The following is a 72,089-nucleotide window of genomic DNA, read 5'->3' as shown; positions in this document are numbered from 1 at the left end:
AACCCATACAATGCACACCACACCGTGATGTTTTTCTCACTGCTACTAGTGAATGTAATGTAACACACACCCATACAATGCGCACCACCCCGCGATGTTTTTATCACTCCTACTAGTGAATGTAATGTAACACACACCCATACAATGCGCACCACCCCGTGATGTTTTTCTCACTCCTACTAGTGAATGTAATGTAACACACACCCATACAATGCGCACCACCCCGTGATGTTTTTCTCACTCCTACGAGTGAATGTAATGTAAGACACACCCATACAATGCGCACCACCCCGTGATGTTTTTCTCACTGCTACTAGTGAATGTAACGTAACACACACCCATACAATGCGCACCACCCCGTAATGTTTTTCTCACTCCTACTAGTGAATGTAATGTAACACACACCCATACAATGCGCACAACCCGTGATGTTTTTCTCACTCCTACTGGTGAGTGTAATGTAACACACACCCATACAGTGCGCACCACCCCGTAATGTTTTTCTCACTCCTACTAGTGAATATAATGTAACACACACCCTTACAATGCGCACCACCCCGTGATGTTTTTCTCACTCCTACTAGTGAATGCAATGTAACACACACCCATACAATGCGCACCACCCCGTTATGTTTTTCTCACTCCTACTACTGAATGTAACATAACCCACACCCATACAATGCGCACCACCCTGTGATGTTTTTCTCACTCCTACTAGTGAATGTAACGTAACTCACACCCATACAATGCGCACCACCCCGTGATGTTTTTCTCACTCCTACCAGTGAATGTAACGTAACACACACCCATACAATGTGCACCACCCCGTGATGTTTTTCTCACTCCTACCAGTGAATATAACGTAACACACACCCATACAATGCGCACCACCCCGTGAGGATTTTTCACTCCTACTAGTGAATGTAATGTAACACACACCCATACAATGCGCACCACCCCGTGATGTTTTTCTCACTCCTACTAGTGAATGTAATGTAACACACACCCATACAATGCGCACCACCCCGTGATGTTTTTCTCACTCCTACTAGTGAATGTAATGTAACACACACCCATACAATGCGCACCACCCCGTGATGTTTTTCTCACTCCTACTAGTGAATGTAATGTAACACACACCCATACGATGCGCACCACCCCGTGATGTTTTTCTCACTCCTACTAGTGAATGTAATGTAAGACACACCCATACAATGCGCACCACCCCGTGATGTTTTTCTCACTGCTACTAGTGAATGTAACGTAACACACACCCATACAATGCGCACCACCCCGTAATGTTTTTCTCACTCCTACTAGTGAATGTAATGTAACACACACCCATACAATGCGCACAACCCGTGATGTTTTTCTCACTCCTACTGGTGAGTGTAATGTAACACACACCCATACAGTGCGCACCACCCCGTAATGTTTTTCTCACTCCTACTAGTGAATATAATGTAACACACACCCTTACAATGCGCACCACCCCGTGATGTTTTTCTCACTCCTACTAGTGAATGCAATGTAACACACACCCATACAATGCGCACCACCCCGTTATGTTTTTCTCACTCCTACTACTGAATGTAACATAACCCACACCCATACAATGCGCACCACCCTGTGATGTTTTTCTCACTCCTACTAGTGAATGTAACGTAACACACACCCATACAATGCGCACCACCCCGTGATGTTTTTCTCACTCCTACCAGTGAATGTAACGTAACACACACCCATACAATGTGCACCACCCCGTGATGTTTTTCTCACTCCTACCAGTGAATATAACGTAACACACACCCATACAATGCGCACCACCCCGTGAGGATTTTTCACTCCTACTAGTGAATGTAATGTAACACACACCCATACAATGCGCACCACCCCGTGATGTTTTTCTCACTCCTACTAGTGAATGTAATGTAACACACACCCATACAATGCGCACCACCCCGTGATGTTTTTCTCACTACTACTAGTGAATGTAATGTAACACACACCCATACAATGCGCACCACCCCGTGATGTTTTTCTCACTCCTACTAGTGAATGTAATGTAACACACACCCATACAATGCGCACCACCCCGTGATGTTTTTCTCACTCCTACTAGTGAATGTAATGTAACACACACCCATACATTGCGCACCACCCCGTGATGTTTTTCTCACTCCTGCTAGTGAATGTAATGTAACACACACCCATACAATGCGCACCACCACGTGATGTTTTTCTCACTCCTACTAGTGAATGTAATGTAACACACACCCATACAATGCGCACCCCCCGTGATGTTTTTCTCACTGCTACTAGTGAATGTAACGTAACACACACCGATACAATGCGCACCACCCCGTGATGTTTTTCTCACTCCTACTAGTGAATGTAACGTAACACACACCCATACAATGCGCACCACACCGTGATGTTTTTCTCACTACTACTAGTGAATGTAATGTAACACACACCCATACAATGCGCACCACCCCGTGATGTTTTTCTCACTGGTACTAGTGAATGTAATGTAACACACACCCATACAATGCGCACTACCCCGTGATGCTTTTCTCACTCCTACTAGTGAATGTAATGTAACACACACCCATACAATGCGCACCACCCCGTGATGTTTTTCTCACTCCTACTAGTGAATGTAACGTAACACACACCCATACAATGCGCACCACCCCGTGATGTTTTTCTCACTCCTACTAGTGAATGTAACGTAACACACACCGATACAATGCTCACCACCCCGTGATGTTTTTCTCACTCCTACTAGTGAATGTAACGTAACACACACCCATACAATGCGCACCACCCCGTGATGTTTTTCTCACTCCTACTAGTGAATGTAACGTAAAACACACCCATACAATGCGCACCACCCCGTGATGTTTTTCTCACTCCTACTAGTGAATGTAACGTAACACACACCCATACAATGCGCACCACCCCGTGATGTTTTTCTCACTCCTACCAGTGAATGTAACGTAACACACACCCATACAATGCGCACCACCCCGTGATGTTTTTCTCACTCCTACCAGTGAATGTAACGTAACACACACCCATACAATGCGCACCACCCCGTGATGTTTTTCTCACTCCTACTAGTGAATGTAATGTAACACACACCCATACAATGCGCACCACCCCGTGATGTTTTTCTCACTCCTACTAGTGAATGCAATGTAACACACACACATACAATGCGCACCACCCCGTTATGTTTTTCTCACTCCTACTACTGAATGTAACATAACCCACACCCATACAATGCGCACCACCCCGTGATGTTTTTCTCACTCCTACTAGTGAATGTAACGTAACACACACCCATACAATGCGCACCACCCCGTGATGTTTTTCTCACTCCTACAAGTGAATGTAACGTAACACACACCCATACAATGCGCACCACCCCGTGATGTTTTTCTCACTCCTACTAGTGAATCTAATGTAACACACACCCATACAATGCGCACCACCCCGTGATGTTTTTCTCACTCCTACTAGTGAATGTAATGTAACACACACCCATACAATGCGCACCACCACGTGATGTTTTTCTCACTCCTACTAGTGAATGTAATGTAACAAACACCCATACAATCCGCACCACCCCGTGATGTTTTTCTCACTCCTACTAGTGAATATAATGTAACACACACCCATACAATGCGCACCACCCCGTGATGTTTTTCTCACTCCTACTAGTGAATGTAATGTAACACACACCCATACAATGCGCACCACCCCGTGATGTTTTTCTCACTGCTACTAGTGAATGTAATGTAACACAAACCCATACAGTGGGCACCACCCCGTGATAGTTTTCTCACTGCTACTAGTGAATGTAATGTAACACACACCCATACAATGCGCACCACCCCGTGATGTTTTTCTCACTCCTAGTAGTGAATGTAATGTAACACACACCCATACAATGCGCACCACCCCGTGATGTTTTTCTCACTCCTACCAGTGAATGTAACGTAACACACACCCATACAATGTGCACCACCCCGTGATGTTTTTCTCACTCCTACCAGTGAATATAACGTAACACACACCCATACAATGCGCACCACCCCGTGAGGATTTTTCACTCCTACTAGTGAATGTAATGTAACACACACCCATACAATGCGCACCACCCCGTGATGTTTTTGTCACTCCTACTAGTGAATGTAATGTAACACACACCCATACAATGCGCACCACCCCGTGATGTTTTTCTCACTCCTACTAGTGAATGTAATGTAACACACACCCATACAATGCGCACCACCCCGTGATGTTTTTCTCACTCCTACTAGTGAATGTAATGTAACACACACCCATACGATGCGCACCACCCCGTGATGTTTTTCTCACTCCTACTAGTGAATGTAATGTAAGACACACCCATACAATGCGCACCACCCCGTGATGTTTTTCTCACTGCTACTAGTGAATGTAACGTAACACACACCCATACAATGCGCACCACCCCGTAATGTTTTTCTCACTCCTACTAGTGAATGTAATGTAACACACACCCATACAATGCGCACAACCCGTGATGTTTTTCTCACTCCTACTGGTGAGTGTAATGTAACACACACCCATACAGTGCGCACCACCCCGTAATGTTTTTCTCACTCCTACTAGTGAATATAATGTAACACACACCCTTACAATGCGCACCACCCCGTGATGTTTTTCTCACTCCTACTAGTGAATGCAATGTAACACATACCCATACAATGCGCACCACCCCGTTATGTTTTTCTCACTCCTACTACTGAATGTAACATAACCCACACCCATACAATGCGCACCACCCTGTGATGTTTTTCTCACTCCTACTAGTGAATGTAACGTAACACACACCCATACAATGCGCACCACCCCGTGATGTTTTTCTCACTCCTACCAGTGAATGTAACGTAACACACACCCATACAATGTGCACCACCCCGTGATGTTTTTCTCACTCCTACCAGTGAATATAACGTAACACACACCCATACAATGCGCACCACCCCGTGAGGATTTTTCACTCCTACTAGTGAATGTAATGTAACACACACCCATACAATGCGCACCACCCCGTGATGTTTTTCTCACTCCTACTAGTGAATGTAATGTAACACACACCCATACAATGCGCACCACCCCGTGATGTTTTTCTCACTCCTACTAGTGAATGTAATGTAACACACACCCATACAATGCGCACCACCCCGTGATGTTTTTCTCACTCCTACTAGTGAATGTAATGTAACACACACCCATACAATGCGCACCACCCCGTGATGTTTTTCTCACTCCTACTAGTGAATGTAATGTAACACACACCCATACATTGCGCACCACCCCGTGATGTTTTTCTCACTCCTGCTAGTGAATGTAATGTAACACACACCCATACAATGCGCACCACCACGTGATGTTTTTCTCACTCCTACTAGTGAATGTAATGTAACACACACCCATACAATGCGCACCCCCCGTGATGTTTTTCTCACTGCTACTAGTGAATGTAACGTAACACACACGGATACAATGCGCACCACCCCGTGATGTTTTTCTCACTCCTACTAGTGAATGTAACGTAACACACACCCATACAATGCGCACCACACCGTGATGTTTTTCTCACTCCTACCAGTGAATGTAATGTAACACACACCCATACAATGCGCACCACCCCGTGATGTTTTTCTCACTGGTACTAGTGAATGTAATGTAACACACACCCATACAATGCGCACTACCCCGTGATGCTTTTCTCACTCCTACTAGTGAATGTAATGTAACACACACCCATACAATGCGCACCACCCCGTGATGTTTTTCTCACTCCTACTAGTGAATGTAACGTAACACACACCCATACAATGTGCACCACCCCGTGATGTTTTTCTCACTCCTACCAGTGAATATAACGTAACACATACCCATACAATGCGCACCACCCCGTGAGGATTTTTCACTCCTACTAGTGAATGTAATGTAACACACACCCATACAATGCGCACCACCCCGTGATGTTTTTGTCACTCCTACTAGTGAATGTAATGTAACACACACCCATACAATGCGCACCACCCCGTGATGTTTTTCTCACTCCTACTAGTGAATGTAATGTAACACACACCCATACAATGCGCACCACCCCGTGATGTTTTTGTCACTCCTACTAGTGAATGTAATGTAACACACACCCATACGATGCGCACCACCCCGTGATGTTTTTCTCACTCCTACTAGTGAATGTAATGTAAGACACACCCATACAATGCGCACCACCCCGTGATGTTTTTCTCACTGCTACTAGTGAATGTAACGTAACACACACCCATACAATGCGCACCACCCCGTAATGTTTTTCTCACTCCTACTAGTGAATGTAATGTAACACACACCCATACAATGCGCACAACCCGTGATGTTTTTCTCACTCCTACTGGTGAGTGTAATGTAACACACACCCATACAGTGCGCACCACCCCGTAATGTTTTTCTCACTCCTACTAGTGAATATAATGTAACACACACCCTTACAATGCGCACCACCCCGTGATGTTTTTCTCACTCCTACTAGTGAATGCAATGTAACACACACCCATACAATGCGCACCACCCCGTTATGTTTTTCTCACTCCTACTACTGAATGTAACATAACCCACACCCATACAATGCGCACCACCCTGTGATGTTTTTCTCACTCCTACTAGTGAATGTAACGTAACACACACCCATACAATGCGCACCACCCCGTGATGTTTTTCTCACTCCTACCAGTGAATGTAACGTAACACACACCCATACAATGTGCACCACCCCGTGATGTTTTTCTCACTCCTACCAGTGAATATAACGTAACACACACCCATACAATGCGCACCACCCCGTGAGGATTTTTCACTCCTACTAGTGAATGTAATGTAACACACACCCATACAATGCGCACCACCCCGTGATGTTTTTCTCACTCCTACTAGTGAATGTAATGTAACACACACCCATACAATGCGCACCACCCCGTGATGTTTTTCTCACTTCTACTAGTGAATGTAATGTAACACACACCCATACAATGCGCACCACCCCGTGATGTTTTTCTCACTCCTACTAGTGAATGTAATGTAACACACACCCATACAATGCGCACCACCCCGTGATGTTTTTCTCACTCCTACTAGTGAATGTAATGTAACACACACCCATACATTGCGCACCACCCCGTGATGTTTTTCTCACTCCTGCTAGTGAATGTAATGTAACACACACCCATACAATGCGCACCACCACGTGATGTTTTTCTCACTCCTACTAGTGAATGTAATGTAACACACACCCATACAATGCGCACCCCCCGTGATGTTTTTCTCACTGCTACTAGTGAATGTAACGTAACACACACCGATACAATGCGCACCACCCCGTGATGTTTTTCTCACTCCTACTAGTGAATGTAACGTAACACACACCCATACAATGCGCACCACACCGTGATGTTTTTCTCACTACTACTAGTGAATGTAATGTAACACACACCCATACAATGCGCACCACCCCGTGATGTTTTTCTCACTGGTACTAGTGAATGTAATGTAACACACACCCATACAATGCGCACTACCCCGTGATGCTTTTCTCACTCCTACTAGTGAATGTAATGTAACACACACCCATACAATGCGCACCACCCCGTGATGTTTTTCTCACTCCTACTAGTGAATGTAACGTAACACACACCCATACAATGCGCACCACCCCGTGATGTTTTTCTCACTCCTACTAGTGAATGTAACGTAACACACACCGATACAATGCTCACCACCCCGTGATGTTTTTCTCACTCCTACTAGTGAATGTAACGTAACACACACCCATACAATGCGCACCACCCCGTGATGTTTTTCTCACTCCTACTAGTGAATGTAACGTAAAACACACCCATACAATGCGCACCACCCCGTGATGTTTTTCTCACTCCTACTAGTGAATGTAACGTAACACACACCCATACAATGCGCACCACCCCGTGATGTTTTTCTCACTCCTACCAGTGAATGTAAGTAACACACACCCATACAATGCGCACCACCCCGTGATGTTTTTCTCACTCCTACCAGTGAATGTAACGTAACACACACCCATACAATGCGCACCACCCCGTGATGTTTTTCTCACTCCTACTAGTGAATGTAATGTAACACACACCCATACAATGCGCACCACCCCGTGATGTTTTTCTCACTCCTACTAGTGAATGCAATGTAACACACACCCATACAATGCGCACCACCCCGTTATGTTTTTCTCACTCCTACTACTGAATGTAACATAACCCACACCCATACAATGCGCACCACCCCGTGATGTTTTTCTCACTCCTACTAGTGAATGTAACGTAACACACACCCATACAATGCGCACCACCCCGTGATGTTTTTCTCACTCCTACTAGTGAATGTAACGTAACACACACCCATACAATGCGCACCCCCCCGTGATGTTTTTCTCACTCCTACTAGTGAATCTAATGTAACACACACCCATACAATGCGCACCACCCCGTGATGTTTTTCTCACTCCTACTAGTGAATGTAATGTAACACACACCCATACAATGCGCACCACCACGTGATGTTTTTCTCACTCCTACTAGTGAATGTAATGTAACAAACACCCATACAATCCGCACCACCCCGTGATGTTTTTCTCACTCCTACTAGTGAATATAATGTAACACACACCCATACAATGCGCACCACCCCGTGATGTTTTTCTCACTCCTACTAGTGAATGTAATGTAACACACACCCATACAATGCGCACCACCCCGTGATGTTTTTCTCACTGCTACTAGTGAATGTAATGTAACACAAACCCATACAGTGGGCACCACCCCGTGATAGTTTTCTCACTGCTACTAGTGAATGTAATGTAACACACACCCATACAATGCGCACCACCCCGTGATGTTTTTCTCACTCCTAGTAGTGAATGTAATGTAACACACACCCATACAATCCGCACCACCCCGTGATGTTTTTCTCACTCCTACTAGTGAATCTAATGTAACACACACCCATACAATGCGCACCACAACGTGATGTTTTTCTCACTCCTACTAGTGAATGTAATGTAACACACACCCATACAATGCGCACCCCCCGTGATGTTTTTCTCACTGCTACTAGTGAATGTAACGTAACACACACCGATACAATGCGCACCACCCCGTGATGTTTTTCTCACTCCTACTAGTGAATGTAACGTAACACACACCGATACAATGCGCACCACCCCGTGATGTTTTTCTCACTCCTACTAGTGAATGTAACGTAACACACACCCATACAATGCGCACCACCCCGTGATGTTTTTCTCACTCCTACTAGTGAATGTAACGTAACACACACCGATACAATACTCACCACCCCGTGATGTTTTTCTCACTCCTACTAGTGAATGTAACGTAACACACACCCATACAATGCGCACCACCCCGTGATGTTTTTCTCACTCCTACTAGTGAATGTAACGTAAAACACACCCATACAATGCGCACCACCCCGTGATGTTTTTCTCACTCCTACTAGTGAATGTAACGTAACACACACCCATACAATGCGCACCACCCCGTGATGTTTTTCTCACTCCTACCAGTGAATGTAACGTAACACACACCCATACAATGCGCACCACACCGTGATGTTTTTCTCACTACTACTAGTGAATGTAATGTAACACACACCCATACAATGCGCACCACCCCGTGATGTTTTTCTCACTGGTACTAGTGAATGTAATGTAACACACACCCATACAATGCGCACCACCACGTGATGTTTTTCTCACTCCTACTAGTGAATGTAATGTAACACACACCCATACAATGCGCACCCCCCGTGATGTTTTTCTCACTGCTACTAGTGAATGTAACGTAACACACACCGATACAATGCGCACCACCCCGTGATGTTTTTCTCACTCCTACTAGTGAATGTAACGTAACACACACCGATACAATGCGCACCACCCCGTGATGTTTTTCTCACTCCTACTAGTGAATGTAACGTAACACACACCCATACAATGCGCACCACCCCGTGATGTTTTTCTCACTCCTACTAGTGAATGTAACGTAACACACACCGATACAATACTCACCACCCCGTGATGTTTTTCTCACTCCTACTAGTGAATGTAACGTAACACACACCCATACAATGCGCACCACCCCGTGATGTTTTTCTCACTCCTACTAGTGAATGTAACGTAAAACACACCCATACAATGCGCACCACCCCGTGATGTTTTTCTCACTCCTACTAGTGAATGTAACGTAACACACACCCATACAATGCGCACCACCCCGTGATGTTTTTCTCACTCCTACCAGTGAATGTAACGTAACACACACCCATACAATGCGCACCACACCGTGATGTTTTTCTCACTACTACTAGTGAATGTAATGTAACACACACCCATACAATGCGCACCACCCCGTGATGTTTTTCTCACTGGTACTAGTGAATGTAATGTAACACACACCCATACAATTCGCACTACCCCGTGATGCTTTTCTCACTCCTACTAGTGAATGTAATGTAACACACACCCATACAATGCGCACCACCCCGTGATGTTTTTCTCACTCCTACTAGTGAATGTAACGTAACACACACCCATACAATGCGCACCACCCCGTGATGTTTTTCTCACTCCTACTAGTGAATGTAACGTAACACACACCCATACAATGCGCACCACCCCGTGATGTTTTTCTCACTCCTACTAGTGAATGTAACGTAAAACACACCCATACAATGTGCACCACCCCGTGATGTTTTTCTCACTCCTACCAGTGAATATAACGTAACACACACCCATACAATGCGCACCACCCCGTGAGGATTTTTCACTCCTACTAGTGAATGTAATGTAACACACACCCATACAATGCGCACCACCCCGTGATGTTTTTCTCACTCCTACTAGTGAATGTAATGTAACACACACCCATACAATGCGCACCACCCCGTGATGTTTTTCTCACTCCTACTAGTGAATGTAATGTAACACACACCCATACAATGCGCACCACCCCGTGATGTTTTTCTCACTCCTACTAGTGAATGTAATGTAACACACACCCATACAATGCGCACCACCCCGTGATGTTTTTCTCACTCCTACTAGTGAATGTAATGTAACACACACCCATACATTGCGCACCACCCCGTGATGTTTTTCTCACTCCTGCTAGTGAATGTAATGTAACACACACCCATACAATGCGCACCACCACGTGATGTTTTTCTCACTCCTACTAGTGAATGTAATGTAACACACACCCATACAATGCGCACCCCCCGTGATGTTTTTCTCACTGCTACTAGTGAATGTAACGTAACACACACCGATACAATGCGCACCACCCCGTGATGTTTTTCTCACTCCTACTAGTGAATGTAAAGTAACACACACCCATACAATGCGCACCACACCGTGATGTTTTTCTCACTACTACTAGTGAATGTAATGTAACACACACCCATACAATGCGCACCACCCCGTTATGTTTTTCTCACTGGTACTAGTGAATGTAATGTAACACACACCCATACAATGCGCACTACCCCGTGATGCTTTTCTCACTCCTACTAGTGAATGTAATGTAACACACACCCATACAATGCGCACCACCCCGTGATGTTTTTCTCACTCCTACTAGTGAATGTAACGTAACACACACCCATACAATGCGCACCACCCCGTGATGTTTTTCTCACTCCTACTAGTGAATGTAACGTAACACACACCGATACAATGCTCACCACCCCGTGATGTTTTTCTCACTCCTACTAGTGAATGTAACGTAACACACACCCATACAATGCGCACCACCCCGTGATGTTTTTCTCACTCCTACTAGTGAATGTAACGTAACACACACCCATACAATGCGCACCACCCCGTGATGTTTTTCTCACTCCTACTAGTGAATGTAAAGTAACACACACCCATACAATGCGCACCACCCCGTGATGTTTTTCTCACTCCTACCAGTGAATGTAACGTAACACACACCCATACAATGCGCACCACCCCGTGATGTTTTTCTCACTCCTACTAGTGAATGTAATGTAACACACACCCATACAATGCGCACCACCCCGTGATGTTTTTCTCACTCCTACTAGTGAATGCAATGTAACACACACCCATACAATGCGCACCACCCCGTTATGTTTTTCTCACTCCTACTACTGAATGTAACATAACCCACACCCATACAATGCGCACCACCCCGTGATGTTTTTCTCACTCCTACTAGTGAATGTAACGTAACACACACCCATACAATGCGCACCACCCCGTGATGTTTTTCTCACTCCTACTAGTGAATGTAACGTAACACACACCCATACAATGCGCACCACCCCGTGATGTTTTTCTCACTCCTACTAGTGAATCTAATGTAACACACACCCATACAATGCGCACCACCCCGTGATGTTTTTCTCACTCCTACTAGTGAATGTAATGTAACACACACTCATACAATGCGCACCACCCCGTGATGTTTTTCTCACTCCTACTAGTGAATGTAATGTAACAAACACCCATACAATCCGCACCACCCCGTGATGTTTTTCTCACTCCTACTAGTGAATCTAATGTAACACACACCCATACAATGCGCACCACCCCGTGATGTTTTTCTCACTCCTAATAGTGAATGTAATGTAACACACACCCATACAATGCGCACCACCCCGTGATGTTTTTCTCACTGCTACTAGTGAATGTAATGTAACACAAACCCATACAGTGGGCACCACCCCGTGATAGTTTTCTCACTGCTACTAGTGAATGTAATGTAACACACACCCATACAATGCGCACCACCCCGTGATGTTTTTCTCACTCCTAGTAGTGAATGTAATGTAACACACACCCATACAATCCGCACCACCCCGTGATGTTTTTCTCACTCCTACTAGTGAATCTAATGTAACACACACCCATACAATGCGCACCACCACGTGATGTTTTTCTCACTCCTACTAGTGAATGTAATGTAACACACACCCATACAATGCGCACCCCCCGTGATGTTTTTCTCACTGCTACTAGTGAATGTAACGTAACACACACCGATACAATGCGCACCACCCCGTGATGTTTTTCTCACTCCTACTAGTGAATGTAACGTAACACACACCGATACAATGCGCACCACCCCGTGATGTTTTTCTCACTCCTACTAGTGAATGTAACGTAACACACACCCATACAATGCGCACCACACCGTGATGTTTTTCTCACTACTACTAGTGAATGTAATGTAACACACACCCATACAATGCGCACCACCCCGTGATGTTTTTCTCACTGGTACTAGTGAATGTAATGTAACACACACCCATACAATTCGCACTACCCCGTGATGCTTTTCTCACTCCTACTAGTGAATGTAATGTAACACACACCCATACAATGCACACCACCCCGTGATGTTTTTCTCACTCCTACTAGTGAATGCAATGTAACACACACCCATACAATGCGCACCACACCGTTATGTTTTTCTCACTCCTACTACTTAATGTAACATAACCCACACCCATACAATGCGCACCACCCCGTGATGTTTTTCTCACTCCTACTAGTGAATGTAACGTAACACACACCCATACAATGCGCACCACCCCGTGATGTTTTTCTCACTCCTACTAGTGAATGTAACGTAACACACACCCATACAATGCGCACCACCCCGTGATGTTTTTCTCACTCCTACTAGTGAATGTAACGTAACACACACCGATACAATACTCACCACCCCGTGATGTTTTTCTCACTCCTACTAGTGAACATAACGTAACACACACCCATACAATGCGCACCACCCCGTGATGTTTTTCTCACTCCTACTAGTGAATGTAACGTAAAACACACCCATACAATGCGCACCACCCCGTGATGTTTTTCTCACTCCTACCAGTGAATGTAACGTAACACACACCCATACAATGCGCACCACCCCGTGATGTTTTTCTCACTCCTACCAGTGAATGTAACGTAACACACACCCATACAATGCGCACCACCCCGTGATGTTTTTCTCACTCCTACTAGTGAATGTAATGTAACACACACCCATACAATGCGCACCACCCCGTGATGTTTTTCTCACTCCTACTAGTGAATGCAATGTAACACACACCCATACAATGCGCACCACCCCGTTATGTTTTTCTCACTCCTACTACTGAATGTAACATAACCCACACCCATACAATGCGCACCACCCCGTGATGTTTTTCTCACTCCTACTAGTGAATGTAACGTAACACACACCCATACAATGCGCACCACCCCGTGATGTTTTTCTCACTCCTACTAGTGAATGTAACGTAACACACACCCATACAATGCGCACCACCCCGTGATGTTTTTCTCACTCCTACTAGTGAATGTAATGTAACACACACCCATACAATGCGCACCACCCCGTGATGTTTTTCTCACTCCTACTAGTGAATGTAATGTAACACACACCCATACAATGCGCACCACCCCGTGATGTTTTTCTCACTCCTACTAGTGAATGTAATGTAACAAACACCCATACAATCCGCACCACCCCGTGATGTTTTTCTCACTCCTACTAGTGAATCTAATGTAACACACACCCATACAATGCGCACCACCGCGTGATGTTTTTCTCACTCCTACTAGTGAATGTAATGTAACACACACCCATACAATGCGCACCACCCCGTGATGATTTTCTCACTGCTTCTAGTGAATGTAATGTAACACAAACCCATACAGTTGGCACCACCCCGTGATAGTTTTCTCACTGCTACTAGTGAATGTAATGTAACACACACCCATACAATGCGCACCACCCCGTGATGTTTTTCTCACTCCTAGTAGTGAATGTAATGTAACACACACCCATACAATGCGCACCACCCCGTGATGTTTTTCTCACTCCTACTAGTGAATATAATGTAACACACACCCTTACAATGCGCACCACCCCGTGATGTTTTTCTCACTCCTATTAGTGAATGTAATCCTACTAGTGAATGTAATGTAACACACTCCCATACAATGCGAACCACCCCGTGATGTTTTTCTCACTGCTACTAGTGAATGTAATGTAACACACACCCATACAATTCGCACCACCCAGTGATGTTTTTCTCACTGCTACTAGTGAATGTAATGTAACACACATCCATACAATGCGCACCACCCCGTGATGTTTTTCTCACTGGTACTAGTGAATGTAATGTAACACATACCCATACAATGCGCACCACCCAGTGATGTTTTTCTCACTCCTAGTAGTGAATGTAATGTAACACACACCCATACAATGCGCACCACCCCGAGATGTTTTTCTCACTCCTACTAGTGAATCTAATGTAACACACACCCATACAATGCGCACCACCCCGTGATGTTTTTCTCACTCCTACTAGTGAATGTAATGTAACACACACCCATACAATGCGCACCACCCCGTGATGTTTTTCTCACTCCTACTAGTGAATGTAATGTAACACACACCCATACAATGCGCACCACCCCGTGATGTTTTTCTCACTCCTAGTAGTGAATGTAATGTAACACACACCCATACAATGCGCACCACCCCGTGATGTTTTTCTCACTCCTAGTAGTGAATGTAATGTAACACACACCCATACAATGCGCACCACACCGTGATGTTTTTCTCACTGCTACTAGTGAATGTAATGTAACACACACCCATACAATGCGCACCACCCCGCGATGTTTTTATCACTCCTACTAGTGAATGTAATGTAACACACACCCATACAATGCGCACCACCCCGTGATGTTTTTCTCACTCCTACTAGTGAATGTAATGTAACACACACCCATACAATGCGCACCACCCCGTGATGTTTTTCTCACTCCTACTAGTGAATGTAATGTAAGACACACCCATACAATGCGCACCACCCCGTGATGTTTTTCTCACTGCTACTAGTGAATGTAACGTAACACACACCCATACAATGCGCACCACCCCGTAATGTTTTTCTCACTCCTACTAGTGAATGTAATGTAACACACACCCATACAATGCGCACAACCCGTGATGTTTTTCTCACTCCTACTGGTGAGTGTAATGTAACACACACCCATACAGTGCGCACCACCCCGTAATGTTTTTCTCACTCCTACTAGTGAATATAATGTAACACACACCCTTACAATGCGCACCACCCCGTGATGTTTTTCTCACTCCTACTAGAGAATGCAATGTAACACACACCCATACAATGCGCACCACCCCGTTATGTTTTTCTCACTCCTACTACTGAATGTAACATAACCCACACCCATACAATGCGCACCACCCTGTGATGTTTTTCTCACTCCTACTAGTGAATGTAACGTAACACACACCAATACAATGCGCACCACCCCGTGATGTTTTTCTCACTCCTACCAGTGAATGTAACGTAACACACACCCATACAATGTGCACCACCCCGTGATGTTTTTCTCACTCCTATCAGTGAATATAACGTAACACACACCCATACAATGCGCACCACCCCGTGAGGATTTTTCACTCCTACTAGTGAATGTAATGTAACACACACCCATACAATGCGCACCACCCCGTGATGTTTTTCTCACTCCTACTAGTGAATGTAATGTAACACACACCCATACAATGCGCACCACCCCGTGATGTTTTTCTCACTCCTACTAGTGAATGTAATGTAACACACACCCATACAATGCGCACCACCCCGTGATGTTTTTCTCACTCCTACTAGTGAATGTAATGTAACACACACCCATACAATGCGCAACACCCCGTGATGTTTTTCTCACTCCTACTAGTGAATGTAATGTAACACACACCCATACATTGCGCACCACCCCGTGATGTTTTTCTCACTCCTGCTAGTGAATGTAATGTAACACACACCCATACAATGCGCACCACCACGTGATGTTTTTCTCACTCCTACTAGTGAATGTAATGTAACACACACCCATACAATGCGCACCCCCCGTGATGTTTTTCTCACTGCTACTAGTGAATGTAACGTAACACACACCGATACAATGCGCACCACCCCGTGATGTTTTTCTCACTCCTACTAGTGAATGTAACGTAACACACACCGATACAATGCGCACCACCCCGTGATGTTTTTCTCACTCCTACTAGTGAATGTAACGTAACACACACCCATACAATGCGCACCACACCGTGATGTTTTTCTCACTACTACTAGTGAATGTAATGTAACACACACCCATACAATGCGCACCACCCCGTGATGTTTTTCTCACTGGTACTAGTGAATGTAATGTAACACACACCCATACAATGCGCACTACCCCGTGATGCTTTTCTCACTCCTACTAGTGAATGTAATGTAACACACACCCATACAATGCGCACCACCCCGTGATGTTTTTCTCACTCCTACTAGTGAATGTAACGTAACACACACCCATACAATGCGCACCACCCCGTGATGTTTTTCTCACTCCTACTAGTGAATGTAACGTAACACACACCGATACAATGCTCACCACCCCGTGATGTTTTTCTCACTCCTACTAGTGAATGTAACGTAACACACACCCATACAATGCGCACCACCCCGTGATGTTTTTCTCACTCCTACTAGTGAATGTAACGTAAAACACACCCATACAATGCGCACCACCCCGTGATGTTTTTCTCACTCCTACTAGTGAATGTAACGTAACACACACCCATACAATGCGCACCACCCCGTGATGTTTTTCTCACTCCTACCAGTGAATGTAACGTAACACACACCCATACAATGCGCACCACCCCGTGATGTTTTTCTCACTCCTACTAGTGAATCTAATGTAACACACACCCATCAAATGCGCACCACCCCGTGATGTTTTTCTCACTCCTACTAGTGAATGTAATGTAACACACACCCATACAATGCGAACCACCCCGTGATGTTTTTCTCACTCCTACTAGTGAATGTAATGTAACACACACCCATACAATGCGCACCACCCCGTGATGTTTTTCTCACTCCTACTAGTGAATGCAATGTAACACACACCCATACAATGCGCACCACCACGTTATGTTTTTCTCACTCCTACTACTGAATGTAACATAACCCACACCCATACAATGCGCACCACCCCGTGATGTTTTTCTCACTCCTACTAGTGAATGTAACGTAACACACACCCATACAATGCGCACCACCCCGTGATGTTTTTCTCACTCCTACTAGTGAATGTAACGTAACACACACCCATACAATGCGCACCACCCCGTGATGTTTTTCTCACTCCTACTAGTGAATCTAATGTAACACACACCCATCAAATGCGCACCACCCCGTGATGTTTTTCTCACTCCTACTAGTGAATGTAATGTAACACACACCCATACAATGCGCACCACCCCGTGATGTTTTTCTCACTCCTACTAGTGAATGTAATGTAACAAACACCCATACAATCCGCACCACCCCGTGATGTTTTTCTCACTCCTACTAGTGAATCTAATGTAACACACACCCATACAATGCGCACCACCCCGTGATGTTTTTCTCACTCCTACTAGTGAATGTAATGTAACACACACCCATACAATGCGCACCACCCCGTGATGTTTTTCTCACTGCTACTAGTGAATGTAATGTAACACAAACCCATACAGTGGGCACCACCCCGTGATAGTTTTCTCACTGCTACTAGTGAATGTAACGTAACACACACCGATACAATGCGCACCACCCCGTGATGTTTTTCTCACTCCTACTAGTGAATGTAACGTAACACACACCGATACAATGCGCACCACCCCGTGATGTTTTTCTCACTCCTACTAGTGAATGTAACGTAACACACACCCATACAATGCGCACCACACCGTGATGTTTTTCTCACTACTACTAGTGAATGTAATGTAACACACACCCATACAATGCGCACCACCCCGTGATGTTTTTCTCACTGGTACTAGTGAATGTAATGTAACACACACCCATACAATGCGCACTACCCCGTGATGCTTTTCTCACTCCTACTAGTGAATGTAATGTAACACACACCCATACAATGCGCACCACCCCGTGATGTTTTTCTCACTCCTACTAGTGAATGTAACGTAACACACACCCATACAATGCGCACCACCCCGTGATGTTTTTCTCACTCCTACTAGTGAATGTAACGTAACACACACCGATACAATGCTCACCACCCCGTGATGTTTTTCTCACTCCTACTATTGAATGTAACGTAACACACACCCATACAATGCGCACCACCCCGTGATGTTTTTCTCACTCCTACTAGTGAATGTAACGTAAAACACACCCATACAATGCGCACCACCCCGTGATGTTTTTCTCACTCCTACTAGTGAATGTAACGTAACACACACCCATACAATGCGCACCACCCCGTGATGTTTTTCTCACTCCTACCAGTGAATGTAACGTAACACACACCCATACAATGCGCACAACCCGTGATGTTTTTCTCACTCCTACTGGTGAGTGTAATGTAACACACACCCATACAGTGCGCACCACCCCGTAATGTTTTTCTCACTCCTACTAGTGAATATAATGTAACACACACCCTTACAATGCGCACCACCCCGTGATGTTTTTCTCACTCCTACTAGTGAATGCAATGTAACACACACCCATACAATGCGCACCACCCCGTTATGTTTTTCTCACTCCTACTACTGAATGTAACATAACCCACACCCATACAATGCGCACCACCCTGTGATGTTTTTCTCACTCCTACTAGTGAATGTAACGTAACACACACCCATACAATGCACACCACCCCGTGATGTTTTTCTCACTCCTACCAGTGAATGTAACGTAACACACACCCATACAATGTGCACCACCCCGTGATGTTTTTCTCACTCCTACCTGTGAATATAACGTAACACACACCCATACAATGCGCACCACCCCGTGAGGATTTTTCACTCCTACTAGTGAATGTAATGTAACACACACCCATACAATGCGCACCACCCCGTGATGTTTTTCTCACTCCTACTAGTGAATGTAATGTAACACACACCCATACAATGCGCACCACCCCGTGATGTTTTTCTCACTCCTACTAGTGAATGTAATGTAACACACACCCATACAATGCGCACCACCCCGTGATGTTTTTCTCACTCCTACTAGTGAATGTAATGTAACACACACCCATACAATGCGCACCACCCCGTGATGTTTTTCTCACTCCTACTAGTGAATGTAATGTAACACACACCCATACATTGCGCACCACCCCGTGATGTTTTTCTCACTCCTGCTAGTGAATGTAATGTAACACACACCCATACAATGCGCACCACCACGTGATGTTTTTCTCACTCCTACTAGTGAATGTAATGTAACACACACCCATACAATGCGCACCCCCCGTGATGTTTTTCTCACTGCTACTAGTGAATGTAACATAACACACACCGATACAATGCGCACCACCCCGTGATGTTTTTCTCACTCCTACTAGTGAATGTAACGTAACACACACCGATACAATGCGCACCACCCCGCGATGTTTTTCTCACTCCTACTAGTGAATGTAACGTAACACACACCCATACAATGCGCACCACACCGTGATGTTTTTCTCACTACTACTAGTGAATGTAATGTAACACACACCCATACAATGCGCACCACCCCGTGATGTTTTTCTCCCTGGTACTAGTGAATGTAATGTAACACACACCCATACAATGCGCACTACCCCGTGATGCTTTTCTCACTCCTACTAGTGAATGTAATGTAACACACACCCATACAATGCGCACCACCCCGTGATGTTTTTCTCACTCCTACTAGTGAATGTAACGTAACACACACCCATACAATGCGCACCACCCCGTGATGTTTTTCTCACTCCTACTAGTGAATGTAACGTAACACACACCCATACAATGCGCACCACCCCGTGATGTTTTTCTCACTCCTACTAGTGAATCTAATGTAACACACACCCATCAAATGCGCACCACCCCGTGATGTTTTTCTCACTCCTACTAGTGAATGTAATGTAACACACACCCATACAATGCGCACCACCCCGTGATGTTTTTCTCACTCCTACTAGTGAATGTAATGTAACAAACACCCATACAATCCGCACCACCCCATGATGTTTTTCTCACTCCTACTAGTGAATCTAATGTAACACACACCCATACAATGCGCACCACCCCGTGATGTTTTTCTCACTCCTACTAGTGAATGTAATGTAACACACACCCATACAATGCGCACCACCCCGTGATGTTTTTCTCACTGCTACTAGTGAATGTAATGTAACACAAACCCATACAGTGGGCACCACCCCGTGATAGTTTTCTCACTGCTACTAGTGAATGTAACGTAACACACACCGATACAATGCGCACCACCCCGTGATGTTTTTCTCACTCCTACTAGTGAATGTAACGTAACACACACCGATACAATGGGCACCACCCCGTGATGTTTTTCTCACTCCTACTAGTGAATGTAACGTAACACACACCCATACAATGCGCACCACACCGTGATGTTTTTCTCACTACTACTAGTGAATGTAATGTAACACACACCCATACAATGCGCACCACCCCGTGATGTTTTTCTCACTGGTACTAGTGAATGTAATGTAACACACACCCATACAATGCGCACTACCCCGTGATGCTTTTCTCACTCCTACTAGTGAATGTAATGTAACACACACCCATACAATGCGCACCACCACGTGATGTTTTTCTCACTCCTACTATTGAATGTAACGTAACACACACCCATACAATGCGCACCACCCCGTGATGTTTTTCTCACTCCTACTAGTGAATGTAACGTAACACACACCGATACAATGCTCACCACCCCGTGATGTTTTTCTCTCTCCTACTAGTGAATGTAACGTAACACACACCCATACAATGCGCACCACCCCGTGATGTTTTTCTCACTCCTACTATTGAATGTAACGTAAAACACACCCATACAATGCGCACCACCCCGTGATGTTTTTCTCACTCCTACTAGTGAATGTAACGTAACACACACCCATACAATGCGCACCACCCCGTGATGTTTTTCTCACTCCTACCAGTGAATGTAACGTAACACACACCCATACAATGCGCACCACCCCGTGATGTTTTTCTCACTCCTACCAGTGAATGTAACGTAACACACACCCATACAATGCGCACCACCCCGTGATGTTTTTCTCACTCCTAATAGTGAATGTAATGTAACACACACCCATACAATGCGCACCACCCCGTGATGTTTTTCTCACTCCTACTAGTGAATGCAATGTAACACACACCCATACAATGCGCACCACCCCGTTATGTTTTTCTCACTCCTACTACTGAATGTAACATAACCCACACCCATACAATGCGCACCACCCCGTGATGTTTTTCTCACTCCTACTAGTGAATGTAACGTAACACACACCCATACAATGCGCACCACCCCGTGATGTTTTTTTCACTCCTACTAGTGAATGTAACGTAACACACACCCATACAATGCGCACCACCCCGTGATGTTTTTCTCACTCCTACTAGTGAATGTAATGTAACACACACCCATACAATGCGCAGCACCCCGTGATGTTTTTCTCACTCCTACTAGTGAATGTAATGTAACACACACCCATACAATGCGCACCACCCCGTGATGTTTTTCTCACTCCTTCTAGTGAATGTAATGTAACAAACACCCATACAATCCGCACCACCCCGTGATGTTTTTCTCACTCCTACTAGTGAATCTAATGTAACACACACCCATACAATGCGCACCACCCCGTGATGTTTTTCTCACTCCTACTAGTGAATGTAATGTAACACACACCCATACAATGCGCACCACCCCGTGATGTTTTTCTCACTGCTACTAGTGAATGTAATGTAACACAAACCCATACAGTGGGCACCACCCCGTGATGGTTTTCTCACTGCTACTAGTGAATGTAATGTAACACACACCCATACAATGCGCACCACCCCGTGATATTTTTCTCACTCCTAGTAGTGAATGTAATGTAACACACACCCATACAATGCGCACCACCCCGTGATGTTTTTCTCACTCCTACTAGTGAATATAATGTAACACACACCCTTACAATGCGCACCACCCCGTGATGTTTTTCTCACTCCTACTAGTGAATGTAATGTAACACACACCCATACAATGCGCACCAGCCCGTGATGTTTTTCTCACACCTACTAGTGAATGTAATGTAACACACACCCTTACAATGCGCACCACCCCGTGATGTTTTTCTCACTCCTACTAGTGAATGTAATGTAACACACACCCATACAATGCGCACCACCCCGTTATGTTTTTCTCACTGCTACTAGTGAATGTAATGTAACACACAGCCATACAATGCGCACCACCCTGTGATGTTTTTCTCACTCCTATTAGTGAATGTAATCCTACTAGTGAATGTAATGTAACACACTCCCATACAATGCGAACCACCCCGTGATGTTTTTCTCACTGCTACTAGTGAATGTAATGTAACACACACCCATACAATTCGCACCACCCAGTGATGTTTTTCTCACTGCTACTAGTGAATGTAATGTAACACACACCCATACAATGCGCACCACCCCGTGATGTTTTTCTCACTGGTACTAGTGAATGTAATGTAACACATACCCATACAATGCGCACCACCCAGTGATGTTTTTCTCACTCCTAGTAGTGAATGTAATGTAACACACACCCATACAATGCGCACCACCCCGAGATGTTTTTCTCACTCCTACTAGTGAATCTAATGTAACACACACCCATACAATGCGCACCACCCCGTGATGTTTTTCTCACTCCTACTAGTGAATCTAATGTAACACACACCCATAAAATGCGCACCACCCCGTGATGTTTTTCTCACTGCTACTAGTGAATGTAATGTAAAACACACCCATACAATGCGCAACACCCCGTGATGTTTTTCTCACTCCTACTAGTGAATGTAATGTAACACACACCCATACAATGCGCACAACCCCGTGATGTTTTTCTCACTCCTACTAGTGAATGTAATGTAACACACACCCATAAAATGCGCACCACCCCGTGATGTTTTTCTCACTGCTACTAGTGAATGTAATGTAACACACACCCATACAATGCGCACCACCCCGTGATGTTTTTCTCACTCCTACTAGTGAATGTAATGTAACACACACCCATACAATGCGCACCACCCCGTGATGTTTTTCTCACTCCTACTAGTGAATGTAATATAACACACACCCATACAATGCGCACCACCCCGTGATGTTTTTCTCACTCCTACTAGTGAATGTAATGTAACACACACCCATACAATGCGCACCACCCCGTGATGTTTTTCTCACTCCTACTAGTGAATGTCATGTAACACACACCCATAAATTGCGCACCACCCCGTGATGTTTTTCTCACTCCTACTAGTGAATGTAATGTAACACAGAGCCATACAATGCGCACCACCACGTGATGTTTTTCTCACTACTACTAGTGAATGTAATGTAACACACACCCATACAATGCGCACCACCCCGTGATGTTTTTCTCACTGCTACTAGTGAATGTAACGTAACACACACCGATACAATGCGCACCACCCCGTGATGTTTTTCTCACTCCTAATAGTGAATGTAACGTAACACACACCCATACAATGCGCACCACCCCGTGATGTTTTTCTCACTCCTACTAGTGAATGTAACGTAACACACACCCATACAATGCGCACCACCCCGTGATGTTTTTCTCACTCCTACTAGTGAATGTAACGTAACACACACCCATACAATGCTCACCACCCCGTGATGTTTTTCTCACTCCTACTAGTGAATGTAACGTAACACACACCCATACAATGCGCACCACCCCGTGATGTTTATCTCACTCCTACTAGTGAATGTAACGTAACTCACACCCATACAATGCGCACCACCCCGTGATGTTTTTCTCACTCCTACTAGTGAATGTAATGTAACACACACCCATACAATGCGCACCACCCCGTGATGTTTTTCTCACTCCTACTAGTGAATGTAATGTAACACACACCCATACAATGCGCACCACCCCGTGATGTTTTTCTCACTCCTACTAGTGAATGTAATGTAACACACACCCATACAATGCGCACCACCCCGTGATGTTTTTCTCACTCCTAGTAGTGAATGTAATGTAACACACACCCATACAATGCGCACCACACCGTGATGTTTTTCTCACTGCTACTAGTGAATGTAATGTAACACACACCCATACAATGCGCACCACCCCGCGATGTTTTTCTCACTCCTACTAGTGAATGTAATGTAACACACACCCATACAATGCGCACCACCCCGTGATGTTTTTCTCACTCCTACTAGTGAATGCAATGTAACACACACCCATACAATGCGCACCACCCCGTGATGTTTTTCTCACTCCTACTAGTGAATGCAATGTAAGACACACCCATACATTGCACACCACCCCGTGATGTTTTTCTCACTGCTACTAGTGAATGTAACGTAACACACACCCATACAATGCGCACCACCCCGTGATGTTTTTCTCACTCCTACTAGTGAATGTAATGTAACACACACCCATACAATGCGCACCACCCCGTGATGTTTTTCTCACTCCTACTAGTGAATGCAATGTAACACACACCCATACAATGCGCACCACCCCGTGATGTTTTTCTCACTCCTAGTAGTGAATGTAATGTAACACACACCCATACAATGCGCACCACCCCGTGATGTTTTTCTCACTCCTAGTAGTGAATGTAATGTAACACACAACCATACAATGCGCACCACCCCGTGATGTTTTTCTCACTGCTACTAGTGAATGTAATGTAACACACACCCATACAATGCGCACCACCCCGTGATGTTTTTATCACTCCTACTAGTGAATGTAATGTAACACACACCCATACAATGCGCACCACCCCGTGATGTTTTTCTCACTCCTACTAGTGAATGTAATGTAACACACACCCATACAATCCGCACCACCCCGTGATGTTTTTCTCACTCCTACTAGTGAATCTAATGTAACACACACCCATACAATGCGCACCACCCCGTGATGTTTTTCTCACTCCTACTAGTGAATGTAATGTAACACACACCCATACAATGCGCACCACCGCGTGATGGTTTTCTCACTGCTACTAGTGAATGTAATGTAACACAAACCCATACAGTGGGCACCACCCCGTGATGGTTTTCTCACTGCTACTAGTGAATGTAATGTAACACACACCCATACAATGCGCACCACCCCGTGATGTTTTTCTCACTCCTAGTAGTGAATCTAATGTAACACACACCCATACAATGCGCACCACCCCGTGATGTTTTTCTCACTCCTACTAGTGAATGTAATGTAACACACACCCTTACAATGCGCACCACCCCGTGATGTTTTTCTCACTCCTACTAGTGAATGTAATGTAACACACACCCATACAATGCGCACCAGCCCGTGATGTTTTTCTCACTCCTACTAGTGAATGTAATGTAACACACACCCTTACAATGCGCACCACCCCGTGATGTTTTTCTCACTCCTACTAGTGAATGTAATGTAACACACACCCATACAATGCGCACCACCCCGTTATGTTTTTCTCACTGCTACTAGTGAATGTAATGTAATACACAGCCATACAATGCGCACCACCCCGTGATGTTTTTCTCACTCCTACTAGTGAATGTAATCCTACTAGTGAATGTAATGTAACACCCTCCCATACAATGCGAACCACCCCGTGATGTTTTTCTCACTGCTACTAGTGAATGTAATGTAACACACACCCATACAATGCGCACCACCCAGTGATGTTTTTCTCACTGCTACTAGTGAATGTAATGTAACACACACCCATACAATGTGCACCACCCCGTGATGTTTTTCTCACTGGTACTAGTGAATGTAATGAAACACATACCCATACAATGCGCACCACCCAGTGATGTTTTTCTCACTCCTAGTAGTGAATGTAATGTAACACACACCCATACAATGCGCACCACCCCAAGATGTTTTTCTCACTCCTACTAGTGAATCTAATGTAACACACACCCATACAATGCGCACCACCCCGTGATATTTTTCTCACTGCTACTAGTGAATGTAATGTAACACACACCCATACAATGCGCACCACCCCGTGATGTTTTTCTCACTCCTACTAGTGAATGTAATGTAACACACACCCATACAATGCGCACCACCCCGTGATGTTTTTCTCACTCCTACTAGTGAATGTAATGTAACACACACCCATACAATGCGCACCACCCCGTGATGTTTTTCTCACTCCTACTAGTGAATGTAATGTAACACACACCCATACAATGCGCACCAACCCGCGATGTTTTTCAGAAACCTATCCTACATTGCCACTGCATGTTCCCTGACCTCCCCATGCTGACCACCCCGCGGTGCTTTTCTCCATCCTACATTGCCACTAAATTCCTATCCTAATTCAGACCCTCCGATTCACACCACCCCGTGATGCTTTTTCACTCAAACTAGTGAATGTAATGTAACACACACCCATACAATGCGCGCCACCCCGTGATGTTTTTCTCACTCCTACTAGTGAATGTAATGTAACACACACCCATACAATGCGCACCACCGCGTGATATTTTTCTCACTCCTACAAGTGAATGAAATGTAACACACACCCATACATTGCGCACCATCCCGTGATGTTTTTCTCACTCCTACTAGTGAATGTAATTTAACACACACCCATACCATGCGCACCACCCCGTGATGTTTTTCTCACTCCTACTAGTGAATGTAATGTAACACACACCCATACAATGCGCACCACCCCGTGATGTTTTTCTCACTCCTACTAGTGAATCTAATGTAACACACACCCATCAAATGCGCACTACCCCGTGATGTTTTTATCACTCCTACTAGTGAATGTAATGTAACACACACCCATACAATGCGCACCACCCCGTGATGTTTTTCTCACTCCTACTAGTGAATGTAATGTAACACACACCCATACAATCCGCACCACCCCGTGATGTTTTTCTCACTCCTACTAGTGAATCTAATGTAACACACACCCATACAATGCGCACCACCCCGTGATGTTTTTCTCACTCCTACTAGTGAATGTAATGTAACACACACCCATACAATGCGCACCACCGCGTGATGTTTTTCTCACTGCTACTAGTGAATGTAATGTAACACAAACCCATACAGTGGGCACCACCCCGTGATGGTTTTCTCACTGCTACTAGTGAATGTAATGTAACACACACCCATACAATGCGCACCACCCCGTGATGTTTTTCTCACTCCTAGTAGTGAATCTAGTGTAACACACACCCATACAATGCGCACCACCCCGTGATGTTTTTCTCACTCCTACTAGTGAATGTAATGTAACACACACCCATACAATGCGCACCACCCCGAGATGTTTTTCTCACTCCTACTAGTGAATGTAATGTAACACACACCCATACAATGCGCACCACCCCGTGATGTTTTTCTCACTCCTACTAGTGAATGTAATGTAACACACACCCTTACAATGCGCACCACCCCGTGATGTTTTTCTCACTCCTACTAGTGAATGTAATGTAACACACACCCATACAATGCGCACCACCCCGTTATGTTTTTCTCACTGCTACTAGTGAATGTAATGTAATACACAGCCATACCATGCGCACCACCCCGTGATGTTTTTCTCACTCCTACTAGTGAATGTAAACCTACTAGTGAATGTAATGTAACACCCTCCCATACAATGCGAACCACCCCGTGATGTTTTTCTCACTGCTACTAGTGAATGTAATGTAACACACACCCATACAATGCGCACCACCCAGTGATGTTTTTCTCACTGCTACTAGTGAATGTAATGTAACACACACCCATACAATGCGCACCACCCTGTGATGTTTTTCTCACTGGTACTAGTGAATGTAATGTAACACATACCCATACAATGCGCACCACCCAGTGATGTTTTTCTCACTCCTAGTAGTGAATGTAATGTAACACACACCCATACAATGCGCACCACCCCGAGATGTTTTTCTCACTCCTACTAGTGAATCTAATGTAACACACACCCATACAATGCGCACCACCCCGTGATATTTTTCTCACTCCTAGTAGTGAATGTAATGTAACACACACCCATACAATGCGCACCACCCCGTGATGTTTTTCTCACTCCTACTAGTGATTGTAATGTAACACACACCCATACAATGCGCACCACCCCGCGATGTTTTTCAGAAACCTATCCTACATTGCCACTGCATGTTCCCTGACCTCCCCATGCTGACCACCCCGCGGTGCTTTTCTCCATCCTACATTGCCACTCAATGCCTATCCTAATTCAGACCCTCCGATTCACACCACCCCGTGATGCTTTTTCACTCAAACTAGTGAATGTAATGTAACACACACCCATACAATGCGCGCCACCCCGTGATGTTTTTCTCACTCCTACTAGTGAATGTAATGTAACACACACCCATATAATGCGCACCACCGCGTGATATTTTTCTCACTCCTACAAGTGAATGAAATGTAACACACACCCATACATTGCGCACCATCCCGTGATGTTTTTCTCACTCCTACTAGTGAATGTAATTTAACACACACCCATACCATGCGCACCACCCCGTGATGTTTTTCTCACTCCTACTAGTGAATGTAATGTAACACACACCCATACAATGCGCACCACCCCGTGATGTTTTTCTCACTCCTACTAGTGAATGTAATGTAACACACACCCATACAATGCGCACCACCCCGTGATGTTTTTCTCACTCCTACTAGTGAATGTAATGTAACACACACCCATACAATGCGCACCACCCCGTAATGTTTTTCTCACTCCTACTAGTGAATGTAACGTAACACACACCCATACAATGCGCACCACCCCGTGATGTTTTTCTCACTCCTACTAGTGAATTTAACGAAACACACACCCATACAATGCGCACCACCTCGTGATGTTTTTCTCACTCCTACTAGTGAATGTAATGTAACACACAAACATACAATGCGCACCACCCCGTGATGTTTTTCTCACTCCTACTAGTGAATGTAATGTAACACACACCCATACAATGTGCACCACCCCATGATGTTTTTCTCACTCCTACTAGTGAATATAATGTAACACACACCCTTACAATGCGAACCACCCCGTGATGTTTTTCTCACTCCTACTAGTGAATGTAATGTAACACACACCCATACAATGCGAACCAGCCCGTGATGTTTTTCTCACTCCTACTAGTGAATGTAATGTAACACACACCCTTACAATGCGCACCACCCCGTGATGTTTTTCTCACTCCTACTAGTGAATGTAATGTAACACACACCCATACAATGCGCACCACCCCGTTATGTTTTTCTCACTGCTACTAGTGAATGTAATGTAACACACACCCATACAATGCGCACCACCCCGTGATGTTTTTCTCACTCCTACTAGTGAATGTAATGTAACACACACCCATACAATGCGCACCACCCCGTGATGTTTTTCTCACTCCTACTAGTGAATGTAATGTAACACACACCCATACAATGCGCACCACCCCGTGATGTTTTTCTCACTCCTACTAGTGAATGTAATGTAACACACACCCATACAATGCGCACCACCCCGTGATGTTTTTCTCAATGCTACTAGTGAATCTAATGTAACACACACCCATACAATGCGCACCACCCCGCGATGTTTTTCAGAAACCTATCCTACATTGCCACTGCATGTTCCCTGACCTCCCCATGCTGACCACCCCGCGGTGCTTTTCTCCATCCTACATTGCCACTCACTGCCTATCCTAATTCAGAACCTCCGATTCACACCACCCCGTGATGTTTTTCTCACTCCTAGAAGTGAATGTAATGTAATACACACCCATACAATGCGCACCACCCCGTGATGTTTTTCTCACTCCTACTAGTGAATGTAATGTAATACACACCCATACAATGCGCACCACCCCGTGATGTTTTTCTCACTCCTACTAGTGAATCTAATGTAACACACACCCATACAATGCGCACCGCCCCGTGATGTTTTTCTCACTCCTACTAGTGAATGTAATGTGACACACACCCATACAATGCGCACCACCCCGTGATGTTTTTCTCACTCCTACTAGTGAATGTAATGTAACACACACACATACAATGCGCACCACCCCGTGATGTTTTTCTCACTCCTACTAGTGAATGTAATGTAACACACACCCATACAATGCGCACCACCCCGTGATGTTTTTCTCACTCCTACTAGTGAATGTAATGTAACACACACCCATACAATGCGCACCACCCCGCGTTGTTTTTCAGAAACCTATCCTACATTGCCACTGCATGTTCCCGGACCTCCCCATGCTGACCACCCCGCGGTGCTTTTGTCCATCCTACATTGCCACTCACTGCCTATCCTAATTCAGAACCTCCGATTCACACCACCCCGTGATGTTTTTCTCACTCCTAGTAGTGAATGTAATGTAACACACACTCATACAATGCGCACCACCCCGTGATGTTTTTCTCACTCCTACTAGTGAATGTAATCCTACTAGTGAATGTAATGTGACACACACCCATACAATGCGCACCACCCCGTGATGTTTTTCTCACTCCTACTAGTGAATGTAATGTAACACACACCCATACAATGCGCACCACCCCGTGATGTTTTTCTCACTCCTACTAGTGAATGTAATGTAACACACACCCATACAATGCGCACCACCCCGTGATGTTTTTCTCACTCCTACTAGTGAATGTAATGTAACACACACCCATACAATGCGCACCACCCCGCGATGTTTTTCAGAAACCTATCCTACATTGCCACTGCATGTTCCCTGACCTCCCCATGCTGACCACCCCGCGGTGCTTTTGTTCATCCTACATTGCCACTCAGTGCCTATCCTAATTCAGAACCTCCGATTCACACCACCCCGTGATGTTTTTCTCACTCCTAGTAGTGAATGTAATGTAACACACACCCATACAATGCGCACCACCCCGTGATGTTTTTCTCACTCCTACTAGTGAATGTAATGTAACACACACCCATACAACGCGCACCACCCCGTGATGTTTTTCTCACTCCTACTAGTGAATGTAATGTAACACACACCCATACAACGCGCACCACCCCGTGATGTTTTTCTCACTCCTACTAGTGAATGTAATGTAACTCACACCCATACGATGCGCACCACCCCGTGATGTTTTTCTCACTCCTACTAGTGAATGTAATATAACACACACCCATACAATGCGCACCACCCCGTGATGTTTTTCTCACTCCTACTAGTGAATGTAATGTAACACACACCCATACAATGCGCACCACCCCGTGATGTTTTTCTCACTCCTACTAGTGAATGTCATGTAACACACACCCATAAATTGCGCACCACCCCGTGATGTTTTTCTCACTCCTACTAGTGAATGTAATGTAACACAGAGCCATACAATGCGCACCACCACGTGATGTTTTTCTCACTACTACTAGTGAATGTAATGTAACACACACCCATACAATGCGCACCACCCCGTGATGTTTTTCTCACTGCTACTAGTGAATGTAACGTAACACACACCGATACAATGCGCACCACCCCGTGATGTTTTTCTCACTCCTAATAGTGAATGTAACGTAACACACACCCATACAATGCGCACCACCCCGTGATGTTTTTCTCACTCCTACTAGTGAATGTAACGTAACACACACCCATACAATGCGCACCACCCCGTGATGTTTTTCTCACTCCTACTAGTGAATGTAACGTAACACACACCCATACAATGCTCACCACCCCGTGATGTTTTTCTCACTCCTACTAGTGAATGTAACGTAACACACACCCATACAATGCGCACCACCCCGTGATGTTTATCTCACTCCTACTAGTGAATGTAACGTAACACACACCCATACAATGCGCACCACCCCGTGATGTTTTTCTCACTCCTACTAGTGAATGTAATGTAACACACACCCATACAATGCGCACCACCCCGTGATGTTTTTCTCACTCCTACTAGTGAATGTAATGTAACACACACCCATACAATGCGCACCACCCCGTGATGTTTTTCTCACTCCTACTAGTGAATGTAATGTAACACACACCCATACAATGCGCACCACCCCGTGATGTTTTTCTCACTCCTAGTAGTGAATGTAATGTAACACACACCCATACAATGCGCACCACACCGTGATGTTTTTCTCACTGCTACTAGTGAATGTAATGTAACACACACCCATACAATGCGCACCACCCCGCGATGTTTTTCTCACTCCTACTAGTGAATGTAATGTAACACACACCCATACAATGCGCACCACCCCGTGATGTTTTTCTCACTCCTACTAGTGAATGTAATGTAACACACACCCATACAATGCGCACCACCCCGTGATGTTTTTCTCACTCCTACTAGTGAATGTAATGTAAGACACACCCATACATTGCACACCACCCCGTGATGTTTTTCTCACTGCTACTAGTGAATGTAACGTAACACACACCCATACAATGCGCACCACCCCGTGATGTTTTTCTCACTCCTACTAGTGAATGTAATGTAACACACACCCATACAATGCGTACCACCCCGTGATGTTTTTCTCACTCCTACTAGTGAATGCAATGTAACACACACCCATACAATGCGCACCACCCCGTGATGTTTTTCTCACTCCTAGTAGTGAATGTAATGTAACACACACCCATACAATGCGCACCACCCCGTGATGTTTTTCTCACTCCTAGTAGTGAATGTAATGTAACACACAACCATACAATGCGCACCACCCCGTGATGTTTTTCTCACTGCTACTAGTGAATGTAATGTAACACACACCCATACAATGCGCACCACCCCGTGATGTTTTTATCACTCCTACTAGTGAATGTAATGTAACACACACCCATACAATGCGCACCACCCCGTGATGTTTTTCTCACTCCTACTAGTGAATGTAATGTAACACACACCCATACAATCCGCAACACCCCGTGATGTTTTTCTCACTCCTACTAGTGAATGTAATGTAACACACACCCATACAATGCGCACCACCGCGTGATGGTTTTCTCACTGCTACTAGTGAATGTAATGTAACACAAACCCATACAGTGGGCACCACCCCGTGATGGTTTTCTCACTGCTACTAGTGAATGTAATGTAACACACACCCATACAATGCGCACCACCCCGTGATGTTTTTCTCACTCCTAGTAGTGAATCTAATGTAACACACACCCATACAATGCGCACCACCCCGTGATGTTTTTCTCACTCCTACTAGTGAATGTAATGTAACACACACCCTTACAATGCGCACCACCCCGTGATGTTTTTCTCACTCCTACTAGTGAATGTAATGTAACACACACCCATACAATGCGCACCAGCCCGTGATGTTTTTCTCACTCCTACTAGTGAATGTAATGTAACACACACCCTTACAATGCGCACCACCCCGTGATGTTTTTCTCAGTCCTACTAGTGAATGTAATGTAACACACACCCATACAATGCGCACCACCCCGTTATGTTTTTCTCACTGCTACTAGTGAATGTAATGTAATACACAGCCATACAATGCGCACCACCCCGTGATGTTTTTCTCACTCCTACTAGTGAATGTAATCCTACTAGTGAATGTAATGTAACACCCTCCCACACAATGCGAACCACCCCGTGATGTTTTTCTCACTGCTACTAGTGAATGTAATGTAACACACACCCATACAATGCGCACCACCCAGTGATGTTTTTCTCACTGCTACTAGTGAATGTAATGTAACACACACCCATACAATGTGCACCACCCCGTGATGTTTTTCTCACTGGTACTAGTGAATGTAATGAAACACATACCCATACAATGCGCACCACCCAGTGATGTTTTTCTCACTCCTAGTAGTGAATGTAATGTAACACACACCCATACAATGCGCACCACCCCGAGATGTTTTTCTCACTCCTACTAGTGAATCTAATGTAACACACACCCATACAATGCGCACCACCCCGTGATATTTTTCTCACTGCTACTAGTGAATGTAATGTAACACACACCCATACAATGCGCACCACCCCGTGATGTTTTTCTCACTCCTACTAGTGAATGTAATGTAACACACACCCATACAATGCGCACCACCCCGTGATGTTTTTCTCACTCCTACTAGTGAATGTAATGTAACACACACCCATACAATGCGCACCACCCCGTGATGTTTTTCTCACTCCTACTAGTGAATGTAATGTAACACACACCCATACAATGCGCACCACCCCGCGATGTTTTTCAGAAACCTATCCTACATTGCCACTGCATGTTCCCTGACCTCCCCATGCTGACCACCCCGCGGTGCTTTTCTCCATCCTACATTGCCACTAAATTCCTATCCTAATTCAGACCCTCCGATTCACACCACCCCGTGATGCTTTTTCACTCAAACTAGTGAATGTAATGTAACACACACCCATACAATGCGCGCCACCCCGTGATGTTTTTCTCACTCCTACTAGTGAATGTAATGTAACACACACCCATACAATGCGCACCACCGCGTGATATTTTTCTCACTCCTACAAGTGAATGAAATGTAACACACACCCATACATTGCGCACCATCCCGTGATGTTTTTCTCACTCCTACTAGTGAATGTAATTTAACACACACCCATACCATGCGCACCACCCCGTGATGTTTTTCTCACTCCTACTAGTGAATGTAATGTAACACACACCCATACAATGCGCACCACCCCGTGATGTTTTTCTCACTCCTACTAGTGAATCTAATGTAACACACACCCATCAAATGCGCACTACCCCGTGATGTTTTTATCACTCCTACTAGTGAATGTAATGTAACACACACCCATACAATGCGCACCACCCCGTGATGTTTTTCTCACTCCTACTAGTGAATGTAATGTAACACACACCCATACAATCCGCACCACCCCGTGATGTTTTTCTCACTCCTACTAGTGAATCTAATGTAACACACACCCATACAATGCGCACCACCCCGTGATGTTTTTCTCACTCCTACTAGTGAATGTAATGTAACACACACCCATACAATGCGCACCACCGCGTGATGTTTTTCTCACTGCTACTAGTGAATGTAATGTAACACAAACCCATACAGTGGGCACCACCCCGTGATGGTTTTCTCACTGCTACTAGTGAATGTAATGTAACACACACCCATACAATGCGCACCACCCCGTGATGTTTTTCTCACTCCTAGTAGTGAATCTAGTGTAACACACACCCATACAATGCGCACCACCCCGTGATGTTTTTCTCACTCCTACTAGTGAATGTAATGTAACACACACCCTTACAATGCGCACCACCCCGTGATGTTTTTCTCACTCCTACTAGTGAATGTAATGTAACACACACCCATACAATGCGCACCACCCCGTGATGTTTTTCTCACTCCTACTAGTGAATGTAATGTAACACACACCCTTACAATGCGCACCACCCCGTGATGTTTTTCTCACTCCTACTAGTGAATGTAATGTAACACACACCCATACAATGCGCACCACCCCGTTATGTTTTTCTCACTGCTACTAGTGAATGTAATGTAATACACAGCCATACAATGCGCACCACCCCGTGATGTTTTTCTCACTCCTACTAGTGAATGTAAACCTACTAGTGAATGTAATGTAACACCCTCCCATACAATGCGAACCACCCCGTGATGTTTTTCTCACTGCTACTAGTGAATGTAATGTAACACACACCCATACAATGCGCACCACCCAGTGATGTTTTTCTCACTGCTACTAGTGAATGTAATGTAACACACACCCATACAATGCGCACCACCCTGTGATGTTTTTCTCACTGGTACTAGTGAATGTAATGTAACACATACCCATACAATGCGCACCACCCAGTGATGTTTTTCTCACTCCTAGTAGTGAATGTAATGTAACACACACCCATACAATGCGCACCACCCCGAGATGTTTTTCTCACTCCTACTAGTGAATCTAATGTAACACACACCCATACAATGCGCACCACCCCGTGATATTTTTCTCACTGCTACTAGTGAATGTAATGTAACACACACCCATACAATGCGCACCACCCCGTGATGTTTTTCTCACTCCTACTAGTGAATGTAATGTAACACACACCCATACAATGCGCACCACCCCGCGATGTTTTTCAGAAACCTATCCTACATTGCCACTGCATGTTCCCTGACCTCCCCATGCTGACCACCCCGCGGTGCTTTTCTCCATCCTACATTGCCACTCAATGCCTATCCTAATTCAGACCCTCCGATTCACACCACCCCGTGATGCTTTTTCACTCAAACTAGTGAATGTAATGTAACACACACCCATACAATGCGCGCCACCCCGTGATGTTTTTCTCACTCCTACTAGTGAATGTAATGTAACACACACCCATATAATGCGCACCACCGCGTGATATTTTTCTCACTCCTACAAGTGAATGAAATGTAACACACACCCATACATTGCGCACCATCCCGTGATGTTTTTCTCACTCCTACTAGTGAATGTAATTTAACACACACCCATACCATGCGCACCACCCCGTGATGTTTTTCTCACTCCTACTAGTGAATGTAATGTAACACACACCCATACAATGCGCACCACCCCGTGATGTTTTTCTCACTCCTACTAGTGAATGTAATGTAACACACACCCATACAATGCGCACCACCCCGTGATGATTTTCTCACTCCTACTAGTGAATGTAATGTAACACACACCCATACAATGCGCACCACCCCGTAATGTTTTTCTCACTCCTACTAGTGAATGTAAGGTAACACACACCCATACAATGCGCACCACCCCGTGATGTTTTTCTCACTCCTACTAGTGAATTTAACGAAACACACACCCATACAATGCGCACCACCTCGTGATGTTTTTCTCACTCCTACTAGTGAATGTAATGTAACACACAAACATACAATGCGCACCACCCCGTGATGTTTTTCTCACTCCTACTAGTGAATGTAATGTAACACACACCCATACAATGTGCACCACCCCATGATGTTTTTCTCACTCCTACTAGTGAATATAATGTAACACACACCCTTACAATGCGAACCACCCCGTGATGTTTTTCTCACTCCTACTAGTGAATGTAATGTAACACACACCCATACAATGCGAACCAGCCCGTGATGTTTTTCTCACTCCTACTAGTGAATGTAATGTAACACACACCCTTACAATGCGCACCACCCCGTGATGTTTTTCTCACTCCTACTAGTGAATGTAATGTAACACACACCCATACAATGCGCACCACCCCGTTATGTTTTTCTCACTGCTACTAGTGAATGTAATGTAACACACACCCATACAATGCGCACCACCCCGTGATGTTTTTCTCACTCCTACTAGTGAATGTAATGTAACACACACCCATACAATGCGCACCACCCCGTGATGTTTTTCTCACTCCTACTAGTGAATGTAATGTAACACACACCCATACAATGCGCACCACCCCGTGATGTTTTTCTCACTCCTACTAGTGAATGTAATGTAACACACACCCATACAATGCGCACCACCCCGTGATGTTTTTCTCAATGCTACTAGTGAATCTAATGTAACACACACCCATACAATGCGCACCACCCCGCGATGTTTTTCAGAAACCTATCCTACATTGCCACTGCATGTTCCCTGACCTCCCCATGCTGACCAGCCCGCGGTGCTTTTCTCCATCCTACATTGCCACTCACTGCCTATCCTAATTCAGAACCTCCGATTCACACCACCCCGTGATGTTTTTCTCACTCCTAGAAGTGAATGTAATGTAATACACACCCATACAATGCGCACCACCCCGTGATGTTTTTCTCACTCCTACTAGTGAATGTAATGTAATACACACCCATACAATGCGCACCACCCCGTGATGTTTTTCTCACTCCTACTAGTGAATCTAATGTAACACACACCCATACAATGCGCACCGCCCCGTGATGTTTTTCTCACTCCTACTAGTGAATGTAATGTGACACACACCCATACAATGCGCACCACCCCGTGATGTTTTTCTCACTCCTACTAGTGAATGTAATGTAACACACACACATACAATGCGCACCACCCCGTGATGTTTTTCTCACTCCTACTAGTGAATGTAATGTAACACACACCCATACAATGCGCACCACCCCGTGATGTTTTTCTCACTCCTACTAGTGAATGTAATGTAACACACACCCATACAATGCGCACCACCCCGTGATGTTTTTCTCACTCCTACTAGTGAATGTAATGTAACACACACCCATACAATGCGCACCACCCCGTGATGTTTTTCTCACTCCTACTAGTGAATGTAATGTAACACACACCCATACAATGCGCACCACCCCGTGATGTTTTTCTCACTCCTACTAGTGAATGTAATGTAACACACACCCATACATTGCGCACCACCCCGTGATGTTTTTCTCACTCCTGCTAGTGAATGTAATGTAACACACACCCATACAATGCGCACCACCACGTGATGTTTTTCTCACTCCTACTAGTGAATGTAATGTAACACACACCCATACAATGCGCACCCCCCGTGATGTTTTTCTCACTGCTACTAGTGAATGTAACATAACACACACCGATACAATGCGCACCACCCCGTGATGTTTTTCTCACTCCTACTAGTGAATGTAACGTAACACACACCGATACAATGCGCACCACCCCGCGATGTTTTTCTCACTCCTACTAGTGAATGTAACGTAACACACACCCATACAATGCGCACCACACCGTGATGTTTTTCTCACTACTACTAGTGAATGTAATGTAACACACACCCATACAATGCGCACCACCCCGTGATGTTTTTCTCCCTGGTACTAGTGAATGTAATGTAACACACACCCATACAATGCGCACTACCCCGTGATGCTTTTCTCACTCCTACTAGTGAATGTAATGTAACACACACCCATACAATGCGCACCACCCCGTGATGTTTTTCTCACTCCTACTAGTGAATGTAACGTAACACACACCCATACAATGCGCACCACCCCGTGATGTTTTTCTCACTCCTACTAGTGAATGTAACGTAACACACACCCATACAATGCGCACCACCCCGTGATGTTTTTCTCACTCCTACTAGTGAATCTAATGTAACACACACCCATCAAATGCGCACCACCCCGTGATGTTTTTCTCACTCCTACTAGTGAATGTAATGTAACACACACCCATACAATGCGCACCACCCCGTGATGTTTTTCTCACTCCTACTAGTGAATGTAATGTAACAAACACCCATACAATCCGCACCACCCCATGATGTTTTTCTCACTCCTACTAGTGAATCTAATGTAACACACACCCATACAATGCGCACCACCCCGTGATGTTTTTCTCACTCCTACTAGTGAATGTAATGTAACACACACCCATACAATGCGCACCACCCCGTGATGTTTTTCTCACTGCTACTAGTGAATGTAATGTAACACAAACCCATACAGTGGGCACCACCCCGTGATAGTTTTCTCACTGCTACTAGTGAATGTAACGTAACACACACCGATACAATGCGCACCACCCCGTGATGTTTTTCTCACTCCTACTAGTGAATGTAACGTAACACACACCGATACAATGGGCACCACCCCGTGATGTTTTTCTCACTCCTACTAGTGAATGTAACGTAACACACACCCATACAATGCGCACCACACCGTGATGTTTTTCTCACTACTACTAGTGAATGTAATGTAACACACACCCATACAATGCGCACCACCCCGTGATGTTTTTCTCACTGGTACTAGTGAATGTAATGTAACACACACCCATACAATGCGCACTACCCCGTGATGCTTTTCTCACTCCTACTAGTGAATGTAATGTAACACACACCCATACAATGCGCACCACCACGTGATGTTTTTCTCACTCCTACTATTGAATGTAACGTAACACACACCCATACAATGCGCACCACCCCGTGATGTTTTTCTCACTCCTACTAGTGAATGTAACGTAACACACACCGATACAATGCTCACCACCCCGTGATGTTTTTCTCTCTCCTACTAGTGAATGTAACGTAACACACACCCATACAATGCGCACCACCCCGTGATGTTTTTCTCACTCCTACTATTGAATGTAACGTAAAACACACCCATACAATGCGCACCACCCCGTGATGTTTTTCTCACTCCTACTAGTGAATGTAACGTAACACACACCCATACAATGCGCACCACCCCGTGATGTTTTTCTCACTCCTACCAGTGAATGTAACGTAACACACACCCATACAATGCGCACCACCCCGTGATGTTTTTCTCACTCCTACCAGTGAATGTAACGTAACACACACCCATACAATGCGCACCACCCCGTGATGTTTTTCTCACTCCTACTAGTGAATGTAATGTAACACACACCCATACAATGCGCACCACCCCGTGATGTTTTTCTCACTCCTACTAGTGAATGCAATGTAACACACACCCATACAATGCGCACCACCCCGTTATGTTTTTCTCACTCCTACTACTGAATGTAACATAACCCACACCCATACAATGCGCACCACCCCGTGATGTTTTTCTCACTCCTACTAGTGAATGTAACGTAACACACACCCATACAATGCGCACCACCCCGTGATGTTTTTTTCACTCCTACTAGTGAATGTAACGTAACACACACCCATACAATGCGCACCACCCCGTGATGTTTTTCTCACTCCTACTAGTGAATGTAATGTAACACACACCCATACAATGCGCAGCACCCCGTGATGTTTTTCTCACTCCTACTAGTGAATGTAATGTAACACACACCCATACAATGCGCACCACCCCGTGATGTTTTTCTCACTCCTACTAGTGAATGTAATGTAACACACACCCATACAATGCGCACCACCCCGTGATGTTTTTCTCACTCCTACTAGTGAATGTAATGTAACACACACCCATACAATGCGCACCACCCCGTGATGTTTTTCTCACTCCTAGTAGTGAATGTAATGTAACACACACCCATACAATGCGCACCACACCGTGATGTTTTTCTCACTGCTACTAGTGAATGTAATGTAACACACACCCATACAATGCGCACCACCCCGCGATGTTTTTCTCACTCCTACTAGTGAATGTAATGTAACACACACCCATACAATGCGCACCACCCCGTGATGTTTTTCTCACTCCTACTAGTGAATGTAATGTAACACACACCCATACAATGCGTACCACCCCGTGATGTTTTTCTCACTCCTACTAGTGAATGTAATGTAAGACACACCCATACATTGCACACCACCCCGTGATGTTTTTCTCACTGCTACTAGTGAATGTAACGTAACACACACCCATACAATGCGCACCACCCCGTGATGTTTTTCTCACTCCTACTAGTGAATGTAATGTAACACACACCCATACAATGCGTACCACCCCGTGATGTTTTTCTCACTCCTACTAGTGAATGCAATGTAACACACACCCATACAATGCGCACCACCCCGTGATGTTTTTCTCACTCCTAGTAGTGAATGTAATGTAACACACACCCATACAATGCGCACCACCCCGTGATGTTTTTCTCACTCCTAGTAGTGAATGTAATGTAACACACAACCATACAATGCGCACCACCCCGTGATGTTTTTCTCACTGCTACTAGTGAATGTAATGTAACACACACCCATACAATGCGCACCACCCCGTGATGTTTTTATCACTCCTACTAGTGAATGTAATGTAACACACACCCATACAATGCGCACCACCCCGTGATGTTTTTCTCACTCCTACTAGTGAATGTAATGTAACACACACCCATACAATCCGCACCACCCCGTGATGTTTTTCTCACTCCTACTAGTGAATCTAATGTAACACACACCCATACAATGCGCACCACCCCGTGATGTTTTTCTCACTCCTACTAGTGAATGTAATGTAACACACACCCATACAATGCGCACCACCGCGTGATGGTTTTCTCACTGCTACTAGTGAATGTAATGTAACACAAACCCATACAGTGGGCACCACCCCGTGATGGTTTTCTCACTGCTACTAGTGAATGTAATGTAACACACACCCATACAATGCGCACCACCCCGTGATGTTTTTCTCACTCCTAGTAGTGAATCTAATGTAACACACACCCATACAATGCGCACCACCCCGTGATGTTTTTCTCACTCCTACTAGTGAATGTAATGTAACACACACCCTTACAATGCGCACCACCCCGTGATGTTTTTCTCACTCCTACTAGTGAATGTAATGTAACACACACCCATACAATGCGCACCAGCCCGTGATGTTTTTCTCACTCCTACTAGTGAATGTAATGTAACACACACCCTTACAATGCGCACCACCCCGTGATGTTTTTCTCAGTCCTACTAGTGAATGTAATGTAACACACACCCATACAATGCGCACCACCCCGTTATGTTTTTCTCACTGCTACTAGTGAATGTAATGTAATACACAGCCATACAATGCGCACCACCCCGTGATGTTTTTCTCACTCCTACTAGTGAATGTAATCCTACTAGTGAATGTAATGTAACACCCTCCCACACAATGCGAACCACCCCGTGATGTTTTTCTCACTGCTACTAGTGAATGTAATGTAACACACACCCATACAATGCGCACCACCCAGTGATGTTTTTCTCACTGCTACTAGTGAATGTAATGTAACACACACCCATACAATGTGCACCACCCCGTGATGTTTTTCTCACTGGTACTAGTGAATGTAATGAAACACATACCCATACAATGCGCACCACCCAGTGATGTTTTTCTCACTCCTAGTAGTGAATGTAAGGTAACACACACCCATACAATGCGCACCACCCCGAGATGTTTTTCTCACTCCTACTAGTGAATCTAATGTAACACACACCCATACAATGCGCACCACCCCGTGATATTTTTCTCACTGCTACTAGTGAATGTAATGTAACACACACCCATACAATGCGCACCACCCCGTGATGTTTTTCTCACTCCTACTAGTGAATGTAATGTAACACACACCCATACAATGCGCACCACCCCGTGATGTTTTTCTCACTCCTACTAGTGAATGTAATGTAACACACACCCATACAATGCGCACCACCCCGTGATGTTTTTCTCACTCCTACTAGTGAATGTAATGTAACACACACCCATACAATGCGCACCACCCCGCGATGTTTTTCAGAAACCTATCCTACATTGCCACTGCATGTTCCCTGACCTCCCCATGCTGACCACCCCGCGGTGCTTTTCTCCATCCTACATTGCCACTAAATTCCTATCCTAATTCAGACCCTCCGATTCACACCACCCCGTGATGCTTTTTCACTCAAACTAGTGAATGTAATGTAACACACACCCATACAATGCGCGCCACCCCGTGATGTTTTTCTCACTCCTACTAGTGAATGTAATGTAACACACACCCATACAATGCGCACCACCGCGTGATATTTTTCTCACTCCTACAAGTGAATGAAATGTAACACACACCCATACATTGCGCACCATCCCGTGATGTTTTTCTCACTCCTACTAGTGAATGTAATTTAACACACACCCATACCATGCGCACCACCCCGTGATGTTTTTCTCACTCCTACTAGTGAATGTAATGTAACACACACCCATACAATGCGCACCACCCCGTGATGTTTTTCTCACTCCTACTAGTGAATCTAATGTAACACACACCCATCAAATGCGCACTACCCCGTGATGTTTTTATCACTCCTACTAGTGAATGTAATGTAACACACACCCATACAATGCGCACCACCCCGTGATGTTTTTCTCACTCCTACTAGTGAATGTAATGTAACACACACCCATACAATCCGCACCACCCCGTGATGTTTTTCTCACTCCTACTAGTGAATCTAATGTAACACACACCCATACAATGCGCACCACCCCGTGATGTTTTTCTCACTCCTACTAGTGAATGTAATGTAACACACACCCATACAATGCGCACCACCGCGTGATGTTTTTCTCACTGCTACTAGTGAATGTAATGTAACACAAACCCATACAGTGGGCACCACCCCGTGATGGTTTTCTCACTGCTACTAGTGAATGTAATGTAACACACACCCATACAATGCGCACCACCCCGTGATGTTTTTCTCACTCCTAGTAGTGAATCTAGTGTAACACACACCCATACAATGCGCACCACCCCGTGATGTTTTTCTCACTCCTACTAGTGAATGTAATGTAACACACACCCTTACAATGCGCACCACCCCGTGATGTTTTTCTCACTCCTACTAGTGAATGTAATGTAACACACACCCATACAATGCGCACCACCCCGTGATGTTTTTCTCACTCCTACTAGTGAATGTAATGTAACACACACCCTTACAATGCGCACCACCCTGTGATGTTTTTCTCACTCCTACTAGTGAATGTAATGTAACACACACCCATACAATGCGCACCACCCCGTTATGTTTTTCTCACTGCTACTAGTGAATGTAATGTAATACACAGCCATACAATGCGCACCACCCCGTGATGTTTTTCTCACTCCTACTAGTGAATGTAAACCTACTAGTGAATGTAATGTAACACCCTCCCATACAATGCGAACCACCCCGTGATGTTTTTCTCACTGCTACTAGTGAATGTAATGTAACACACACCCATACAATGCGCACCACCCAGTGATGTTTTTCTCACTGCTACTAGTGAATGTAATGTAACACACACCCATACAATGCGCACCACCCTGTGATGTTTTTCTCACTGGTACTAGTGAATGTAATGTAACACATACCCATACAATGCGCACCACCCAGTGATGTTTTTCTCACTCCTAGTAGTGAATGTAATGTAACACACACCCATACAATGCGCACCACCCCGAGATGTTTTTCTCACTCCTACTAGTGAATGTAATGTAACACACACCCATACAATGCGCACCACCCCGTGATATTTTTCTCACTGCTACTAGTGAATGTAATGTAACACACACCCATACAATGCGCACCACCCCGTGATGTTTTTCTCACTCCTACTAGTGAATGTAATGTAACACACACCCATACAATGCGCACCACCCCGCGATGTTTTTCAGAAACCTATCCTACATTGCCACTGCATGTTCCCTGACCTCCCCATGCTGACCACCCCGCGGTGCTTTTCTCCATCCTACATTGCCACTCAATGCCTATCCTAATTCAGACCCTCCGATTCACACCACCCCGTGATGCTTTTTCACTCAAACTAGTGAATGTAATGTAACACACACCCATACAATGCGCGCCACCCCGTGATGTTTTTCTCACTCCTACTAGTGAATGTAATGTAACACACACCCATATAATGCGCACCACCGCGTGATATTTTTCTCACTCCTACAAGTGAATGAAATGTAACACACACCCATACATTGCGCACCATCCCGTGATGTTTTTCTCACTCCTACTAGTGAATGTAATTTAACACACACCCATACCATGCGCACCACCCCGTGATGTTTTTCTCACTCCTACTAGTGAATGTAATGTAACACACACCCATACAATGCGCACCACCCCGTGATGTTTTTCTCACTCCTACTAGTGAATGTAATGTAACACACACCCATACAATGCGCACCACCCCGTGATGTTTTTCTCACTCCTACTAGTGAATGTAATGTAACACACACCCATACAATGCGCACCACCCCGTAATGTTTTTCTCACTCCTACTAGTGAATGTAACGTAACACACACCCATACAATGCGCACCACCCCGTGATGTTTTTCTCACTCCTACTAGTGAATTTAACGAAACACACACCCATACAATGCGCACCACCTCGTGATGTTTTTCTCACTCCTACTAGTGAATGTAATGTAACACACAAACATACAATGCGCACCACCCCGTGATGTTTTTCTCACTCCTACTAGTGAATGTAATGTAACACACACCCATACAATGTGCACCACCCCATGATGTTTTTCTCACTCCTACTAGTGAATATAATGTAACACACACCCTTACAATGCGAACCACCCCGTGATGTTTTTCTCACTCCTACTAGTGAATGTAATGTAACACACACCCATACAATGCGAACCAGCCCGTGATGTTTTTCTCACTCCTACTAGTGAATGTAATGTAACACACACCCTTACAATGCGCACCACCCCGTGATGTTTTTCTCACTCCTACTAGTGAATGTAATGTAACACACACCCATACAATGCGCACCACCCCGTTATGTTTTTCTCACTGCTACTAGTGAATGTAATGTAACACACACCCATACAATGCGCACCACCCCGTGATGTTTTTCTCACTCCTACTAGTGAATGTAATGTAACACACACCCATACAATGCGCACCACCCCGTGATGTTTTTCTCACTCCTACTAGTGAATGTAATGTAACACACACCCATACAATGCGCACCACCCCGTGATGTTTTTCTCACTCCTACTAGTGAATGTAATGTAACACACACCCATACAATGCGCACCACCCCGTGATGTTTTTCTCAATGCTACTAGTGAATCTAATGTAACACACACCCATACAATGCGCACCACCCCGCGATGTTTTTCAGAAACCTATCCTACATTGCCACTGCATGTTCCCTGACCTCCCCATGCTGACCAGCCCGCGGTGCTTTTCTCCATCCTACATTGCCACTCACTGCCTATCCTAATTCAGAACCTCCGATTCACACCACCCCGTGATGTTTTTCTCACTCCTAGAAGTGAATGTAATGTAATACACACCCATACAATGCGCACCACCCCGTGATGTTTTTCTCACTCCTACTAGTGAATGTAATGTAATACACACCCATACAATGCGCACCACCCCGTGATGTTTTTCTCACTCCTACTAGTGAATCTAATGTAACACACACCCATACAATGCGCACCGCCCCGTGATGTTTTTCTCACTCCTACTAGTGAATGTAATGTGACACACACCCATACAATGCGCACCACCCCGTGATGTTTTTCTCACTCCTACTAGTGAATGTAATGTAACACACACACATACAATGCGCACCACCCCGTGATGTTTTTCTCACTCCTACTAGTGAATGTAATGTAACACACACCCATACAATGCGCACCACCCCGTGATGTTTTTCTCACTCCTACTAGTGAATGTAATGTAACACACACCCATACAATGCGCACCACCCCGCGTTGTTTTTCAGAAACCTATCCTACATTGCCACTGCATGTTCCCTGACCTCCCCATGCTGACCACCCCGCGGTGCTTTTGTCCATCCTACATTGCCACTCACTGCCTATCCTAATTCAGAACCTCCGATTCACACCACCCCGTGATGTTTTTCTCACTCCTAGTAGTGAATGTAATGTAACACACACCCATACAATGCGCACCACCCCGTGATGTTTTTCTCACTCCTACTAGTGAATGTAATCCTACTAGTGAATGTAATGTGACACACACCCATACAATGCGCACCACCCCGTGATGTTTTTCTCACTCCTACTAGTGAATGTAATGTAACACACACCCATACAATGCGCACCACCCCGTGATGTTTTTCTCACTCCTACTAGTGAATGTAATGTAACACACACCCATACAATGCGCACCACCCCGTGATGTTTTTCTCACTCCTACTAGTGAATGTAATGTAACACACACCCATACAATGCGCACCACCCCGCGATGTTTTTCAGAAACCTATCCTACATTGCCACTGCATGTTCCCTGACCTCCCCATGCTGACCACCCCGCGGTGCTTTTGTTCATCCTACATTGCCACTCACTGCCTATCCTAATTCAGAACCTCCGATTCACACCACCCCGTGATGTTTTTCTCACTCCTAGTAGTGAATGTAATGTAACACACACCCATACAATGCGCACCACCCCGTGATGTTTTTCTCACTCCTACTAGTGAATGTAATGTAACACACACCCATACAATGCGCACCACCCCGTGATGTTTTTCTTACTCCTACTAGCGAATGTAATGTAACACACACCCATACAATGCGCACCACCCCATGATGTTTTTCTCACTCCTACTAGTGAATGTAATGTAACACACACCCATACAATGCGCACCACCCCGTGATGTTTTTCTCACTCCTACTAGTGAATCTAATGTAACACACACCCATACAATGCGCACCACCCCGTGATGTTTTTCTCACTCCTACTAGTGAATGTAATGTAACACACACCCATACAATGCGCACCACCCCGTGATGTTTTTCTCTCTCCTACTAGTGAATGTAATGTAACACACACCCATACAATGCGCACCACCCCGTGATGTTTTTCTCACTCCTACTAGTGAATGTAATGTAACACACACCCATACAATGCGCACACCCCCGTGATGTTTTTCTCACTCCTACTAGTGAATCTAATGTAACACACACCCATACAATGCGCACCACCCCGTGATGATTTTCTCACTGCTACTAGTGTATGTAATGTAACACACACCCATACAATTCGCACCACCCCGTGATGTTTTTCTCACTCCTTCTAGTGAATGTAATGTAACACACACCCATACAATGCGCACCACCCCGTGATGTTTTTGTCACTCCTAATAGTGAATGTAATGTAACACACACCCATACAATGCGCACCACCCCGTGATGTTTTTCTCACTCGTAGTAGTGAATGTAATGTAACACACACCCATACAATGCGCACCACCCCGTGATGTTTTTCTCACTCGTACTAGTGAATGTAATGTAACACACACCCATACAATGCGCACCCCCCCGTGATGTTTTTCTCACTCCTAAGTGAATGTAATGTAACACACACCCATACAGAGCGCACCACCCCGTGATGTTTTTCTCACTCCTACTAGTGAATGTTATGTAACACACACCCATACAGTGCGCACAACCCCGTGATGTTTTTCTCACTCCTACTAGTGAATGTAATGTAACACACACCCATACAATGCGCACCACCCCGTGATGTTTTTCTCACTGCTACTAGTGATTGTAATGTAACACACACCCATACAATGCGCACCACCCCGTGATGTTTTTCTCACTCCTACTAGTGAATGTAATGTAACACACACCCATACAATGCGCACCACCCCGTGATGTTTTTCTCACTGCTACTAGTGAATGTAATGTAACACACACCCATACAATGCGCACCACCCCGTGATGTTTTTCTCACTCCTACTAGTGAATGTAATGTAACACACACCCATACAATGCGCACCACCCCGTGATGTTTTTCTCACTCCTACTAGTGAATGTAATGTAACACACACCCATACAATGCGCACCACCCCGTGATGTTTTTCTCACTCCTACTAGTGAATGTAATGTAACACACACCCATACAATGCGCACCACCCCGTGATGTTTTTCTGACTGCTACTAGTGAATGTAATGTAACACACACCCATACAATGCGCACCACCCCGTGATGTTTTTTTGACTGCTACTAGTGAATGTAATGTAACACACACCCATACAATGCGCACCACCCCGTGATGTTTTTCTCACTCCTACTAGTGAATGTAATGTAACACACACCCATACAACGCGCACCACCCCGTGATGCTTTTCTCACTCCTAGTAGTGAATGTAATGTAACACCCACCCATACAATGCGCACCACCCCGTGATGTTTTTCTCACTCCTACTAGTGAATGTAATGTAACACACACCCATACAACGCGCACCACCCCGTGATGTTTTTCTCACTCCTACTAGTGAATGTAATGTAACACACACCCATACAACGCGCACCACCCCGTGATGTTTTTCTCACTCCTACTAGTGAATGTAATGTAACTCACACCCATACGATGCGCACCACCCCGTGATGTTTTTCTCACTCCTACTAGTGAATGTAATGTAACACACACCCATACGATGCGCACCACCCCGTGATGTTTTTCTCACTCCTACTAGTGAATGTAATGTAACACACACCCATACGATGCGCACCACCCCGTGATGTTTTTCTCACTCCTACTAGTGAATGTAATGTAACACACACCCATACAATGCGCACCACCCCTTGATATTTTTCTCACTGCTACTAGTGAATGTAATGTAACACACACCCATACAATGCGCACCACCCCGTGATGTTTTTCTCACTCCTACTAGTGAATGTAATGTAACACACACCCATACAATGCGCACCACCCCGCGATGTTTTTCAGAAACCTATCCTACATTGCCACTGCATGTTCCCTGACCTCCCCATGCTGACCACCCCGCGGTGCTTTTCTCCATCCTACATTGCCACTCAATGCCTATCCTAATTCAGACCCTCCGATTCACACCACCCCGTGATGCTTTTTCACTCAAACTAGTGAATGTAATGTAACACACACCCATACAATGCGCGCCACCCCGTGATGTTTTTCTCACTCCTACTAGTGAATGTAATGTAACACAAACCCATACAATGCGCACCACCGCGTGATATTTTTCTCACTCCTACAAGTGAATGAAATGTAACACACACCCATACATTGCGCACTAGTCCGTGATGTTTTTCTCACTCCTACTAGTGAATGTAATTTAACACACACCCATACCATGCGCACCACCCCGTGATGTTTTTCTCACTACTACTAGTGAATGTAATGTAACACACACCCATACAATGCGCACCACCCCGTGATGTTTTTCTCACTCCTACTAGTGAATGTAATGTAACACACACCCATACAATGCGCACCACCCCGTGATGTTTTTCTCACTCCTACTAGTGAATGTAATGTAACACACACCCATACAATGCGCACCACCCCGTGATGTTTTTCTGACTGCTACTAGTGAATGTAATGTAACACACACCCATACAATGCGCACCACCCCGTGATGTTTTTTTGACTGCTACTAGTGAATGTAATGTAACACACACCCATACAATGCGCACCACCCCGTGATGTTTTTCTCACTCCTACTAGTGAATGTAATGTAACACACACCCATACAACGCGCACCACCCCGTGATGTTTTTCTCACTCCTAGTAGTGAATGTAATGTAACACCCACCCATACAATGCGCACCACCCCGTGATGTTTTTCTCACTCCTACTAGTGAATGTAATGTAACACACACCCATACAATGCGCACCACCCCGTGATGTTTTTTTGACTGCTACTAGTGAATGTAATGTAACACACACCCATACAATGCGCACCACCCCGTGATGTTTTTCTCACTCCTACTAGTGAATGTAATGTAACACACACCCATACAACGCGCACCACCCCGTGATGTTTTTCTCACTCCTACTAGTGAATGTAATGTAACACACACCCATACAACGCGCACCACCCCGTGATGTTTTTCTCACTCCTACTAGTGAATGTAATGTAACTCACACCCATACGATGCGCACCACCCCGTGATGTTTTTCTCACTCCTACTAGTGAATGTAATGTAACACACACCCATACGATGCGCACCACCCCGTGATGTTTTTCTCACTCCTACTAGTGAATGTAATGTAACACACACCCATACGATGCGCACCACCCCGTGATGTTTTTCTCACTCCTACTAGTGAATGTAATGTAACACACACCCATACAATGCGCACCACCCCTTGATATTTTTCTCACTGCTACTAGTGAATGTAATGTAACACACACCCATACAATGCGCACCACCCCGTGATGTTTTTCTCACTCCTACTAGTGAATGTAATGTAACACACACCCATACAATGCGCACCACCCCGCGATGTTTTTCAGAAACCTATCCTACATTGCCACTGCATGTTCCCTGACCTCCCCATGCTGACCACCCCGCGGTGCTTTTCTCCATCCTACATTGCCACTCAATGCCTATCCTAATTCAGACCCTCCGATTCACACCACCCCGTGATGCTTTTTCACTCAAACTAGTGAATGTAATGTAACACACACCCATACAATGCGCGCCACCCCGTGATGTTTTTCTCACTCCTACTAGTGAATGTAATGTAACACAAACCCATACAATGCGCACCACCGCGTGATATTTTTCTCACTCCTACAAGTGAATGAAATGTAACACACACCCATACATTGCGCACCAGTCCGTGATGTTTTTCTCACTCCTACTAGTGAATGTAATTTAACACACACCCATACCATGCGCACCACCCCGTGATGTTTTTCTCACTACTACTAGTGAATGTAATGTAACACACACCCATACAATGCGCACCACCCCGTGATGTTTTTCTCACTCCTACTAGTGAATGTAATGTAACACACACCCATACAATGCGCACCACCCCGTGATGTTTTTCTCACTCCTACTAGTGAATGTAATGTAACACACACCCATACAATGCGCACCACCCCGTGATGTTTTTCTCACTCCTACTAGTGAATGTAACGTAACACACACCCATACAATGCGCACCACCCCGTGATGTTTTTCTCACTCCTACTAGTGAATGTAACGAAACACACACCCATACAATGCGCACCACCCCGTGATGTTTTTCTCACTCCTACTAGTGAATGTAATGTAACACACAAACATACAATGCGCACCACCCCGTGATGTTTTTCTCACTCCTACTAGTGAATGTAATGTAACACACACCCATACAATGCACACCACCCCATGATGTTTTTCTCACTCCTACTAGTGAATATAATGTAACACACACCCTTACAATGCGAACCACCCCGTGATGTTTTTCTCACTCCTAAGTGAATGTAATGTTACACACACCCATACAATGCGCACCACCCCGTGATGTTTTTCTCACTCCTACTAGTGAATGTAATGTAACACACACCCATACAATGCGCACCACCCCGTGATGTTTTTCTCACTGCTACTAGTGAATGTAATGTAACACACACACATACAATGCGCACCACCCCGTGATGTTTTTCTCACTCCTACTAGTGAATGTAATGTAACACACACCCATACAATGCGCACCACCCCGTGATGTTTTTCTCACTCCTACTAGTGAATGTAATGTAATACACAGCCATACAATGCGCACCACCCCGTGATGTTTTTCTCACTCCTACTAGTGAATGTAATCCTACTAGTGAATGTAATGTAACACCCTCCCACACAATGCGAACCACCCCGTGATGTTTTTCTCACTGCTACTAGTGAATGTAATGTAACACACACCCATACAATGCGCACCACCCAGTGATGTTTTTCTCACTGCTACTAGTGAATGTAATGTAACACACACCCATACAATGTGCACCACCCCGTGATGTTTTTCTCACTGGTACTAGTGAATGTAATGAAACACATACCCATACAATGCGCACCACCCAGTGATGTTTTTCTCACTCCTAGTAGTGAATGTAATGTAACACACACCCATACAATGCGCACCACCCCGAGATGTTTTTCTCACTCCTACTAGTGAATCTAATGTAACACACACCCATACAATGCGCACCACCCCGTGATATTTTTCTCACTGCTACTAGTGAATGTAATGTAACACACACCCATACAATGCGCACCACCCCGTGATGTTTTTCTCACTCCTACTAGTGAATGTAATGTAACACACACCCATACAATGCGCACCACCCCGTGATGTTTTTCTCACTCCTACTAGTGAATGTAATGTAACACACACCCATACAATGCGCACCACCCCGTGATGTTTTTCTCACTCCTACTAGTGAATGTAATGTAACACACACCCATACAATGCGCACCACCCCGCGATGTTTTTCAGAAACCTATCCTACATTGCCACTGCATGTTCCCTGACCTCCCCATGCTGACCACCCCGCGGTGCTTTTCTCCATCCTACATTGCCACTAAATTCCTATCCTAATTCAGACCCTCCGATTCACACCACCCCGTGATGCTTTTTCACTCAAACTAGTGAATGTAATGTAACACACACCCATACAATGCGCGCCACCCCGTGATGTTTTTCTCACTCCTACTAGTGAATGTAATGTAACACACACCCATACAATGCGCACCACCGCGTGATATTTTTCTCACTCCTACAAGTGAATGAAATGTAACACACACCCATACATTGCGCACCATCCCGTGATGTTTTTCTCACTCCTACTAGTGAATGTAATTTAACACACACCCATACCATGCGCACCACCCCGTGATGTTTTTCTCACTCCTACTAGTGAATGTAATGTAACACACACCCATACAATGCGCACCACCCCGTGATGTTTTTCTCACTCCTACTAGTGAATCTAATGTAACACACACCCATCAAATGCGCACTACCCCGTGATGTTTTTATCACTCCTACTAGTGAATGTAATGTAACACACACCCATACAATGCGCACCACCCCGTGATGTTTTTCTCACTCCTACTAGTGAATGTAATGTAACACACACCCATACAATCCGCACCACCCCGTGATGTTTTTCTCACTCCTACTAGTGAATCTAATGTAACACACACCCATACAATGCGCACCACCCCGTGATGTTTTTCTCACTCCTACTAGTGAATGTAATGTAACACACACCCATACAATGCGCACCACCGCGTGATGTTTTTCTCACTGCTACTAGTGAATGTAATGTAACACAAACCCATACAGTGGGCACCACCCCGTGATGGTTTTCTCACTGCTACTAGTGAATGTAATGTAACACACACCCATACAATGCGCACCACCCCGTGATGTTTTTCTCACTCCTAGTAGTGAATCTAGTGTAACACACACCCATACAATGCGCACCACCCCGTGATGTTTTTCTCACTCCTACTAGTGAATGTAATGTAACACACACCCTTACAATGCGCACCACCCCGTGATGTTTTTCTCACTCCTACTAGTGAATGTAATGTAACACACACCCATACAATGCGCACCACCCCGTGATGTTTTTCTCACTCCTACTAGTGAATGTAATGTAACACACACCCTTACAATGCGCACCACCCCGTGATGTTTTTCTCACTCCTACTAGTGAATGTAATGTAACACACACCCATACAATGCGCACCACCCCGTTATGTTTTTCTCACTGCTACTAGTGAATGTAGTGTAATACACAGCCATACAATGCGCACCACCCCGTGATGTTTTTCTCACTCCTACTAGTGAATGTAAACCTACTAGTGAATGTAATGTAACACCCTCCCATACAATGCGAACCACCCCGTGATGTTTTTCTCACTGCTACTAGTGAATGTAATGTAACACACACCCATACAATGCGCACCACCCAGTGATGTTTTTCTCACTGCTACTAGTGAATGTAATGTAACACACACCCATACAATGCGCACCACCCTGTGATGTTTTTCTCACTGGTACTAGTGAATGTAATGTAACACATACCCATACAATGCGCACCACCCAGTGATGTTTTTCTCACTCCTAGTAGTGAATGTAATGTAACACACACCCATACAATGCGCACCACCCCGAGATGTTTTTCTCACTCCTACTAGTGAATCTAATGTAACACACACCCATACAATGCGCACCACCCCGTGATATTTTTCTCACTGCTACTAGTGAATGTAATGTAACACACACCCATACAATGCGCACCACCCCGTGATGTTTTTCTCACTCCTACTAGTGAATGTAATGTAACACACACCCATACAATGCGCACCACCCCGCGATGTTTTTCAGAAACCTATCCTACATTGCCACTGCATGTTCCCTGACCTCCCCATGCTGACCACCCCGCGGTGCTTTTCTCCATCCTACATTGCCACTCAATGCCTATCCTAATTCAGACCCTCCGATTCACACCACCCCGTGATGCTTTTTCACTCAAACTAGTGAATGTAATGTAACACACACCCATACAATGCGCGCCACCCCGTGATGTTTTTCTCACTCCTACTAGTGAATGTAATGTAACACACACCCATATAATGCGCACCACCGCGTGATATTTTTCTCACTCCTACAAGTGAATGAAATGTAACACACACCCATACATTGCGCACCATCCCGTGATGTTTTTCTCACTCCTACTAGTGAATGTAATTTAACACACACCCATACCATGCGCACCACCCCGTGATGTTTTTCTCACTCCTACTAGTGAATGTAATGTAACACACACCCATACAATGCGCACCACCCCGTGATGTTTTTCTCACTCCTACTAGTGAATGTAATGTAACACACACCCATACAATGCGCACCACCCCGTGATGTTTTTCTCACTCCTACTAGTGAATGTAATGTAACACACACCCATACAATGCGCACCACCCCGTAATGTTTTTCTCACTCCTACTAGTGAATGTAACGTAACACACACCCATACAATGCGCACCACCCCGTGATGTTTTTCTCACTCCTACTAGTGAATTTAACGAAACACACACCCATACAATGCGCACCACCTCGTGATGTTTTTCTCACTCCTACTAGTGAATGTAATGTAACACACAAACATACAATGCGCACCACCCCGTGATGTTTTTCTCACTCCTACTAGTGAATGTAATGTAACACACACCCATACAATGTGCACCACCCCATGATGTTTTTCTCACTCCTACTAGTGAATATAATGTAACACACACCCTTACAATGCGAACCACCCCGTGATGTTTTTCTCACTCCTACTAGTGAATGTAATGTAACACACACCCATACAATGCGAACCAGCCCGTGATGTTTTTCTCACTCCTACTAGTGAATGTAATGTAACACACACCCTTACAATGCGCACCACCCCGTGATGTTTTTCTCACTCCTACTAGTGAATGTAATGTAACACACACCCATACAATGCGCACCACCCCGTTATGTTTTTCTCACTGCTACTAGTGAATGTAATGTAACACACACCCATACAATGCGCACCACCCCGTGATGTTTTTCTCACTCCTACTAGTGAATGTAATGTAACACACACCCATACAATGCGCACCACCCCGTGATGTTTTTCTCACTCCTACTAGTGAATGTAATGTAACACACACCCATACAATGCGCACCACCCCGTGATGTTTTTCTCACTCCTACTAGTGAATGTAATGTAACACACACCCATACAATGCGCACCACCCCGTGATGTTTTTCTCAATGCTACTAGTGAATCTAATGTAACACACACCCATACAATGCGCACCACCCCGCGATGTTTTTCAGAAACCTATCCTACATTGCCACTGCATGTTCCCTGACCTCCCCATGCTGACCAGCCCGCGGTGCTTTTCTCCATCCTACATTGCCACTCACTGCCTATCCTAATTCAGAACCTCCGATTCACACCACCCCGTGATTTTTTTCTCACTCCTAGAAGTGAATGTAATGTAATACACACCCATACAATGCGCACCACCCCGTGATGTTTTTCTCACTCCTACTAGTGAATGTAATGTAATACACACCCATACAATGCACACCACCCCGTGATGTTTTTCTCACTCCTACTAGTGAATCTAATGTAACACACACCCATACAATGCGCACCGCCCCGTGATGTTTTTCTCACTCCTACTAGTGAATGTAATGTGACACACACCCATACAATGCGCACCACCCCGTGATGTTTTTCTCACTCCTACTAGTGAATGTAATGTAACACACACACATACAATGCGCACCACCCCGTGATGTTTTTCTCACTCCTACTAGTGAATGTAATGTAACACACACCCATACAATGCGCACCACCCCGTGATGTTTTTCTCACTCCTACTAGTGAATGTAATGTAACACACACCCATACAATGCGCACCACCCCGCGTTGTTTTTCAGAAACCTATCCTACATTGCCACTGCATGTTCCCTGACCTCCCCATGCTGACCACCCCGCGGTGCTTTTGTCCATCCTACATTGCCACTCACTGCCTATCCTAATTCAGAACCTCCGATTCACACCACCCCGTGATGTTTTTCTCACTCCTAGTAGTGAATGTAATGTAACACACACCCATACAATGCGCACCACCCCGTGATGTTTTTCTCACTCCTACTAGTGAATGTAATCCTACTAGTGAATGTAATGTGACACACACCCATACAATGCGCACCACCCCGTGATGTTTTTCTCACTCCTACTAGTGAATGTAATGTAACACACACCCATACAATGCGCACCACCCCGTGATGTTTTTCTCACTCCTACTAGTGAATGTAATGTAACACACACCCATACAATGCGCACCACCCCGTGATGTTTTTCTCACTCCTACTAGTGAATGTAATGTAACACACACCCATACAATGCGCACCACCCCGCGATGTTTTTCAGAAACCTATCCTACATTGCCACTGCATGTTCCCTGACCTCCCCATGCTGACCACCCCGCGGTGCTTTTGTTCATCCTACATTGCCACTCACTGCCTATCCTAATTCAGAACCTCCGATTCACACCACCCCGTGATGTTTTTCTCACTCCTAGTAGTGAATGTAATGTAACACACACCCATACAATGCGCACCACCCCGTGATGTTTTTCTCACTCCTACTAGTGAATGTAATGTAACACACACCCATACAATGCGCACCACCCCGTGATGTTTTTCTTACTCCTACTAGCGAATGTAATGTAACACACACCCATACAATGCGCACCACCCCATGATGTTTTTCTCACTCCTACTAGTGAATGTAATGTAACACACACCCATACAATGCGCACCACCCCGTGATGTTTTTCTCACTCCTACTAGTGAATCTAATGTAACACACACCCATACAATGCGCACCACCCCGTGATGTTTTTCGCACTCCTACTAGTGAATGTAATGTAACACACACCCATACAATGCGCACCACCCCGTGATGTTTTTCTCTCTCCTACTAGTGAATGTAATGTAACACACACCCATACAATGCGCACCACCCCGTGATGTTTTTCTCACTCCTACTAGTGAATGTAATGTAACACACACCCATACAATGCGCACACCCCCGTGATGTTTTTCTCACTCCTACTAGTGAATCTAATGTAACACACACCCATACAATGCGCACCACCCCGTGATGATTTTCTCACTGCTACTAGTGTATGTAATGTAACACACACCCATACAATTCGCACCACCCCGTGATGTTTTTCTCACTCCTTCTAGTGAATGTAATGTAACACACACCCATACAATGCGCACCACCCCGTGATGTTTTTGTCACTCCTAATAGTGAATGTAATGTAACACACACCCATACAATGCGCACCACCCCGTGATGTTTTTCTCACTCGTAGTAGTGAATGTAATGTAACACACACCCATACAATGCGCACCACCCCGTGATGTTTTTCTCACTCGTACTAGTGAATGTAATGTAACACACACCCATACAATGCGCACCCCCCCGTGATGTTTTTCTCACTCCTAAGTGAATGTAATGTAACACACACCCATACAGTGCGCACCACCCCGTGATGTTTTTCTCACTCCTACTAGTGAATGTAATGTAACACACACCCATACAGTGCGCACAACCCCGTGATGTTTTTCTCACTCCTACTAGTGAATGTAATGTAACACACACCCATACAATGCGCACCACCCCGTGATGTTTTTCTCACTGCTACTAGTGATTGTAATGTAACACACACCCATACAATGCGCACCACCCCGTGATGTTTTTCTCACTCCTACTAGTGAATGTAATGTAACACACACCCATACAATGCGCACCACCCCGTGATGTTTTTCTCACTGCTACTAGTGAATGTAATGTAACACACACCCATACAATGCGCACCACCCCGTGATGTTTTTCTCACTCCTACTAGTGAATGTAATGTAACACACACCCATACAATGCGCACCACCCCGTGATGTTTTTCTCACTCCTACTAGTGAATGTAATGTAACACACACCCATACAATGCGCACCACCCCGTGATGTTTTTCTCACTCCTACTAGTGAATGTAATGTAACACACACCCATACAATGCGCACCACCCCGTGATGTTTTTCTGACTGCTACTAGTGAATGTAATGTAACACACACCCATACAATGCGCACCACCCCGTGATGTTTTTTTGACTGCTACTAGTGAATGTAATGTAACACACACCCATACAATGCGCACCACCCCGTGATGTTTTTCTCACTCCTACTAGTGAATGTAATGTAACACACACCCATACAACGCGCACCACCCCGTGATGTTTTTCTCACTCCTAGTAGTGAATGTAATGTAACACCCACCCATACAATGCGCACCACCCCGTGATGTTTTTCTCACTCCTACTAGTGAATGTAATGTAACACACACCCATACAACGCGCACCACCCCGTGATGTTTTTCTCACTCCTACTAGTGAATGTAATGTAACACACACCCATACAACGCGCACCACCCCGTGATGTTTTTCTCACTCCTAGTAGTGAATGTAATGTAACACACACCCATACAATGCGCACCACCCCTTGATATTTTTCTCACTGCTACTAGTGAATGTAATGTAACACACACCCATACGATGCGCACCACCCCGTGATGTTTTTCTCACTCCTACTAGTGAATGTAATGTAACACACACCCATACGATGCGCACCACCCCGTGATGTTTTTCTCACTCCTACTAGTGAATGTAATGTAACACACACCCATACAATGCGCACCACCCCTTGATATTTTTCTCACTGCTACTAGTGAATGTAATGTAACACACACCCATACAATGCGCACCACCCCGTGATGTTTTTCTCACTCCTACTAGTGAATGTAATGTAACACACACCCATACAATGCGCACCACCCCGCGATGTTTTTCAGAAACCTATCCTACATTGCCACTGCATGTTCCCTGACCTCCCCATGCTGACCACCCCGCGGTGCTTTTCTCCATCCTACATTGCCACTCAATGCCTATCCTAATTCAGACCCTCCGATTCACACCACCCCGTGATGCTTTTTCACTCAAACTAGTGAATGTAATGTAACACACACCCATACAATGCGCGCCACCCCGTGATGTTTTTCTCACTCCTACTAGTGAATGTAATGTAACACAAACCCATACAATGCGCACCACCGCGTGATATTTTTCTCACTCCTACAAGTGAATGAAATGTAACACACACCCATACATTGCGCACCAGTCCGTGATGTTTTTCTCACTCCTACTAGTGAATGTAATTTAACACACACCCATACCATGCGCACCACCCCGTGATGTTTTTCTCACTACTACTAGTGAATGTAATGTAACACACACCCATACAATGCGCACCACCCCGTGATGTTTTTCTCACTCCTACTAGTGAATGTAATGTAACACACACCCATACAATGCGCACCACCCCGTGATGTTTTTCTCACTCCTACTAGTGAATGTAATGTAACACACACCCATACAATGCGCACCACCCCGTGATGTTTTTCTCACTCCTACTAGTGAATGTAACGTAACACACACCCATACAATGCGCACCACCCCGTGATGTTTTTCTCACTCCTACTAGTGAATGTAACGAAACACACACCCATACAATGCGCACCACCCCGTGATGTTTTTCTCACTCCTACTAGTGAATGTAATGTAACACACAAACATACAATGCGCACCACCCCGTGATGTTTTTCTCACTCCTACTAGTGAATGTAATGTAACACACACCCATACAATGCACACCACCCCATGATGTTTTTCTCACTCCTACTAGTGAATATAATGTAACACACACCCTTACAATGCGAACCACCCCGTGATGTTTTTCTCACTCCTAAGTGAATGTAATGTTACACACACCCATACAATGCGCACCACCCCGTGATGTTTTTCTCACTCCTACTAGTGAATGTAATGTAACACACACCCATACAATGCGCACCACCCCGTGATGTTTTTCTCACTGCTACTAGTGAATGTAATGTAACACACACACATACAATGCGCACCACCCCGTGATGTTTTTCTCACTCCTACTAGTGAATGTAATGTAACACACACCCATACAATGCGCACCACCCCGTGATGTTTTTCTCACTCCTACTAGTGAATGTAATGTAACACACACCCATACAATGTGCACCACCCCGTGATGTTTTTCTGACTGCTACTAGTGAATGTAATGTAACACACACCCATACAATGCGCACCACACCGTGATGTTTTTTTGACTGCTACTAGTGAATGTAATGTAACACACACCCATACAATGCGCACCACCCCGTGATGTTTTTCTCACTCCTAGTAGTGAATGTAATGTAACACACACCCATACAACGCGCACCACGCCGTGATGTTTTTCTCACTCCTACTAGTGAATGTAATGTAACACACACCCATACAACGCGCAACACCCCGTGATGTTTTTCTCACTCCTACTAGTGAATGTAATGTAACACACACCCGTATAACGCCCACCACCCCGTGATGTTTTTCTCACTCCTACTAGTGAATGTAATGTAACACACACCCACACGATGCGCACCACCCCGTGAAGTTTTTCTCACTCCTACTAGTGAATGTAATGTAACACACACCCATACAATGCGCACCACCCCGTGATGTTTTTCTCACTCCTACTAGTGAATGTAATGTAACACACACCCATACAATGCGCACCACCCCGTGATGTTTTTCTCACTCCTACTAGTGAATGTAATGTAACACACACACCCATACAATGCACACCACCCCTGATGTTTTTCTCACTCCTACTAGTGAATGTAATGTAACACACACCCATACAATGCGCAACACCCCGTGATGTTTCTCTCACTCCTACTAGTGAATGTAATGTACACACACCCATACAATGCGCACCACCCCGCGATGTTTTTCAGAAACCTATCCTACATTGCCACTGCATGTTCCCTGACCTCCCCATGCTGACCACCCCGCGGTGCTTTTCTCCATCCTACATTGCCACTCACTGCCTATCCTAATTCAGACCCTCCGATTCACACCACCCCGTGATGTTTTTCTCACTCCTAGTAGTGAATGTAATGTAACACACACCCATACAATGCGGACCACCCCGTGATGTTTTTCTCACTCCTACTTGTGAATGTAATGTAACACACACCCATACAATGCGCACCACCCCGTGATGTTTTTCTCACTCCTACTACTGAATGTAATGTAACACACACCCATACAATGCGCACCACCCCGTGATGTTTTTCTCACTCTACTAGTAAATGTAATGTAACACACACTCATACAATGCGCACCACCCCGTGATGTTTTTCTCACTCCTACTAGTGAATGTAATGTAACACACACCCATACAATGCGCACCCCCCGTGATGTTTTTCTCACTCCTACAAGTGAATGTAATGTAACACACACCCATACAATGCGCACCACCCCGTGATGTTTTTCTCACTCCTACTAGTGAATGTAATGTAACACACACCCATACAATGCGCACCACCCCGTGATGTTTTTCTCACTCATAGTAGTGAATGTAATGTAACACACACCCATACAATGCGCACCACCCCGTGATGTTTTTCTCACTCCTACTAGTGAATGTAATGTAACACACACCCATACAATGCGCACCCCCCGTGATGTTTTTCTCACTCCTATGTGAATGTAATGTAACACACACCCATAAAATGCGCACCACCCCGTGATGTTTTTCTCACTCCTACTAGTGAATGTAATGTAACACACACCCATACAATGCGCACCACCCCGTGATGTTTTTGTCACTCCTAATAGTGAATGTAATGTAACACACACCCATACAATGCGCACCACCCCGTGATGTTTTTCTCACTCGTAGTAGTGAATGTAATGTAACACACACCCATACAATGCGCACCACCCCGTGATGTTTTTCTCACTCCTACTAGTGAATGTAATGTAACACACACCCATACAATGCGCACCCCCCGTGATGTTTTTCTCACTCCTATGTGAATGTAATGTAACACACACCCATAAAATGCGCACCACCCCGTGATGTTTTTCTCACTCCTACTAGTGAATGTAATGTAACACACACCCATACAATGCGCACCACCCCGTGATGTTTTTCTCACTCCTACTAGTGAATGTAATGTAACACACACCCATACAATGCGCACCACCCCGTGATGATTTTCTCACTGCTACTAGTGTATGTAATGTAACACACACCCATACAATACGCACCACCCCGTGATGTTTTTCTCACTCCTTCTAGTGAATGTAATGTAACACACACCCATACAATGCGCACCACCCCGTGATGTTTTTGTCACTCCTAATAGTGAATGTAATGTAACACACACCCATACAATGCGCACCACCCCGTGATATTTTTCTCACTCGTAGTAGTGAATGTAATGTAACACACACCCATACAATGAGCACCACCCCGTGATGTTTTTCTCACTCCTACTAGTGAATGTAATGTAACACACACCCATACAATGCGCACCCCCCCGTGATGTTTTTCTCACTCCTAAGTGAATGTAATGTTACACACACCCATACAATGCGCACCACCCCGTGATGTTTTTCTCACTCCTACTAGTGAATGTAATGTAACACACACCCATACAGTGCGCACAACCCCGTGATATTTTTCTCACTCCTACTAGTGAATGTAATGTAACACACACCCATACAATGCGCACCACCCCGTGATGTTTTTCTGACTGCTACTAGTGCATGTAATGTAACACACACCCATACAATGCGCACCACCCCGTGATGTTTTTCTCACTCCTACTAGTGAATGTAATGTAACACACACCCATACAATGCGCACCACCCCGTGATGTTTTTCTCACTCCTACTAGTGGATGTAATGTAACACAACCCATACAACGCGCACCACCCCGTGATGTTTTTCTCACTCCTACTAGTGAATGTAATGTAACACACACCCATACGATGCGCACCACCCCGTGATGTTTTTCTCACTCCTACTAGTGAATGTAATGTAACACACACCCATACAATGCGCACCACCCCGTGATGTTTTTCTCACTCCTACTAGTGAATGTAATGTAACACACACCCATACGATGCGCACCACCCCGTGATGTTTTTCTCACTCCTACTAGTGAATGTATTGTAACAAACACCCATACAATGCGCACCACCCCGTGATGTTTTTCTCACTCCTACTAGTGAATGTAATGTAACACACACCCATACAATGCGCACCACCCCGTGATGTTTTTCTCACTCCTACTAGTGAATGTAATGTAACACACACCCATACAATGCGCACCACCCCGTGATGTTTTTCTCACTCCTACTAGTGAATGTAATGTAACACACACCCATACAATGCGCACCACCCCGTGATGTTTTTCTCACTCCTACTAGTGAATGTAATGTAACACACACCCATACAATGCGCACCACCCCGTGATGTTTTTCTCGATCCTACTAGTGAATGTAAAGTAACACACACCCATACAATGCGCACCACCCCATGATGTTTTTCTCACTCCTACTAGTGAATGTAATGTAACACACACCCATACAATGCACACCACCCCGTGATGTTTTTCTGACTGCTACTAGTGAATGTAATGTAACACACACCCATAAAATGCGCACCACCCCGTGATGTTTTTTTGACTGCTACTAGTGAATGTAATGTAACACACACCCATACAATGCGCACCACCCCGTGATGTTTTTCTCACTCCTACTAGTGAATGTAATGTAACACACACCCATACAATGCGCACCACCCCGTGATGTTTTTCTCACTCCTACTAGTGAATGTAATGTAACACACACCCATACAATGCGCACCACCCCGTGATGTCTTTCTCACTCCTACTAGTGAATGTAATGTAACACACACCCATACAATGCGCACCACCCCGTGGTTTTTCTCACTCCTACTAGTGAATGTAATGTAACACACACCCATACAATGCACACCACCCCGTGATGCTTTTTTCACTCCTACTAGTGAATGTAATGTAACACACACCCATACAATGCGCACCACCCCGTGATGTTTTTCTCACTCCTACTAGTGAATGGTAATGTAACACACACCCATACAATGCGCACCACCTCGTGATGTTTTTCTCACTCCTACTAGTGAATGTAATGTAACACACACCCATACAATGCGCACCACCCCGTGATGTTTCTCTCACTCCTACTAGTTAATGTAATGTACACACACCCATACAATGCGCACCACCCCGCGATGTTTTTCAGAAACCTATCCTACATTGCCACTGCATGTTCCCTGACCTCCCCATGCTGACCACCCCGCGGTGCTTTTCTCCATCCTACATTGCCACTCACTGCCTATCCTAATTCAGACCCTCCAATTCACACCACCCCGTGATGTTTTTCTCACTCCTAGTAGTGAATGTAATGTAACACACACCCATACAATGCGGACCACCCCGTGATGTTTTTCTCACTCCTACTTGTGAATGTAATGTAACACACACCCATACAATGCGCACCACCCCGTGATGTTTTTCTCACTCCTACTAGTGAATGTAATGTAACACACACCCATACAGTGCGCACCCCCCCCGTGATGTTTTTCTCACTCCTACTACTGAATCTAATGTAACACACACCCATACAATGTGCACCACCCCGTGATGTTTTTCTCACTCCTACTAGTGAATGTAATGTAACACACACCCATACAATGCGCACCAGCCCGTGATGTTTTTCTCGCTCCTACTAGTAAATGTAATGTAACACACACTCATACAATGCCCACCACCCCGTGATGTTTTTCTCACTCCTACTAGTGAATGTAATGTAACACACACCCATTCAATGCGCACCCCCCGTGATGTTTTTCTCACTGCTACAAGTGAATGTAATGTAACACACACCCATACAATGCGCACCACCCCGTGATGTTTTTCTCACTCCTACTAGTGAATGTAATGTAACACACACCCATACAATGCGCACCACCCCGTGATGATTTTCTCACTGCTACTAGTGTATGTAATGTAACACACACCCATACAATACGCACCACCCCGTGATGTTTTTCTCACTCCTTCTAGTGAATGTAATGTAACACACACCCATACAATGCGCACCACCCCGTGATGTTTTTGTCACTCCTAAGAGTGAATGTAATGTAACACACACCCATACAATGCGCACCACCCCGTGATGCTTTTCTCACTCGTAGTAGTGAATGTAATGTAACACACACCCATACAATGCGCACCACCCCGTGATGTTTTCTCACTCCTACTAGTGAATGTAATGTAACACACACCCATACAATGCGCACCCCCCCGTGATGTTTTTCTCACTCCTAAGTGAATGTAATGTTACACACACCCATACAATGCGCACCACCCCGTGATGTTTTTCTCACTCCTACTAGTGAATGTAATGTAACACACACCCATACAATGCGCACCACCCCGTGATGTTTTTCTCACTGCTACTAGTGAATGTAATGTAACACACACACATACAATGCGCACCACCCCGTGATGTTTTTCTCACTCCTACTAGTGAATGTAATGTAACACACACCCATACAATGCGCACCACCCCGTGATGTTTTTCTCACTCCTACTAGTGAATGTAATGTAACACACACCCATACAATGCGCACCACCCCGTGATGTTTTTCTGACTGCTACTAGTGAATGTAATGTAACACACACCCATACAATGCGCACCACCCCGTGATGTTTTTTTGACTGCTACTAGTGAATGTAATGTAACACACACCCCATACAATGCGCACCACCCCGTGATGTTTTTCTCACTCCTAGTAGTGAATGTAATGTAACACACACCCATACAACGCGCACCACCCCGTGATGTTTTTCTCACTCCTACTAGTGAATGTAATGTAACACACACCCATACAACGCGCAACACCCCGTGATGTTTTTCTCACTCCTACTAGTGAATGTAATGTAACACACACCCGTATAACGCCCACCACCCCGTGATGTTTTTCTCACTCCTACTAGTGAATGTAATGTAACACACACCCACACGATGCGCACCACCCCGTGAAGTTTTTCTCACTCCTACTAGTGAATGTAATGTAACACACACCCATACAATGCGCACCACCCCGTGATGTTTTTCTCACTCCTACTAGTGAATGTAATGTAACACACACCCATACAATGCGCACCACCCCGTGATGTTTTTCTCACTCCTACTAGTGAATGTAATGTAACACACACCCATACAATGCACACCACCCCGTGATGTTTTTCTCACTCCTAGTAGTGAATGTAATGTAACACACACCCATACAATGCGCAACACCCCGTGATGTTTCTCTCACTCCTACTAGTGAATGTAATGTACACACACCCATACAATGCGCACCACCCTGCGATGTTTTTCAGAAACCTATCCTACATTGCCACTGCATGTTCCCTGACCTCCCCATGCTGACCACCCCGCGGTGCTTTTCTCCATCCTACATTGCCACTCACTGCCTATCCTAATTCAGACCCTCCGATTCACACCACCCCGTGATGTTTTTCTCACTCGTAGTAGTGAATGTAATGTAACACACACCCATACAATGCGGACCACCCCGTGATGTTTTTCTCACTCCTACTTGTGAATGTAATGTAACACACACCCATACAATGCGCACCACCCCGTGATGTTTTTCTCACTCCTACTACTGAATGTAATGTAACACACACCCATACAATGCGCACCACCCCGTGATGTTTTTCTCACTCCTACTAGTAAATGTAATGTAACACACACTCATACAATGCGCACCACCCCGTGATGTTTTTCTCACTCCTACTAGTGAATGTAATGTAACACACACCCATACAATGCGCACCCCCCGTGATGTTTTTCTCACTCCTACAAGTGAATGTAATGTAACACACACCCATACAATGCGCACCACCCCGTGATGTTTTTCTCACTCCTACTAGTGAATGTAATGTAACACACACCCATACAATGCGCACCACCCGTGATGATTTTCTCACTGCTACTAGTGTATGTAATGTAACACACACCCATACAATACGCACCACCCCGTGATGTTTTCTCACTCCTTCTAGTGAATGTAATGTAACACACACCCATACAATGCGCACCACCCCGTGATGTTTTTGTCACTCCTAATAGTGAATGTAATGTAACACACACCCATACAATGCGCACCACCCCGTGATATTTTTCTCACTCGTAGTAGTGAATGTAATGTAACACACACCCATACAATGAGCACCACCCCGTGATGTTTTTCTCACTCCTACTAGTGAATGTAATGTAACACACACCCATACAATGCGCACCCCCCCGTGATGTTTTTCTCACTCCTAAGTGAATGTAATGTTACACACACCCATACAATGCGCACCACCCCGTGATGTTTTTCTCACTCCTACTAGTGAATGTAATGTAACACACACCCATACAGTGCGCACAACCCCGTGATATTTTTCTCACTCCTACTAGTGAATGTAATGTAACACACACCCATACAATGCGCACCACCCCGTGATGTTTTTCTCACTGCTACTAGTGAAGATAATGTAACACACACCCATACAATGCGCACCACCCCGTGATGTTTTTCTCACTCCTACTAGTGAATGTAATGTAACACACACCCATACAATGCGCACCACCCCGTGATGTTTTTCTCACTGCTACTAGTGAATGTAATGTAACACACACCCATACATTGCGCACCACCCCGTGATGTTTTTCTCACTCCTACTAGTGAATGTATGTAACACACACCCATACAATGCGCACCACCCCGTGATGTTTTTCTCACTCCTACTAGTGAATGTAATGTAACAAACACCCATACAATGCGCACCACCCTGTGATGTTTTTCTCACTCCTACTAGTGAATGTAATGTAACACACACCCATACAATGCGCACCACCCCGTGATGTTTTTCTCACTCCTTCTAGTGAATGTAATGTAACACACACCCATACAATGCGCACCACCCCATGATGTTTTTCTCCCTCCTACTAGTGAATGTAATGTAACACACACCCATACAATGCGCACCACCCCGTGATGTTTTTCTCACTCCTACTAGTGAATGTAATGTAACACACACCCATACAATGCGCACCACCCCGTGATGTTTTTCTGACTGCTACTAGTGAATGTAATGTAACACACACCCATACAATGCGCACCACCCCGTGATGTTTTTCTGACTGCTACTAGTGAATGTAATGTAACACACACCCATACAATGCGCACCACCCCGTGATGTTTTTCTCACTCCTACTAGTGAATGTAATGTAACACACACCCATACAATGCGCACCACCCCGTGATGTTTTTCTCACTCCTAGTAGTGAATGTAATGTAACACACACCCATACGACGCGCACCACCCCGTGATGTTTTTCTCACTCCTACTAGTGAATGTAATGTAACACACACCCATACAATGCGCACCACCCCGTGATGTTTTTGTCACTCCTAATAGTGAATGTAATGTAACACACATCCATACAACGCGCACCACCCCGTGATGTGTTTCTCACTCCTACTAGTGAATGTAATGTAACACACACCCATACAATGCGCAACACCCCGTGATGTTTTTCTCACTCCTACTAGTGAATGTAATGTAACACACACCCATACAATGCGCACCACCCCGTGATGTTTTTGTCACTCCTAATAGTGAATGTAATGTAACACACACCCATACAACGCGCACCACCCCGTGATGTGTTTCTCACTCCTACTAGTGAATGTAATGTAACACACACCCATACAATGCGCACCACCCCGTGATGTTTTTCTCACTCCTACTAGTGAATGTAATGTAACACACACCCATACAATGCGCACCACCCCGTGATGTTTTTCTGACTGCTACTAGTGAATGTAATGTAACACACACCCATACAATGCGCACCACCCCGTGATGTTTTTTTGACTGCTACTAGTGAATGTAATGTAACACACACCCATACAATGCGC

This window comes from Cavia porcellus, unplaced genomic scaffold (genome assembly GCF_034190915.1).
Source record: "Cavia porcellus strain 051 isolate PalLab524CR breed Dunkin Hartley unplaced genomic scaffold, mCavPor4.1 scaffold_13, whole genome shotgun sequence".
NCBI lineage: Eukaryota > Metazoa > Chordata > Mammalia > Rodentia > Caviidae > Cavia > Cavia porcellus.
The sequence above is the reverse complement of the archived record's forward strand: the minus strand, read 5'-3'. Positions refer to the sequence as shown.